This window comes from Hirundo rustica, chromosome 7 (assembly GCF_015227805.2).
Source record: "Hirundo rustica isolate bHirRus1 chromosome 7, bHirRus1.pri.v3, whole genome shotgun sequence".
NCBI lineage: Eukaryota > Metazoa > Chordata > Aves > Passeriformes > Hirundinidae > Hirundo > Hirundo rustica.
Genome location: NC_053456.1, coordinates 11,555,159 through 11,608,588, shown reverse-complemented (window position 1 = coordinate 11,608,588; position 53,430 = coordinate 11,555,159). Strand labels below are relative to the sequence as shown.

At 45.1% G+C, this 53,430-nt stretch overlaps 1 long non-coding RNA gene across 4 annotated transcripts; it reads right to left on the bottom strand.

Annotated features, from left to right (window-relative positions):
• Window positions 1–8,301: 8,301 nt before the first annotated feature.
• Window positions 8,302–38,494, bottom strand: LOC120755491 (uncharacterized). Of its 4 annotated transcripts, none has more exons than XR_005701788.2 (4): window positions 38,437–38,494; window positions 37,968–38,077; window positions 19,726–19,857; window positions 8,302–8,416 (listed from the first exon to the last, which is right to left on the bottom strand). It is a non-coding gene; the product is annotated as an uncharacterized LOC120755491 (long non-coding RNA). The 4 variants fall into 4 exon arrangements; XR_005701786.2 differs by lacking the exon at window positions 8,302–8,416 and adding an exon at window positions 15,126–16,008; XR_005701785.2 differs by lacking the exon at window positions 8,302–8,416 and adding an exon at window positions 16,017–18,620.
• Window positions 38,495–53,430: the final 14,936 nt, after the last annotated feature.

Below are 53,430 nucleotides of genomic sequence, written 5' to 3'. Positions count from 1 at the left end.
GAGAGAGAGTGTGCTTTAAGAAGAAATCTCCCTGGATTTAAAGGAAATTGAAATATGCGCATGGTAATCTGTGTCCAAAGCTTTTAGCACTTTAAAAAGTGCCAGTTGCTAATACCACTGGCTAAAATCAGCATTTCTTCAATCGCTAATGGTCCCAGTGCCATCCTCACCCTCTCCTTCCCTCCACCACCACCAACTGGCTCCTTCACCTGCACTGCTTTTGCTTCTTTTTTTTTTTCTTTAGTTTTGTTCTAGAGTGAAGTTTCAGTTTCAGGTTCTTTGGCAAAGGAAAGCTGTGCCACAGTGTTTTTTGTTATCAACACCTGCACCAAATTAGAGCAAATGAAGTAACACTGGAAGTAATTGTAGTCTGAAAGGGCATAAACTGGGGCTGACATTAAAAATTTTTAAAAAAGGGGAAAAAAATAGCAGTATAAGCACTCAGTATAGTTCCAGTGCTTTAAATACTTCAGCTTTACTAGCAGAAGTAGCTATTAGTTATGCAGGGAAGAGGTTTATTTATTTTCATATATGGTACTTAATGCATTACTGCTCCTTTAGGATCTAATTCAATGAGATACCTCTGCAGTGGGCTAATTTTAAGGTGTCATCTTCAATTAACACTGATCTCAAACACAGGCCTTCCAAAATAAGGTGGTTGGCTTAGAAATTATAAGATTATAAATAAAAGGGTTTATTTGACATTTTCTTTTGAAGATACATGCCGCCAAGTTATTGTGTGCTTTTTTTCTACCCTCATGAAGGCACAAACTTTGGACATTTCTTTTTAAAAACAGCAAGAATGAAAGCAGACACTCTCACAAAAGCACCCTTACTCCACAGCCTGGGGCTTTCACAAAACCCAGATGTAATGCCCAGAAATTATGGGCTTTTCAGAGCACTACTCAAACTTCAGCAAAACAAAAGTGGCTGCTGAAAACACACATGGGGTTGTGTTTGGTTTCCCTTCTTCCGTTTCTAAAACTGAATAAATAGGCTCAGTTTCTAAAACTGATTAAATAGACCAACCCTGATACTGATGATAAAGACTTTACTTCAGTTGTGATGCTCTTCACAAAAGTTGCGGAGCTGTTTTTGTGCACTGCAGCACAGAACTGACTCACAGTCAGCGTGTGATGGACGTCGGGTGCCCATGTGCATTTCCCTCTCAGAGAATGAATGGTTCAGGTGACAAGGGAACATTCTTAGCATTGCCCTGGCTTAACTGGCAAAGAGGAAGACTTCAGCTTATGTCTTGAGATGTTCTTCATTCTGGATGCCAGAGAGACATCTTCCATGGTGACTGCCAGGAGACACAGTCACTGGAACAGGGTTCCCTCCCTCTTGTTAGCTGAGACCTCAAACACACAGAGTTTGGCTGTTGAGCTCTGACATCTCTAAAGTACACACTGACAAACAGTTCCTTTTTTCCCTGCAATTAATGTGGGTGCATTTTGGTGGGAGCAGCAAAAGTACAGCCCTGACCTGAGGGCAGGCGCGTGCCAACTGTTGAGTTCTTGCTCCAAGGCCCCCGGAGCCCTAGAGCTTCTCTGGAAAATGTCTACAAGAATATTGGAGCCTGGGCATCATATTTTCCCTTAATCTCACTCTAACCAATGTCATCATCATTTTAGCTTGAAACTTTCCAAATTTAACTGAGCCCAAGGTGTGGACTGTTGGAAGCTTGGCAAAGTTGTGGACTCCTGGGTCTTCAAACTGGAAGACTCAAGTCAGCCTTGCAGAGAGGTGGAGGTCCCAGCTCTGCTGATGAGCTGAAACATCACGTGCTCCCTGAAACCCAGAGAAGCATCACCATCCCAGAGCCTGGACATTACATACCTCAAAAATGCAGTAGCAGAAATATTGCTATTTCTCAGCCCAATAAAGCAAAAAATGCATATGCAACAAATTGCCTTTTTTTGTTGGTTTTTTTTCACGGTTTGATTATCCGTCATGATAAGACATTACTTAAAGCAGTGGTGACACTGTCTAATCATTCTTGTGAAATATAGACTTCTCTCTCTACTTCAGACAGAGCCGACATTAATACACATTTATGCAAAGCAGAGCTGGAGCTGTCAGGGGCTAATCTTTACAAGTATGATAAATGATGTTTATTTTCAGTGATGGAACGAAACACCCGGGCTGACAATAATTGTAATAAAAAGGACAGATCAACTTCTATAAAATGATTGAATTACCAGTCTATTGCATTAATGCCTGATCTTGGCTCTGTCATAAACCTGCTTTAGGTTACCAATGACTGCACGTTAGGAAACATCCACCTTCAAATTCTGCACCCTGCCCTTGACCTATGGCAATGCAGGACAGTCACTGCTGGATGCAGGGTTTGGCCATCCTCACTTAACATTTGTTTACAGTAATGTTTCCTCCTCCTAGGCCAAAAAAGCAGCAACCTGTGTCTCTTAAGCCTTGCAAAAAAGTTTCAAAACCTCAGCAGCTGCACACGCCTCCTCCACACACACACACACACACACACACACACACACTGCCTGAGCACCCACATGCAGGGATGCCAAATTTAGTGCCTGCAGTGCAGGTCAGATTCACCAGCATACACAGGGACCAACATATTGACTGTGGATCATCAAAGTCCCCTCAAAGCAAAGAAATGGAAAGAGCTCAACCTTGCCCAGCTCCCTGGGCAAATGGATGCTACCACTAGATTTTCTGGGATTACCCCGGCTGTGGCATGAAAGACAAATAAAAGGAACTTGAAGTCCCATCATTCAAGGGATGACCAAAACCTCTCATGAATAACTGGGTCAATTAATTGCCTTGTAATTAACTCCATTATAGGAAGTAAAAACAGATTCAGTTTTCAGAATGGGATAGATGGTGTAGGAAAAAGAAGGAAAGAGATAAATAGAATAAAAGCATACAGTTGTATCATGTGTATATTTATGAAAACGTCCATGCATCCACTGCCTGGGATTTCATTCCAGCTAGGATTTCTGACATAAGACTAAAAACTGAATAGGAAAGGTAAAATTTGGGTTCAACAGTACCTTACAAATAATATTCTGGAAATACTTCCTTTCAGGTCAACTGAAGTATTTGTTTGCATTTTTGGATTATTTCTTTTTTTTCCATTCTGTTTGCATTTAATGTATAGCTCACATTTTGAGTATTCCATGTTTCTATTCCAGTCCATATTTGTATAGTATTATTCTGTTTCATAATTCATTTTGCATTATTTCATGTAAGAATTGGTACTCTGGTATACATTAATGCACAGTGGTGCTGAAGAGAAGGCTTTTGAGACTGAAAACTCGAAACATGCCATTCTGACAGCTGACTGCTGACTGCTCTGAATTTATTGAGATGAGTTATTCTGATTTTTTCCTTCCCCTAAACTTAAGTTTGTCCAAATTGACACACTCCCATGGGGATGGCTCAATTTTAGCAGAGCAGCGTTTTCTGACAGCAGACGCTAAGCAGGAAACTTCCAACCTTTCTCAGCTGCGTGTATTTGCCAGGGTATGAGCGTGTGTGCTGTGCCCTGGGGCAGGACCCCACGGGGACTGGGAGCTGATGACCACAGCTGGGCTGCCAGAGCATGGATCACAGCCCACACGATGGTTTTATTTCCAACAGCCCTGCCTCCCACTCAGCTGATGCTGGAAGGGTGATGGTGTCCGTGAAGATCCTGACAGAGAGGGTCATGATTTTGAAACAATATTAAAAAAAAAAGTAAATAGAGCTTATCTAGAGAGTCTGCTGACTTTACTGAAGAGCACCTCCTGCATGATTTTTTTTCATTAAATAAACTTGATTTCTGCTGGATCTGTTGCTAGCATTGATGTCACAAGGTTTCAGCCTCTGTGGACATACCTGCAGTCAGGAATGTGACGGTCCAATGTGCAGTGTGGCTTTTTTGTGCAGACCTGGGAACATCTGGGAAGCCAACCTGTATGGCAGATTCCTGGGAGGGACCTTCAGCCATGGGGAGGGAGGAGGAAGGTGGGTAGCTGGACTTATCATTCAGCTGGTGCCACACAGGAGGCTCAAGGCTGGAGACAATTCTGATCAATGGATTGGGGACAACACATATTCCCTGTGCAAATACTCCCTGTCCTGCACTGCAAAGGGCAGTGAAAGCTGATACCTCAAGAGCCATTTTCTCCCTCCCATGTCCCACTCTGAGCACTGAGATTTTCTAAATACTCCACTGCTTTAATTATTAAAAGGGGGTTATGTGCGTTGGATGTGCATCTCAGAAAGAGGGCAGGAACCTATAAATTACATCATACCTCAATTTTACGTATCACATAACACTATATATTCTACAGGGTGAGCTACTGTCAGAATGAAAGTCAACCTCACTGGCAGCTAAAGATTTTTTTTTTTCCCCAGACAGCAGTGAGAAAAGATTCAACGCAAGCTCCTGACCGTTCAGCACTGCCTGGGTCTACACTTTGATGTCAGAAATGCTTGAGGGCTGAGTCAGAACAGCTTTAGCTGCTTCTGTCATGTCCCACACATCAAAAAGACATGTAGGGTTTTGTTGCCCCATCATCCAAAAATGTCAGTAAGACACTGGCACCTCAAAGTATTGCTGACCCCAGATGTGCTGGAACTCATGAGTCAGCTATGTAAAGAGCACATTTTAGCTAAAAGAAAGAAAAAAGCATTTCTTTTTAAAGTCATGTGTTTGAGATTTCCTCTATCTGGCCTTAGCTCATTGCAGAGGGCAGAGAAAGCACTTGACAGACCAGGGGGCAGCCAGGCTACTGCTCCCACAGCTTTGTCCAAAACAGCCTGACCCACTCACGTTGCAAAAGTTACTGCTCCAAACAGACTAGCATGAGTTTTGCCTGGGAGAAGGAGGAAGGTCTTGCATGAGCCTTGCTCCCTTCAGCAGTGATGCTACAACCCTGGGCAAGAGAATCATAGAATATGCTGAGTTAGAACGCATACATCAGGATCATTGAGTCCAACTCTTGGCCCTGCACAAGACATCCCAAGAATTCCACCATGTGCCTGAGAGCATTGTCCAAACACTTACTGAGCTCAGACAGGCTTGGCATGCCATGGCAACTCCCCTGGGGAGCCTGTTCCAGCACCAGACACCCTCTGGGTGAAGAACCTTTCCCTAATATCCAACCTAACCCTCCCTCACCTTCCTACCATTCCCTTGAGTCCTGTGCTTGATCAGCAGGAGATAAAACACAGAAAGCTCCTACACTGGCACAGACCACAGGAAGGACGTGCCACTGCAGCAGAGACCAACCATGTGAGGCTGGGACAGAGCAGGGCCAGGGCATCAGGGGGTGGGTGCACTTGTTCACAGGCATTGCATAGTGGAGGGGATGTGTGGGGCCTTTGCTGGGACTGCCAGAGCAGGGAAGGAGGCTTTGACACTCGAGAGGGTCAAAAAGCAGCACCATCATAAAAACTGTGCAAACAGCAGGAACATTTCTTTAATAAGTCTCCAGACAGATAAATCACAGCTTAAGGAGAGATTGCGGTGCTATTTATTAGGCATTTGTGCATGATTTGCTCACTCCATTGGTAGTGGAATTTCTTTTTTGGGTATTTAATTTTCATCAGCAATGATTTGTGTGCCGCACAGCGGTTCATACCGACACCGCTGCCCTGCACAGGCACCTGTAACCAACCACCTACAGATGGCTCCAGCCTCCAAGAAAAGTGCTGACAGTGACCTCCTAAAGGAGATGCCCCAGTGCTTAAATGCATCAGCTTTCACATGTACCTTTCTTATTTTTCAGAGCTCTTAGGCTTCCTTGCATGGCTGAGCAATACCCACCAGGTAGCACCCACTCCTTTGAGCTGGGGTCCCTGTTTCCAGCTGTTTCCACATCCCAGTTTCACACTGGAAAACTGGGTTGTAATGGGTGACGAGGCAGAGAATGAGAGAGTTAAAAGGCTGGTGTAAGAAAGACAGAAATCATTTAACACAAACAAATGACTTTCTAGAAGACTGAGTTAAATGCCACCACAATTTGTACCTGCCTTTAATGCAAGGGGTTAAGTCAAAGCTGAATGTTCTTCCTGTATGTAACATCCAGCAATAAAACAGTGACAGGACTAAAGTGATGGTGCAGAAGCTCTAGAGCAGTTTTTGTTGAACAGGACAGATCTTGCTATTTGATGCACCTCCAGATCAAATATTCCCAAGTTTTGGAGAAGTAATTAGCTGTCTCTCAGAGATAATCACTGTGGGACCTTGGTGGTTGGTTTGGCTGCGCATATTGTTGGGCAATTTTGACATTCCCACTGGCAAGAGGTAGCAAAGCAAGATCTTGCATGGTTGCCAGAAGTTTCCAAGCTCTCCAGGACTAGCAACAGCAAAGACTCCTTGGAATAATTTAACTTACTTATAAGCTGAAAATCATCTCTATTTCTTGTTTTCTGATAGTTCAAGACATATTCACTCCTTCCCTTAAAGTTCCATTTCTCAGAACAGCTGTCAACCAAGAGGTTTGGACTTTGGAAGCCATTAATTGAGAAGCATGAGGAACTCCAGAGTAAGGCTTCGCCCTCATGTAAAATCCACTTTTAACCTTATTCAGACACACAGAGAAATTCAGTCCCCCATCTACTCCCTGCTCAAGTCCTTGAACTTGCAAGGAAGTCTAACAGATGTTCATTAGTGCATTGGTAACTAGAGAATTGGAGGCACTTGTCAACTCTGTGTGTGATGAATAAATGCTGGAAAGTTTCTGCTGGGGAATAGTACTGGTTTGGGGCCAACTGGATGCACCCAAAAACAGGGTGTGAGGGGCAGGGGAGTTATGACCCACAGTTCCAATTTGTTGCTCCTGTTATTCATTTTAATTATAAGTGTTAGCTGCCAATCACCTGAGGGTATCTACCCCCTACCTAAACTTTAGAAATAGCAAATATTTGGGTGAGATTAATGATCTTTTTGAGGTTTAATAAAGATTTGGCTGCTCGTGGATATGTGTATAATGTTCTCCTGCTCCCTGGCACCTCAAGAGCCTGGACGTCACACTGACCCCACAGACCAAGAGCCAAGGACAGCAAAGCTCACACAGGAGCACTGCAAGCACCAACATCACACAAGGTCATAAAATGCTTTCCAAACTTGTCTTCAGGCTTGCACTTACCTGGCAAGTCCGGGATGTTTTCCTTCCCTGCAAATACCCCTCCAGAGCGTGAGCTTAGCTCCAAAATCCAGCAAATATCTCCTAGCCCTGGGTGGCTGTCACTCACACCAAGTAGGTCCCTTTTAAAATGAAAGAGTTACTTTCCTCAGCATTGAACTATGCTGTGCGTTTCCCAGGCTGGGCTGGGACTGCAAACAAGGTAACAAGGCAAAGAAAACTTCTGAACTGTGCAAGGAAACAAAGGCTTGGTGGCGGAGAAACTGCTTCACTTTGAAAAACTCAAATACTTAAACACTTGGTAAAGTAATTCAAAAATGCAACACTGGCCTGAGAGGAGAAAAGCCAGTGCTTCTCCCCAGGCAGCTGTGTGAGCCAGAGCTCTGTCTGTACGTGGGAGTGAGTAGCTCTGTTCAGCCTGTTAGCAGAAAAACAACAGAAAGTGATCTGCTGGAAGCCATCTCGACACACAGGCACGCGGACACACAGACAGGCACACACAGAGCTTTGATATGTGGGTCTGACTCAATTATAACTGGCAAACACGAGGGCTAGATATGCTTGAGAATGATGCTTGACAAAACTATACCCCACAAAAGAGAACTTGGTTTCCCAGAGTAAAATAAAGCAGATCGTGGCCACATCTGGATTTCTTCTCACTCTCACATCACTCTGCATTTCCTGCTTAGAACTGGGATCTCCCCAAGAGAGGCTTTTCTTGTGGTATTTCTAGCTGGGACTCAACACACCACAAATCTCCTGAGAAGATCTTTCCTTCCAAGATTCATGAGCTGGAGGCTCGTGAAGCACAGATAGTTCAGGGAAGCGATCGACTGTGTGGATGCTTTCCAAGCTCTCAGCCTTTTGGGGGGTCCAGTAGCACTCACAGTGATAGAGTCCCCTCTCACCCCCTTCCCACCAGCATGGACACTCGACATTACAAGTGTCTGGAAAGCTCCTTAGTCCAAAACATTACAAGGGAGACAAGAAGTGCTCGTGTCAGAGCAGGCAGGGCTTGGAGGGGCTGCCTGGCTGCTTCAAGGCTGCGCAGCAGGAACCTCAAAGCAGCTGGAAATACACCAAGAGCAGAGAGACACCACCCATCCACCCACCTGCTGATTTCCATTGCCAGGGGACACCAGCTTTGCTCTGTGCTGGGAGGTGAGCAGAGTCCAGTGGGAGCCTCAGACCTTCCTTTTCCAGGAAAAAACCCCTCAGGTCAACACGAGCTCTTCACTCCCGTCAATTCTGGTCCGATCCACCTCCACAGCACACATACCCCACTCTGTCGGTCTCTGGGTTTTCTGAAAAGATAAAAAACAAGCACTTTCAACAGAATTTAGTTGATTGTGTGATACTTAGGATCTCAGTTCCCTTTCCATAAAGAGGGAGAGAGAAGCGGCAGCATGTCCCTGGGATCTTGTGAAGATTAATGCATTAAAGAACAAAGTGCGTCAAGATTCTCCATAGGAAAATCAAGTTAGGTCAGTGTAGCACTGAGGAGGAGTGTATTTCAACACAAGGCTTGTTTATCCCCTGTTGTTACTGTCCAAGTGAGGTTTGAAGGTTCAAATTAAAGCAGAACAAATGCATGTCTCTCTGTGCTCCAGAGGGGACTGCACAGCATGTGGGCATCTAGGAATGCTCTCAGGAACAGGAGGTTTGGAAACTATTGTGAAAACTGTGCTCAGGAGGAAAGGGAAACCTACTGAATTTCCTGAGAAGCCTTTACTGCCAACCACTCAGAGCTCTCCTCGTGGGCAGAGTCTGGTGGTTCCAGACTTTTCGACTCAAATGCAAGGACTGGAGCCACATAGTCTGAAAGAGATCAGCCACTAGTGTGTCAAATGTGTCCCTTCTCTGCCTTCTGGCCTCAGGGTGGCTCACACTGAGCGCCCCCAAACCCAGCAGGCACCTCCTGGCACAAACCTCCTGCAGGGCCAGAGACCCCTTTGTTCTGTAACCCCACTCCTCAAGCACATAACCCTCCTTCTTTCCACTTGATCATCCTTCAAACCTGAAGGCTTGTATCTCTGTCCTGGAGGAAATCTCACTCTAACAGTGTGTTTTGGCACAGTATGCACTGCCCGGGGTCACATCACATGGGGACTGTGGTTTCATATTTTAGCACAGGACAGTGAGGCTTCCAGGACCTCTCCTTTTCACACGAGGCCGCTGCTATTCCAGGAGTGTGGAGCCAGCTGGGAGCTGAATGCCCTCCAGTTCAACCTGCAGCATCATGCTGTATGTTTATTTTCCTTCTGGACCCATGAGATGAATATTCCTGAAAGAGGACCTTTCTCTCCTGGAAAGTTAATACTCTATGTTTGGGCCTCCTTCTACTGACAAGAAAAAGCACCTAAGATTCAGGTCCACCATTTCTCAGGCTCTATAAGGAAATGTTTACCAATACCATGAGCCTATCTGAAGAAAAGTTATCTATTTCTGTTTAGGCACTTATCCGAGACAACTCAGCTCAGGACACATTGCCTCTGATAACTCATGCAGTGAAAACAGCCACCTCAGGGCTGAAGAAACCTTGCAGAGTTATTGCAGGTACCTTCAGACTGAAAAGCATTACTGGTGCTTTCAGCTGGGTCAGACCTTTGGTCGTACCCCATCCCGATCCACACTGGTGTGCTTAGAAAAATGTTATGAGACAGTGTTTGCATCCCAAGCAAATCCCTGGGATCACAAGCACTCCAGGATGAGACCAACCCTAACTGTTGAGCTGCACAGCTTCCATTCATCCAGCTTGCCCAGAAGAGCTAGACAGAGTCCCTGCTTTCATGCCATCACATACAGCTCATCCATCTAGACTTCAGATAATTCAAAGAAATGCAGCCAGCGTTTCCATCCTCCTCTGAATGACTGAGGTGGGCAAATATAAATCCAGGCAGGATATTTGAGTGATGGGATCCTGACACACCCCCTGTCTGCAGCACCTGTCACCCTTCATCCTTTGAACTATTATTTTAGATAGTGCAAAAAATTCCTAAGGTGAAATGTAATACTCCAGAGCCAGGGAAGAGCATGGGATGCTGAGGCTGGTGCCTCGCTCTCTGCTCCAACCTCTCACTGGGGGTCCAGATTCCACAAAGAAGCCTGGAAAACACAAACTAAAGCAAGCAGGTACTGAAAACTCAAGCCAGTCTTTAGTCTAGCAGGAGTCAAGTGTCCTGGGCACTGATCTGTGATTGTTCTATCACTTTGCCTACATCTGCTGAGCCCAAACCCCAAGGAAGATTTGGATAATGGGGAAGAGCACACAGAAGATGTGTGCAAGGAGTAGAGGTAAGATCAGGAAATACTGGTGTCTGAATGCAGGTGTGGAAGTGGGCTTTAGATATGCAATAAACTATAGTCAAAAGGGAAAAAAAAAAAAAAATCCTGCCTAGAGCATATTGCAAAAGAAGTCAGGGACGTCAATTGTGGCAAAAAAGAGATGCAAGTTAGACAGCAAGAAAATCTCTGTAAAGGTAAGGGTAATGCAGACTGGGGGCAAGCTGCAGAATTACCTCATTAGAGCCATTTAAGCATGGGTCAGATGAATAAACACCTGTCCAGCAAGAGCCAGGTGCTTTTGATCCTGCCTTCAGGTGTGACTTCTTTAAGCCACTGCCATTCTTGTGATCTTTCAGGGTGTGGGAAAGGAGCTCAGGCAGTCATCTGGGGCAGATGTGAATCCCAGCCCTGGGCTGTCTCTGGGAGGACTGGGGATCTCGATAGGAAACCACCTTCTTGAGGTGACAAAGCTCCTCCTGCCAACATTCTTGTCCCTCTGTCCTGGCTGGGCATGAATCCTGCCATGGAATAACTCCTGCACCTAGCTAAAACTGCTGTCAGTGAAGAGGTCTTTGACTTGTGGGAGGGAAAAATCAGGGAGATACAGGGAGTTAACATCAGTGAAAAAACACTACAGCTACTGTCACTGCTACGCAGGCAGTGGAGGTTTGTGGGCAAAGCTCACCAGCTCTATGATGGGCTGGGGTGATGCTGGACTAGCATGTGGTAGATGAAATCAGCATGAATGCTTCCTCTGCTACCCTCTCTCTTTAATTAGATATAACCCATTTCAAACCATATTCCCCAAGACTTTTCAGTATTCAGTAAAAGACCATAAAATATCCACAGATGTCAATAAAAGTGTGCCACCAGTGCCTAGCACGGCAGTGGCTGGTGATAACCAGGACCTAGTGTTTGCTGGGTGGCACCTGTGCCCTGCTCAGCACCCTGGCCACCCCTCACCTCTCCCCCAGCCCTCTGCAGTGCCACCCCTCTTACATCTGGGTCTGCTGGAGTCTTGGCTAAAACAGAGGTCTTTGGTTTTATATAACCCCCCATCCTTCTTGCTCAGCGGTGAGAAGCTCAAGGATTTTCAGCCAAGCTCTTCTCTACCACCTAGTGGGAAATTGAATTTTTCCTGTCATGACGAGCACAGAGCAGAGAGGGGTCTCTGGTGTGATCCTGAGCTGGCCCTTTGCAGCCCAGACCCACTGGGGATATCCCAGTGCCCCAAAGGCCAGGACAGCCCCAAAAATGGTTTCTTCCCTGACTCTCAGCATCACCCTGGCTTAGGGGCCAGAAACACTTGTTGGGCAAAGCTGCTCCCTCCATCACTCATTATTTCTAGTGTAATTCCAGACAGTCCAAGCTTATTTCCCAGTCAATCACCAAGAAAAAGGGCACCTAAATTTGCATCAACTCAATGCCCCTCAATGTAGCACCCACATCCACACCCAAATAAAGCTGAATTTTCCCATTTCCATGGAAATGCTCCATCCACCCCAGACAAGGTTTGGGCATGAACCACAAGGCCCCAAGCAGCCTTCAGAGCCGTGCTTGACCCCACAGCACCCGAGCACCAGCCGTCGGCGTCCGGCCCCGTGGCGATGCTCGGAGGAGCGGGGCTCTGGCCAAACTCCAGCGCAGGTAATTGCAGTCTGTGCACTTAAATTCCCCCTGCAGAAGCAGCCGCCTTCATTTCCTGTCCTAAACTGCAGGGTGGTGTTGCAGCGTGCTGTTAAACAGCTGCCACGCGCTGCCCAGAGGGCCTTGGCTGGCGTTCCGGCAGTGGGTGGGTTTGGCATGCTCCAAGGATGGGAGAGAGCAGGCAACGAGGGCACTGGCTCAGGCTGCTGCTTGCCTCCCCAGCTCCCCAGCATGGTTCAGTCACTGCTGCTCTCTCTGCTCCTCACACGGCCGAAACCTGGACAACACCATCCCCTTTTCTGGTAAGCAAGGGCCCATGGGGAAAGCTCGGCTTTCCTCCAGCAGCTGCCGAATGGGAGGAGGCAAAGGGTTAATGCGACCAGCGAGGCAGGGCTCTCCCGGCAAACTGGAGACCCCTGCGAGTTTTATGGGGAGGGCTCATGGGGGCGGAGGGACACGGCAGGGGGAAGAGAATTTGCTTTATGGCTTTGACAGGAACTCCCATCATGGTATAATTATGGAAGCGAGAAGTCTGTGTGTAATGAAGACCATATGCCGTGTTAAAACACACATGCACAAATATTAGGCTCCCGTGAGGGCTGTGGGGGAGTTGGGGAAGGGGTCAGGAAGGGGTGGGGCACCTAGCCCTTCCCCAGTTCTCCTTACAGATCTTCCAGCCCAGCCCCAGCCAGGGCAGTGGGGATGAGGAGCAGCTGAGGAGTCCAGCACAGCCAAACACGGCACATTTGGGGTAAGGAACATCTACTTTAAATAGCATTGAGTCGAAGGAAGAACCTCGATCCCAAAAAAATAGGGTTTCACCCTGCATTGCTTCAGACAGCCTGAGAGCAATGTTTCCTTCAGCAACAGTTTTTCTCCAGCTCCCGGTACTATTTTTCCTTTTCCTTTCCAACTGTGCCCTTACTGCTCTTCTCTCAGTGGAAAACATCTGCACACAGCTGCCTGTGGAGGCGACCAGCCCTCCTCCTCGCCTGATCCAGCTGTGCTGGTGGGAACAGCGGGAGCCACGCAGCATCCCCAAGCAGCTCCTGGGCTGGGGAAGATGACTTCAGCAAGTACTCAGGCCACCCAGCTGCTGTTTGAAGTCCCCATGCCATCTTCTCCTCATCCTCTCCCGCCTGCGCTTTATAATGTGAAGCTTTCTTGGCTGTGGCATATTAATCTCTCCTTTCCTGATCTCACATGTCTTCTGCTTCACATCTCCCACTCACTGTCTTTATGGGTCCTTTTGGCTTCTTTTAGGCTGTTTCTTCCTTTGCTGCTCACTTTCTGCATCTGTCGCCCTACAAATCCCTGTGGTGCCCATGCCCAGCAGCACACTCACCTCAGCTCGCTTAACTACCCACCTCAGGGAGTCATTCTCCAAATTAATCTTCACAGGGATGGACAGAAGCTGTCCTTCACAAGTCTCAAATCCACTTACTATGTCCACCCCCTCCACTCTTGTCCATTCTTTTCCCTGCTGACAGGAGCAGATGATCCTGGTTTTCCCCACTCTGGACCATTTTCTCCCTACTGGTGGTGGCTGAACTGGGAGTCCCTGGCGACCAGCCTAGTTTGCTCTTCCAACTATTTTGCCAGCAAAACAGGAGATGTTGCTGTTGTGTACCAGGGCTGGAGGTGAGAGCTGTGCAGGAGGTGCTGTGGGCAGCGATGCCGCTCTCCTTGCCAGGCAACATCAAGGGTGTCCAGCTGCAGGTCTGGCTGGGGTAAGCAGGGAAATGCAAAGCTATGGGAAAGTAAAACTGATTAGCTCAACATAAAGCTCTCCTTGCATCAAAAGTGGGAAAAACACATCCCTCTACCTCTGTGAAAAGAGAGGCAACAGGAAAAATCCTATCCCCTGTGGAAGAAATACCAAATGCAGGGAGGGCTTATTTCAACTGGTTTCACTGGGACTGGCAATGTGCAGGAGGAGAGCCCATATTTTTCTTATCTTTCATACAGCCTCCATATAAAATACTCCTTTCATTCACCTATATATGTAGTATCGTCTGTCATCCTAAAAAAAAGTAGCTGCTTTCCACCACCCATTGATGCATTACAGACACAGGGAAGCACAACTCCCACAGCACTGCCAGGCATTATTAGAAGGTCATCCACTCCAGGAGGGAAGAGCTGCATTTTCCAGGCACAAAAAGGGAATCCCTCCAAGACTACAGCACAGAAAATGCCTAGATGAATGCTGCTGCCAAATGCATGCTCATTTTAGGATATATCTGTCTTCCTCACTTTATCAGTCTAAGTTCTTCCTGCACGTTTCCCACCTGTGTCTGCTCTGAGGCAAAGCAATCGTGAGCATTTAGCATCAGAAGCAAAATTTTCAATTGTTGCTCTGATTAAAAGTATCCCTGACCACAGTGGTTAAAAGTTGCTGATACTCAGGAGCCATCCTCCTCAACTCTCTCTACCCACACACAGAAAATCCTCCCCTCTGCTGCCCCTGTGCACAATGAGAAGCAGAGCCAGCCCCAGACAGGCCCATCTAGCCCAGCTATGATGCTGTGAATTTTCCAGGGTTCCTGCAAACTTTGACGTCCATTCTTGGAGGGGAAAGCTGTCACCTGGAGGTGAGCTGCAGGTGCAGTGCCAGGGCCTCCCTCCGCTGGGGACAGCAGGGCGAGGAGCAACCTCTTCTCTTGCCAGTGTCTGCTGCGATCCGCAATTCCCGTCATGCACAGTGTGTCATTTCCCATGAGTACCTGCCTGTTTCTGCCATCTGCCATGATTTATAGAAAATGGGCAGTGATTAATAGCCCAGTCAATGCCGAGTGAAGCCATTTTCTTTCATTTACCTGCTCCCTGACCTCCCCGCACACTCCCAGACAGGGGCTGGGAAAGTGTATTAATCATGCACTTAAAATATATTTAAAAGGGGAGATTGGCTGGGAGCTTGGTGGTATTTATGGAGTCATTTTCTACAGAGGATGCAAGTTAATTGCCAGATAAAACAAATGGGCTCTTTGAAATGGAAATGAGTCACTTGGAGGTACTCAGTGTTTGGTCCTTGAGTGATGCCCCAAACCCACACTGCTCCTGGGGCTCTGTCACCTACCTGAGTCCAAGTCCAGGGGCAGCTGCAGCTCTCAGACAAAAAAGGATGGGGGATGCCACACCAGCTCAAAGTATGAGCATGGTGCTAAGAGATCTTGGCACCAGAGAGGTCTGTGCTCCCACTGTAGCACAGTCACAGCACTGGGGCAGGGGGCTGCAGGGGTGCAGAGAGACCCTGCCAGGCTACAGTCTCCCTGGAGTTCCTGCAACAGAGAAAGGCTGTCTGGGGAAAAGACCTTGATTTCTTGTGACATGAGCTCTACTAGTAGAGCACATGATGGCATGTGGCCCCTCTCGGGACCGACAGTATCAACAGCCAGTAGGCAAGCTCCAGGCAGGCAGGCTCTCTACACCACCTTTTATGAGCTCCAAGCAGCAGGTCTGGGGGTCCTCATCCCTCAGCAGGAGCAGATAACTTTTTGGGGGATAAGCATTAGTGTCTCTTGCTTCCCCAAGCTCAGAGCTAGAGGCCATGCTTGCCTCTATCCTCTGTGGCACAGAGCCATGATGCCACATCTGGAATGGCACCCCACAGAGCGGGTGAGGCTGGAAGGGACCACAGTAGGACACCTGGTCCAAACTCCCTGCTCAAGCAAGGCCACCCAAGAGCCACAAGGCACAAAATTGTGTCCAGACAATTCTGGGGTATCTCCAGTGAGGGAAACTCCACAAACTCTCTGTGCAACCTTTTCCAGTGCTCAGTCATGCACAGTAAGGAAGTTCTTGCTTGTGTTCAGGTGGAGCTTCATTTTCTTTCCTTGTGTTACAGCGTCGGGGCAGCACCATGTGCATCGTGTCCTGTCCAGTTTCACATGACCTCCCAGAAAATGTCACTGTGCCAGGGACCCCCAAGGACAGCTGGGGTTGATAGCAATAAAAAGAAAATCCCCTGTCAAGCCCAACAAAATTATTGAATTATTCTCACCAGCCGGAGACCAAAGGTTTGTTGACAGCTTAATTAACTGTGTTTGTAATGAATTTTTGGCCACATGCAACAGACTAATTATCAAAGCAAACATTAATCTCTTTCTAGGCACATCAAAGTATTGAGAGCACAAAATATTTACATGAGTCTCAGATAAAATTCTTTGCACTAATTCTAACATAATTAAGATTATGTTGGGGCTAAGGTTATTATGCAAGGTGCTTATGTGGCATAACAATGTAATACAAGACGGTGCTTATTTTTACCTAGAGTCAATCAGCAAAGTTCTCAAACAAATGTAATGTCTTTTAAATGTATTTTCAAGGGAGAGAAAACAGCACCACTTTTGAGCTCAGTTAAGGCATTTTAAATGGTCCACTAAGGCTGGATGAGATAAGCACCTACATTATTTATACTATCTGAGTTTTCCCAGCAAGAACTGGACACGAGTAAAACTGGTGAGTTTTACAAGGATCTCGCAGCATTTCCAGCTGTCTCTGTGTAATAAGTGATGGTTTGCTTTTCTTTCCTTCAAAGTGCTCATCTGAATTTGATGACTGAGAGGTGGAGCAGACTGTGTCAACCCATTATTTCCTAAGGGATGCCCTTCCCAAGAACAAGCTGCATGAAAGGAAAAGAGAGAAGAGCAGGAGGGAAAGGGACCAGTCTTTTTCTGGGATGAGCTGTGGCAGTACACCTCTTTGCCCTGGATGGGGAGACACTATGCCACAAAGCAAAAGTGGCTTTCCCAGGTATCCCCAAGGCTGAAGAAAAGACCTGGCAACAGTGAGCTCAGCACCTGCGGCACGTGTCACCAAACAGCTGCCTGAAGTGCACCAGCTAAGCCTCTGCATGAGAAAATGACCACAGGGCAAGGTCATTCCCAGGTCCCACCTGCCATCTGTGCTGAGAGTCACTTCTACTGTCACAGGAGGTGACCTAGTTTCAGGGACCAGGTCCCAGAGGTGTTACCCTGCATCCCCCACCATGTCCTCCTGTCCCTGGGACCAGCACACCTGTGCTGCTGTGACCCAGGGCCTCATGGTGTGGGCCAGGCAGAGGGCCTGTGGTGACCCAGAAAATCCTTCAGCTGATGAGATGGCAAGTTGTCTGGATGCAAAAAAAAATATTTTTAAATGCTGCCTTAAATCTGTGTCACAGAACTCTAGAGACATGGCTCCAGAGATCCCTGACGTGCTTGTGCATGTCTGCCTGATGCTCTGACCCAAGGGAATGAATCTCCAGCACTGGAGGTGAACAGCTTGTCTCTTCATGCCAGGACTCCCCTTAGGAAGTTGTTAACTCTTCTCACTTTGTGATTTTCCTGCCCTGCCCACCAGTGATGGGCAGTGGTGGAAACCTTCATGGGCACAGCAGCCTCATGGATCTCATGGGCATCTCCCAGGATGTCCATCTGGCACTTGATCCCCCTCCTGATCCACAACAAGGAGGGTCACCTCCATGTGGGTTGTGCTGGGCTAGAGCCTTCAGCAGCTGTTAAAACTGCCCATTCTTGGCAAAACACGGAGCTCAGCTCCTTCCTGTCCCACCAGCAGCAAGGCCACAGGGATTTGTGCTACAGCACCATTCAGTAGCTGCACCCAGTCCCAACACCATCCCTACCGCAGATGTCAGGGCATATGTTCCTGTTTTGCCAGCTACTAAAATCAGCTCCTTTCTGTGGCCTTTGGAGACATTTGCTGGAGGGAAGGCGGCCTTTGAGCAGATTTCTGCCTAGGTTTCACTTCATTAATCAAATCATTTCTTGACACAAAGCACCGAGGATTTGCTGGGGGTGTAAGGCCAGAGAGCAGGGTCATGTCGAGTGGCTCTGAGAGGCTGCCCAGTGTCATTCCCACAGACACACAGCTTTGAGGAACTTGTTAAGCTTTCAGCTTGATTTGCAGGCTTAAGAAAAAATAACATGTAAGTTTGGAGCAACAACAAAACCACTTTTCCAGTATCAGCTGGTGTTACTATCCAAAAGACAACTAAGAAAAAGAGAGCAACATCACATCTCAAGGTCCTCAAAAGGTGACAGAGCTAGAGAGAGACTACCTGGATTTCTTCCATGTTGGTGGGACTTAGCCTGGAGTTACTCAGGAGGCAAGCCCTGCTGTTTGGCCATACGAGTAACCAACCAGCTAATTGCCCTGAGGAATCTGAGGGTGGGACAGAAGAAAGCCTGGTCATTAAATCCGTGTACAGGAAAGAGCTGTAACTTCCCTGACTCTCTGGCCAAACAGTTTTGGCTTTTTTTCAGCATTTGAGTAGGTAAAGCCAAGTCTAAACACTTGACAGACTCCAGCGCAGTGCTGCTCCTCAAAGTCCAATTGCCCAAACGGCAACTCTCAGGTTCATCAAGTTTCTGAGCAGCTTTGTGTCTGGGCTTTTCTTAAAACCTTCCAAGCTCCTACAGGATTAGTGCTTGGCTTAACCTCTGCAGAATTGACAGAGGCTTTAGGAGCTGGAAAGATTTTAGGGCTTTGTCCTTGGCCTCTCAGCAGAGGCCAAAACCTTTGTATTCAGGTCACCTTCCAGCCACAGAGCTGCTGAAGCTGCTCTCTAGTAAGAGCCTGTGGAAAGAGGAGAGGAGCAGTATGCAGATGTTACCCTCAACATCTGGAGCAGCTGAGATAAAAATACAGCTGCAGAAGGAGGCAAGATTTTGAAGTATGGGGAAAAGCAGAAAACATTAGCTAGGGGAGTGGCAGGCTACAGACTGGTATGAATATCTTCTGCCCAGGCTGCTCTCAACAAAAAGGCATAGCAATTTCCATTAGTTGTCCAAAGACATTTGTGATAACTGTTCAGCACACTGCTTTTTTAGCTGCTTGCAAAAGGGAGTGCCCTTACTGTGGTAAACTGAGCAGCTCCACAAAGTTATTAGGGTTGGTTTTTTTTTTTTCATCCAGATAAAGTTCCCTTGATATTAGGGGGTGTTAGCCTCATTTTAGTGATAGAAAACAGAGACAGAGCTCAGGTGTCTAAAGAGTTTTTAGCACTGGCATAGAAATTACTCAGCATCAGTGGAAAAGGTACATGGACCGCCCTATGTATTTTAAGAAGTTGTAACTTCAAAATCTGGACTAGAGCATGGAGAAGGATAATTTTAAAATGTATGTTTGTAATCTTTGAAACATTATCTTTTTAAGTTAGGAATAATAAAGATCGGGAATTAAACAGACTCCTGACATTTTCCCACTATCTAACAGGGAAGTGATCGGAAAATCTGGTGGGAGAAGGGCTTATAAAAAATGAAATTTAAGACACACCAAAAAAAAAAAAAAAAAAAAAAAAAAAAAAAAAAAAAAAAATCCATGAACATTTTCCACTTCACAGCTATGAAGACTTTTGGCCTTCTGTCTGAGGGAAAAAAAAAAAAAAAAAAAAAATCTCACGTTATTCCCAAACTATCACTCCCATCACCCTGAAAATCATGGGCTTTGTTCATTTGACTAAAAACTACAAGACTGAAAATTGCGGGAGAAGAAGGTCTGGTTCTAGCCTCTGCACCAGTCCCTGCCATCAGCTGCCCCCCTTTTGAAAAAGGAAAAAAAAGGGGTCAGGGTGGGCTTCCCAGCCAGGATGGACCAGACACTGCATCTCTGGGTCCCAGGAAAATTCCCAGGACAGTAATCAGCCACCTACAGGTTCTGAGGATGCCCCGGGTCTCCTTACCTCCAGCCTTCCTCAGAGCCACCCAGCGCTGATGACACCAAAATCTGCCGTGGGGCCGGGAAAGATCTCGGCGGGCTGGGAGCAAGACTTGGGCTTTTCCTTCCAGCTGAATCAGGCCTAAAGCGTCTCCGCCTGCCGCAGGAACCAAAGTAAGAACTTTTATTCTCAACTCCTTAAGCCCCTTGTGGTGAGCAGGCAAACCTGAGGCCCGTCCCTGCCGCAGGGAGGAACACGGCGGCAGCCGCGCCCGGCGACAGCAGATGGAGCTGCGCGACCGCGAGTGGGCCCGGCGCGGCCCCGGCCGCTCGGGGCCTTCGGGATGGAGGGGAGCGGGGAAGTTCCCGCCCAGTGCGGCCTTTTGAAGGTCTCCTTCCTCGTCACAGAGAAAGAAAGAAAGAGGGATGTTTGTTTCTATAGGAGGCTGGGAGAGGGCAGAACCTGCTGGGGTTTTTTGTGCAGCAGAGAAGGACGCTCTGAGGCTGGGATGTGGTGTTCAGCTCCCGGCCCCGCTGCCACCACAGACTTCGTCTGGAGCCGTGCCTGCAGCACTCGGGGAGACACCATCTTCCAGGGAACTCGGGTAATTGCCAAGCAAATGGACTCTGGAGCATCCCAGCTCCTACTCCCCCACTTCCCCTGGCAGCCCCCCAGGATACCCACCATCCTAACAGCTCCTGCAAAAGTTGCCGAAGGTCAGAAATGTCCTTCTGCTTGTACCAAAACGTAGAGCCACAGCTTACCTAGGGAATTTGGGGATTCCTGGGGGGCTGCCCCCCAGGGCATAGTTAAGAGTTTGCCGGCTCTGAGCCCCCTGAACAAAGAGCTCTGGTGCTGGCCCCTGTGGGTGTTCCAAGAGGTGCTTCTTTAGGCACTTGCCTTGGTAGGTTATAAAACTCCCTTACAAAGTAAGTGATTACAATTAACTGAAGTTTTATAGATGTGGAGTGCTCTTTGATGGTGTTTGGCTCACAGGAAAGAATGAGGGGAAAAAATACTGACTCAAGTGTGCCAGGGCCAGCCAGGCCAGGCTGACCTTGCAACAGATTCGTTCATCTCCCACACCACATGCTCAACACACCAGCACCCCAGGTTGTGAGAAATTTTGTAGAAGAATAAAGCAATAACTGAAGTGTAATAAGCTCACACACAGCCCTCCTAAGCTTAATTTTTAACCGTGAGCGTGACAATCAACCAGCAGAACAAAACATCTGTGGGAGGTGGGTGAATTTGACAACCTCAGTGGATCAGATCCATGTCCTCCTGTGCGGTTTTTCAGGGGTGGCAAACTCAGTTTCTGGGGCAGGCCTGGCTGACACCCCAGTATCTGGCATGGGCATACCTAAAACAGTTTCAAAAGAAGCCCATTTAAAGAAAAGCTGTCGGCACACGGTTAGGTTTAACTCGCTACTTCTGCAGTAACTGCAGTGCACTTACATGTACACTATGCTGAGCTAGCTCACCATCCTGAGAGCCTCAGCGTGGGGCTGGGTCCCACCCTGAACTATCACAGCAGCCCTGCACACCCTGGCAAGCTTGGATGAAGCTGCTCTTCACTCCAGGCTCAGGCCATCCCAATTATCATCTAATTTATGGGCTCAGGGCAGCTGAAATGGGAGAAGGTTTTTTTGCTTGAGGCACATGTGAGCCAACATATGATTGCAATGGCTCCGTCTCACATTCACATCTCTGGAGTGCTTCTGCCACACAGTAACAGTAGGGAACTGGCTGTTTTCTCCACGAGCATAACCACAGCTTAACATTGCACGAAACACGTAGGAACAAAAATAAAAGCGTGTTCTAACCATGTTGCAGCTATTGTTCTTCCACGGGATTTTCATCTCGTGGCAATTTCTGAGGGAGTTGAAGTCTTTGTGGTTTCTTGGATTTGGGGAAGAAAAGAAGATCAAAGCACAACACCCTCTGAGATCTGGACTGGGCGACACTGTCCCCAGATGACTTGGTGTCGTGTGACATTGTATGCTGCAAAACAGGCTTTAACAAGGCAAGACACACGAGTGGCTCAGTGCTGGCTGCCCTACCATGGGGGTGAGCAGCAGGACAAGGCGGGTAGAGGCACCTGAGCCCTCCAAGGGTGCGGGGAATTGACAGCTATGTCCTGAGTGAGGGCAGCACAATGTCCTGAAAAGCCCATCCTTTGAGACTTCTACCCTGCTGTGTCCCAGTACCATCTGCCCTGGGACAGGCAATCCCTTCGCACCCCAGGTCAGCTCCCACTCACCAAGAAACAGAGATTTTAAAAAGTTTCTTGAAGGAAAATGGCCTGGAAAGTTGTGGGCTCTCAGGGTGGGCGTCTTGCAGTGCCTTGCCCACCTCCACAAGCTGTAGGCATCTGGCCCCTGCACCCTCAGCACACTTCCCTGCAAGGCTCCGAGCAACCTGACCCAAAATCAGGGCTGATTATAGCATGGAGCTGGACCAGAGACCTCCTGAGGTCCATCCAGCCTCATTTACTCTGTGATGCTACTTTTGTGTGCCACAGGAGGTCATCCCAGGCCACCACTACCTCTTCCTATGCGCTTGCCTTAAAGGCTAAGCTGCTTGGTGCTCCAAACCTTGATACAGAGGCTCTGCAGGCAGATTTCTCCTGATATTTAGCTTATCCCTTCTACCAGGTCAGCTGGTACAGATCACTGCCTGGGCTGGCACAGGATCTAGAAAAGCCCATGCATCACAGCTGACTCAAGCCCAGCTCTCCCAGGATTTCTTCCATTTGAGCCAAACCAGAACAAACCCACATGTCCCAGAAACATTTTGCTACAATTGACCAAGATGATGCAGAAAATCCAGGGCTTAACTCCTGAACCCCTGTTAAGTTTGCAAGGCTGAAGCCTGGGGGAACAGACGTTAAAACCCTTCATACAGCAGCCTCAAGAGGCAAAGCAGAACTTTGAGCCTGGGAACTTTGATCGCTTTGGTAAACAAGCAGGCCGGGATTGGGAGACTGGAGAAGGACTCCTCCAACATCCTGGTCTGTCCATAAAATAAAATAATAGGCTGTACTTTTAAGAACTTTGCATGTTTTATGACATTATTGTCTGTAAACCTTTTTAGTTTCCTAAGTAATCAGAAAACCGACGCCTTCAATAGAAAACGCAGCGTACTCGATGCAAGAGCAGAGAATGAGAATTGGTCTCCTATGCAAATAGTTCAATTATAATCAAGCATAAACACTGGAAAAGGTCAGGTTCCCAAAAGGATGTATGTTTACATTACAAATAAGGAACTGGGAAACAGGAACAATATGACAGCTTTATTACTTGGGAGCTGTGACTTGCAAAGGTAAACTGCAGTTTCACAAGGGGGCTCAAGGTGTGACAAACTCCCAGCGGTGGCACTATGCTGCCTGCTTTTCCTCTCCTTTTTTTTTTCTTTTTTTCTTTCTTTTTTTATTTTGAAAACTTGCAGAAAGTCTTATCCTTTTCCACAAAATCATGAGGCTGAATCCCAGAAAATGTGGCAGGGTTTTTTATTTAGATTTGTCTTGGGTGTTTGCTTAGTTGACCTGAAATCAGCACAAACAAGTCTGAAGAAAGCAGAATTTGTCATGTAAATTCTTCACTGAAGATAAAATAGTATCTAGGATGGGTCTACATCCTCAGGTATGAGGAGAAATCAGTTCCTTGTAACTGTTTTTTAACTCCTTTTGGTCCCCAGTCAAGGTTTGTTAGTGCAGTCTGGCTTTAAGTCATTTGAGCTTTCTTGGAGTAACAAAATCAACACCGCTAAATATTTTACTATTTATAAGTAATCTGTTACGGGCAAGTAATGGAGGCCTACTATAGCTTAGAATTAATGTATAACTTAAATAATGGCTAGCCTAGTGCTGGTGTACATCCAGGAAGGCTTTAGGCAAAAGCAGGGCCTGATGGGGATGGTTGAGTAACACAACAGAAAGAAAGAAAGCCTAACATAATAAGGAAAACAAGCCCAGTGTAGGGAGTTATAAGACAGGAAATATATAAGGAAATATAGAAAAGCTTGCTATAAGCAAAGACAGCAATTTCTCTCTGTCACCTCCCAGGAGGGAACCCCAAATTTTGAGGGCTGCAGGCTGAGCACCCAATGCAGCTCTCAACTCCCAGCTGCAGGAACAGGTCAAGACTGGAGATGATGTGTCACAAACACCATGTAGGTGCAGAGCACTCATCTCAAGGAACATTAAAATGTGCTCAAGTGCTCAGCAATGAATGAGCCATGACTGCTCTGCCCCTCAGAGTGCAGGAACAGCACTCTCCCAAGCCATCCACATGCACTCTAACACACCCACTTGGAGTGGGTGCTCCCAGACACAAAGCATATTGTACCCATATTCCTTCTGTCCCGTTATCCATGCTCAGCTCCTCAAAAAACAGATCTTTCAGGAACGTTGGATCTGTGACCACTGATCCTGAGGAAGGCAGCAAAACATCTCCCATGGACATGGAGCCCAGGGACCACCTGCCCAAGCCTGTCCCTGCCCAACAGGTGGTATGTTGTCAGCTCCTTGTTGTTCAACATGCTTTACAAAGCAAGACAGGTAGTGATTATGCATGATTCATTTTATCAGCATATTTTCAAACTGCGTTAATAAAGTATTTTCCAAGCACCATTTTACAGGTGGAAAAATTGAAAGACAAATAAACCAAGAAGCCATTCACTTTTTATATACTTCACTTTTGATATACTATCTTGGATATGTTCACTGATTTCAGTGCTTCTTTGGGAAAAATCCCTGTGAGAAAAAACTGTATGTAGCCAGTACCAAGTGACAGAAGGAGCCCACACGTGTTGGTGCCTCTAACTCCTGAATCAACTCCCCTAGCCCCAATTAATCAGCAAAATCACCAAATTTCCAGCTCACTAGAATCACATTAAGTATTGCAGACTTTCCTGAGCACTTTCAAAGCTGAATATAATTCCCACTTCCAAACAAATGTACAGAACCAGATGTACAGTGCTTCCTGCCTAAGGCCAAACTACCAACAACATTGTTCATTTACGTCCCCTAAACAGTTTCAGGGCATTTTAAGCTTCAGGAGAGTTTTGGCTCTGCTCCCTGGTCCCAAATGCATGTTCACCTTGCATCTCAGAGTGACTGCAAAGGTAAAAGGACACAGATCCACATGCCAGCAAGGCTCTGAGCCTGCCTCCTCTCCCCACACACACCGCTGTAGCTTCAGCTTTCCCTGGGACTGCAGGGATCTACTGTGTCAGGCACATTGGATCAGACGGGTCCTTTGCCCAGGTGCAAATGTCACACACAGACCAAAACTAGCTTATTGGAAATGTAGGGTGGGGAGACAGACCTGCGAATGCAGAAAAGCTCAAGCATTGAAAATACCCAGAAGAAGAAAAGGGATAGCCTGGGCAGGCTGAGTAAGAGAGTGCCTTTTCTCCTCAGTCTAAAGGAGAACAAACAGCCAGACAGAGACAAACAATCTTGCTCCAGCTGAAAGAGGGATTAGGGACTGCTTGAAAGAGGAAAGACCCACCAGTAAATTCAAAGAGATTCAGCAAGGATCACAGAGCAGAACCTAGGTCACGTGGCCTCAGTGATCTTTGTGGGTCCCATCCAACTCAGGATATTCTGTGACTGACAGCAGCTGTTTACTATGGGCTCATACAAACTTCAGCAGGGCTGTTTACTTCTCCTCCTCTCCCACACATTACCTAATACTGCTGTGGAGCATTTAACAGCTTCAGTCCCAGATCCCCAGAAGTGGCTGCACACCAGGAGGGTGAATAGCTGCACAGAGCACATTAAATGCACTCGTGTCTGTCTGTGCATTAACCACTGCTCCAGGCTGGCTGCAGAACGACATCTGTGTGACACTCAGTGCCAGCACTACACAACCATTTGAGAAGCTCGAATGAAGAAAAAGCACAGATGTTTTCCAAAATCCTTCAGGACATTCTGACTGTTACCAACAGCTGGGCAGGCTTTCCCATCACAGCAGACAGTAATGCAGAAGTAAAGGAAGAGCTGGGGTCTCAGCTGAGCTGCCAGCATTCCAGCAAGTAATGTTATTTCAGTAAGGAGCATGAATGCAGATGCTGTTTCTGAGCAGAGCAGAGTCCTTCCCCACCAATTCTTTACATGGAGCTTGACTTTTCTACCATCTCTCCCACAGTAAATGAAGTTATTTGTGTGATTTTTGCTATTGTATCAATAGCCTCATAAAGAAAAAAGAAATAAAAATTTAAAAATAAAAAATAAAAAAAATTAAAATAAAATAATAATAATAATAAAAAAAAAAGTGGGCCTAGGTGCTTCTTGCACCCAGGTCTCTGTCTGACTGCAGTCACTTGGTCTCCACATGTAGTAGGAGATCCACAGGATCCACAGTCCCTGGTGGGCCCTGTGCCACACCAGCAGTGGGGGTGCTGCAGTTAGGATCCCTCTGGGAAGCCCAGGGAGCCCTTTGCATGTGCATTATAGTCGCAGGTGCTCACAGCAGCAAAGCCATTCTGCAAACGCCAATCTTCTTTTATCACAGCCTGCCGTCACAAAGACAAAGGCTTGCCAAGATCAGCGTGTTTGCTGAAATGAACTAAGACCTCAAAAAACTTCCCACCAGCCACACAATATCAGAGGACCGAAGTGATCCCTCTCGAGCAGGTCTTCAGCATTCCGAGAGATGCACAGTGTTCTGCCACATCTTTTGAACAAGTTTGTTTTGAGAGGTGTGCAGAGGAAGGAGGGGCAGGTTCTAATGCAGTTAGCTCTGTGCTGGAAGAGATGCAATTAAAGAGCGAAAGCCAAATCACTTCTCAGAGCCACATATTAACTCAATATATTCAAAAGCTAAGAGATTTTACCAATAGAAAAAGACAAATGTACCTGGAGCAATACAAACCTGTATTGCCACATTACCACAGCTTCTTTCCAACTAAGAAAAAAACATCATAGTGAGTCAGTGCAGAAGAAAGCCTTTGGGTTTGGTTTTAGGTTTTTTTGTAATGAATCCTGTCTTGCAAACAAACAAAAATAGGAGATTGGCTGGATTTGTGGGAGAGTAACTTCAGGGAACCCAGAGCTATGCACTGAACCTGAAAGTCACTCTTTCTGTGCTTTTCTTTCCTCCTTTCCTCCAACTGCTGTCAGGCCCTATACACAGCATCTTAATACAAATATTCATGTATCATTAATACAAATATTGATTTTACATATCGAGCTAGAACCCAGGAGCCCTCCGTCACAAGTAGTGTTCTCACTGGGATCGGTGCTGTGGAAATGTGGAAGCACAAACTAGTTCCTGACCACAATAACGGTAAAATCGATCCAGCATGAAAAGCTCTATAGGGCCAGTTCCTATGGAGCAGAATCAGAAATAACCTGTATTCCTTATCTCTAGTCCATGAGATCCATAGGCAGAGCACATAGGTCCAGCCAGCAGAGCTGCTTTTCTGGCCATGCCACGTCACTCTGAGGTTTGGTCCACTGTCCGAAGTGCTTCTACTCTCTGTTTTAATTGAGGAAAAATGCAGAGAACGCCTCAGGCTCCGTTTGTACCAACCCGCAAAGCAATTCAGTTACAGTTTAACTTCTGCTTCAAAATGAGGTCAAGAGGTGAAGCCTACAAGTCAAGGAGAAGTCCTCCAGCAAGCATACAGTTATAGGGTGCTCTACAGAAGATCAGCTATGCCATCTCTAAGCACAACCTTATGATTCATCACGTGCACAAGTCTTTGCAATCTGTTGAAGACAGCTATTGTCCCTGGAAATACCAGCTAAATTGGGTAAAAATGTGACAAAGATGACTTCCTTGTATTCATTAGGTGCTTTCTCCTACCAGATGTGGTACTGGGCAGCACAAATCTTGACCCAAAAGAAGCCAAACTGGCACGTCAAATCTTGCAGGGATTTGTATGCCCTCAGCTCAAAGCCACCAATTGTTTTCACTCTGCCAAGACTTTTGGTACTCTAAAAATCTCCTAAGGCATCCAAAATACAACTTTACAGACTGTGACATCCCTCTCCCTATTCCCTACAAGCTGGGAAAGCCCTGTTGCCTCTCACAAGTCTCAGAACATGCTATTCACTCTGAAAAGCACAGAAGACCTCTGAGAGCTGACGCAGAGAGGTGCTTGCTGTTGGCTTGTTGAAGGGGAAAGGCACCATGACTGACATTTGCTAAAGCAGAGCACTGTCCAGAGAGAAGCACAGTACTGCTGTGCTATACTGCAAGAGACCTGGGTACAAGTGAAGCAAGTAGATTGTAGTGGTGCTTCCACAGGACTCCATCCAACAAGGGACATGAGCTGTCCTTGCTCAGCTGACAAGGGGACATCAAAAATGCTGAAGCTGTGAGTCAAGGCTTCATCTTTTATCTGATCTCACACTTCTGTCAGTCAGTATCTTAACACAATCTCAAGCTTTTCTTGGTAAACATTTCCACAGAGCAGCAGTGGTATGTGCTAACTCTTTCCATTTGCCCTTTGTATTTCCCAGGGTTGCAGGCGATTTCCCATTCAGCCAGGCTGAGGAGGCTCCCCTGAGGATATTGCCAAGCAGAGCATGTTTTTCTCTCTCTCTCCCTTTCCCTGTGGTGATGGTTCTGCCCTGCCCTTCCCCTCCCTCAGCCCAGTTAGACAAGTCAGTCCGTCTCCAGTCTGACCCTGCTCTGCCACCCTTGCCCCCTGCACATTACCTTCCAGCATTTATCATGACACAACAAAAGTGCATTTCTCCAGGAAAAACTCTGCCTGACCCACACCTGCCCATGAATCCTTCTCAGAATGCATTTTCCAAGTTGGGTGGAGGTCTTTCAGTAGGCTTACAATGTCCATGTGGCCTTCACCCCCATGACTGCAGAATGAGCCGACAGTCCTTTGTATTTCCTGGGATCCGTGGAAAAAATGGGGATTTGACAATTATATCTGGATTTTTTTACAAGATATTTCTGCATCTTTGAAGAACTATTGAGCTTGGGAATTAGCTGTCAATCTAAATAACATATGACTGGAAGATTTCTCTCTCCACCCATCTCCAAACATCTGGGCAGATCTTCAGCTGATGTAAATCTGTGTAGCTGTGCTCAGTTACTCCAGCTGAGAATCTGGCACATGCCTTATAGTTCTTCCAATATTAAAAACACATTCTCTTTTTATGTAAGCACAAATGTTTATGTGATGTTCTTTGCGTAATTTTGCCCCTTTTTTTGGTGCAGATTAGTGTCCCCCAAAGAGATGGGAAAGTAAAATGGTTGCAGCACTCAAGCTTTATTCAATCCCTCAGTTCTCCATTTCTTGTGATTCTTGTTTGCATCATTGTTTTAATGATGTGAAGGGTACATGAAAAATCCATGTATGGGAAAGGAACTGATGAAAGACCAAAAGCTGTTTACAGATGAAATATAAAGCACTTAGTGGAGTTAATACCAGCAGAGCCAAATAAGGTCAGTTGAGTTACATGGGTGCCATTCTTGAGTTGAGGAGCAGATCTTATGCATTTCTAAACCTTATGTGCCAGGTCACTGCCCTGGAATATGTCCACAACCATTGTGATAATGGTTATATGCTCATTTACATCAGAGGATGAACTGACCACTTATCTAAATATGGAAATGTATTCATCTCCCTGGGATTACCCCAAAAATTTATCTTTAGGTCACATGAAATTGACTTTAAAAGTTCTGTGTCACTGTCATACCAAACTTGCTCAAAGGATAAAATCCAAGGTCTAATAGTCTTTTGCAGCATCCCTGCCCTGCAGTCATGGAGGAATCTGGGGAAATCTTTCTTCCCCAGCTGTGGACCTCTCCATCAGAAGACTTTTCTCCTGACTTTCACAGCTTTTTACATTATTTGATGGCCATCCCTTGAATACAGGGTCAGACTTACTTGATGACTTCTGAATCTCGACTGCAATACATCACTGTTTTTCACAATGGTTGCTGAAACAGCTGCATGTTAACTGCTGCATAAATCTCCTATTTCCCCCAAACACAGACAGTTTGGAATCTTCTTCTCTGTGACTATAGCGTTTTTCCTTCCCATCAGTCACACCAGATATTAAAACCAGTGCTTTTAATAAATCCCAGAAAGCTATGTATTTCCAGTATTTGTCTGGCTAGCAAAAAAGGCTCCTTTTCAGCAGTGCCACATGCAAACCTTCCATCATCTGGCAGGAAAACTATACCTGTACTCAAAGCATCAGAAGCGAGTGAACTAAAAGAAGAACCTGTGCATATTTTCTTTACCAATCAACCTCCAGATGCTCCAGAAAATTTACGAGGAATGAGATTTCTACGCATTTTAAAGCCCACAGGATTCCTCTGTCAGCATTAGAAAAAAATCTTATTGCAAAACCCCACTCCATCTTGTCTTGTCTGCCTACAGAATGAGCTGGCTAAGAGATACAGTTTACTTGATGTGTCACAACATCTGGAAGTCATAGTGACACATGCAAGCAAGGGAGAGCTGGAGACCAGCAAGTTATGGACAGAATGGACACATCTGGAAGACCCTCTCCTGGACACCACATGAGAGGAGATAAAGGGAGGCCAACAGGTAAATGCAGGTGCAAGAAAAGGGTAATGCAGGTACACTCATCTTCATCATGTCAAAGGTCCTGACTCCAATTTGTGTTCAGAAGGAGAGACGAAAGTTCACACTGGTCAATATGTACATTTCTGTGCAGGAGGTCAAGGGAGATGTTGAGAAATGCTGTTAGGAACAATTAGAGAGGTAATGACTAATAAACTTTATTTTTAACTCATCAATTGAGTTAAAGAATGGTCCTCTCAGTTGGCAGACTTTACTACCCTAGTAGTCCTGGTTGCCCTGAAATTACTGGTGACAGCATCATGCCTTGCAAATAAAGCTCTGTACATGGCATTTCTTCCATAGGGACTACCAACTGTCAGAATTTCTGTCTTTTCATACTGCCTCTTTTCCCAGCACAGCATCACACCATGTGAGGTGCTCCCCCTTAAGAATCATCATAATGCATCACAGCACCAGCACGAACTGCAGTTCTCACTTGATTTTATCTATATTACGTCTTTCAGGTCATCTTTTTGCTCTTCCTTTACCCACCAACACTGTAACCCTGTTGTAGGAGTCTACTGCATTTATCAGGGGTGATTTGTCCTTAGTTAAGCCACATTGGCTGTCACTAATCACCTCCTTAGTTTCCATGTGCCTTAGCCTAGTTTCCTGGCGGATCTGGTCCATAATCTTGCCAGGAGCAGAGGTGAAGCTCAATGGCCTGTAGTTCCTTGGGGCTTCCTTTTTTTCATTTTTTAAAAATGGGGTTTATATTTCCCCTTGTCCAGTCAGTGGGAACTTCACCAAACTGCCACAACATCTCAAATGAGATGGAGAGTGACTTAGTCACTTCATCCACCACTTCCCTCAGAACACACAGACGTGTCTAATCAGGTCCCAAGGACTTGTTCACATTAAACCACTAGAGTGAGGCTCTATGTTGATTTTAGGGCATTTGTCTTCTGGCTAGATGTGTTTTGGGGTTCAAGTTATTTATCAACAGCTTTTAAAGTACTGGAGACAAAATTTGACTCACCTGATGACATACAAATTTGGGTTTAAGGACCAGATCCTGTGCCTGAAATTCTGCCTCTGAATTAGACTGGAGAGCAGCATTTGGATGGGGGAACAACCATCTCATACACAGGATTTCCTTGGAAAATCCACATTAAAGTGATTGATTTACAGTGCAAAGTTATTTCTCCATACAGCTCTGGTCACAGAAAAGCAAAGTACCTCATTTGTGTAGGTCTTACAGGCTTATTATTGTTTATAAAAAGTCTACATCAGCTCCTCAAAGACAAATAGCACTGCCCATCTGTATGTCTCCTGATCCCATATTTTGTCAAGACTACTATGTTGTAGTAGAGAATAATTTTAATTTTTCATACCCAGAGGAAGAAAGGAACTGTTGTAAAGGCAGATCTGGGCCCCAGCACATGGCCCAAATTGCCATGGCAATTACCCATGTCTAGCTACTGCACTGAATTGAATTTGGGTTGCCTTTCAGGAGCCCACCTGAAGTTGAACGAGTGCAAGAAACTCAGCCCATATACTAAGAATGTCAAAGAGTATGTACTGCATAAAATACAATAAATTATTTTAGTCAGATGGGTGACAGACTAGTCTTGATTTGACCCAAACTGTTGTAGAGCTTTGTTGCAAACACTGTAGTTTGCAGAACTGAAACACCATGCAGGTATTTAATTTGTTTTTACCCTTGGCTGTTATCATCCCTCTGGAGCTGGCTCAGGCAGAACCAGGTCAGTTGGTTCCAGTCTAACCTATCAAAGGGAGAGGAGGAAGGAGGGACCACTTATTTGCACTGCTAAGCAAAGCCAATCTTTCTATCACCATCTGCCCTGCTCTTTTGCTAGATGACTTTTTTTTTTAAAGCATAGCTAGAAAGAAAAAAATACATTCCCCACCCAGCCTGCCTCCACTACATAGCTGCCCTAATCAAAGGTTAAAAATGAACTTGGGCCAATGAGATGGAAATAGAGAATAAACATGCAGAAGCATCTGAGATTTACTACTCAGATAGGACTATTTTCCATAGGATTTGACTAAGAATTCCTGGCAGAGGAATGGAAGGCAAATCTCTGTCCTTTCAATGGAATGGGGATTTTCAGGTCTTTCTCTGGCTGACTAAGTGCAGGCATGTGCAGCTTTCTGTGGATGTGAGCAGATGTAAATACCATGTTCAGCAGTAAAAGGTTCAGTGTAAGCTTGCTGCTTTCAGAGGTACTGTGATTTAAACAAAGGCAGCAGGAGCCTTCCTTGACTCAAATGCCTGGTCCCAAAGCCTAAGGAAGCAACATGTCACCCAAGTATGGATGATCTGCTCATTCTGAGTATGAGAGTTTTCACTGAAATTCACTACAAAGTTTGCAAGAAGCATTGCAATAATTAGGAACAAAAGGTGCAGATTTCCCTTACTGCCCTTCATTTCAGCTAAGCAACTCCAGACCTGAGTGAATTCCAGTTCTGCAGCTCAGATCCTCAGGAGATCTCTCTCAGTAGTCATAGACACATGTATGCAGCTGCCAGTATAAGTCAAATCTATTTTAATGCAAGAACAGTTGTCATTAGAGCAGTAAGTCTTTGCTAGTATGGGAGCACCATACATCCCTAATTGGCTTATCACACAGACAGGACATCCTTCATTAAACCCCATGTAATTAACCATGCTCTGATGCCACTCCAGGCACCTGAGCAAGATCTCTGCAAGGTGTTGTCCTAAGAGATGTGGATGTACCCATCTGCTCCAGGCTAATGTGGGTACCTCCAAAAACCCTGTCTGGCACAGACTGACCTTATTCCCACACACCTTCAAAGAGGAGAGGCACCCTTTGACTCAGCCAGCCACATGCATTGTAAAAGATTTTCTTGAAGCGCAAGAGAGCAAATCCTCAGCTGGCATTGACTCATATTAATGGTGTTACTGGTAACTGGTATTGACTGGTGAGGTCCAGTGATATCATCCATTTATCTAACCAAGTTCAGTACATTCCTTGGGACTGCATCGCACTTGGCAATATCCTCCCTATTCCATATGGGCTCCCAACAAGCACTACTCACGCCGGATGGAGATTTCCAGCGAGAGCATTGTTAGGAGTTTGGGATTTGGAGGTGGCTCAGCAAGTGAAACATCCCTCAAGACTTCAGTTCACAGCAGCGGTCAAAAACAGAGCTGTGCACGCTGGTTGTGCCTGAGGAAATCCTGAACAAACAGGAAACAAGCCAGACCTTGCTGAGATCAGCAAAGGGAGCCTATGGCTCAGCCTTCCACAGTGCACTTAATATGTGGCCATCTGCGTGCATCAAGTAAAGAGTGAAAGCAAGAAACTTCTTGAATGCTTTTGGTTGAGCCATGAGGAATCTTCTACTTGTTACCTCCTTCTCTCAATGTATCTGAATATTTAATATGGTTGATCCTATCAAATTGCTCAGTGGAATAAAGACCTCCCCCTATTTTCGTGACACAGTTGCATCACAGATTCACAATGTTATCTTGAAAGCACTCAACATCTTAATTCCTATCAGTGCACCCAAATTTATATTTAGGAACCTAAATATCAAATTTAATCCAAATTGACTTCCTATTTTCAGACCTACTGAGTCAAACATGGAACTAAATATCCCTTTGAGCCGACTTGCAGATGGCTTATCCCTCAGTCGTGGTGGATCCATCTAGCTTCAGTGGGTCATGAGGGAAAAACCCAGGCAGAAAATCTCATCTTCCCACATCCGGATCCCTGCACAAAGAAAAGTCCTCACCTGCAGAAAGCTTAATTTGGTTTTTCCTGGAGGTATGTTTCCACCCAAGTGCCATGCAAACTGAGCTGAAGGACAAGCTGCTGCACCTCCCACCCCCATCTGCCGTCTTAAGCCTACAAGTCCATCTCTTCCTCCTGGCATTTTGCATCAAGCACAGGTGAGGACACGGGCAGAATTCTGCTTTCACCCCACCTCTGCACACACACAGCAAACTCCATGCATGCCATGAGCACAGAGTCCCCTCCCTTCTCCACAGTATTTTGACAGAATTTTGGGAATTGTTTAAATGCAAGACAACTACTTGAACTTAATACCAACAAACACAACCAAGGGTTATTTAACACCAGCATGGACATAAGACACCTACAACAAACACCATACCTTCACTAATCCTTTGGACATCCAGCTTCTGTTCAGGTCTGTGTCCTCAAAGATATATTTCTGTTGCTCTGCAGTGCACTTACACTGAAGTTAGGAGCTTTTGTCCTTATCAGTGTGCTGTGCTAAAAAATCTTCTTGTAACACTGCTTTTTTTTTTGCAGTGTTTCTAACAGAAATTCAATATTCACAGGCATTATGAAAACAAGTGTGAGTGAAAACGATGATCCAAGAAGCACTGTGGCTACAAGCTACTAAAGGAAGCAATGGCCTGAAAGAATCTCTTTCAATTTTAGTGTAAATACTTAAATTTGCATGAATAGGTAAGTCTTCGTATACCACACTCAGCAACATTTTCGGGTAAAACTAGGGCAGGAAGAATATGGCCATGCACTCCTGAGGTGCATTACCGAATCTTCAACACCTATCCCATGTTCACCCCAAAATATTTACCTATCCTACTTTCTACTAAGATTGCAAGTTTTTGGATAGACAGAAATCAGCCTTTTGTTCTGCCACAGTACTTTCTTTGCTGTCAGCTCAGCCGACCTTTCTGCATGGTTAGGAATCCTGACAGAAAGAAAGAAAGAAAAAAAAAAAAAGCCCTTCAGTGTATGTCAAAGTATTTAATAAAGGAAGTCAGTATCACAGTTCCTGGTTGACTGAGGGGGAAAGCTGAGAAGGGGAGGTCATGCCTATCCTGGTCTCAAAGAGCAGGTTTGAGCAGCGCAGGCTCCTGCCTGCTCTCCTCTGCTTACCTGTAGAAAACCCAGTTGGCTTTGCCTGGGGGCACAATAACCCGCTGTGTGTGCCTGGGTGGGTGAGGTCATGCCTGCCCTGGATGGTGCCTCAGGCATGGGTCACTGGCTGCTTGTACAGAAAATGAGGATGGCCTCGAGGCACACAATGCCAAGCAGAGAGCTCAGACATCCCACAGTCCTCTTCTCAGAGCTGGGAGAGGGACTACAGGTTCCAGGTCCTGTTCTGTCTATATCCTTCAGTTTTCCAGGCCATAGGCATTTAAAATATCCCCCAGCTAATTTAGAGAAGTTTTCTTTTCAAGGTACTGATATCCAATCTGAGGATAGTGGCTCTTTAGCAGCCAGGAGGAGGCTCAGAGTATCCAGCATGTGTGATAGTGACATTTTCATCAATACCCTGAGTGACATACTGAATGCAAAGCAGGGGATGGGTGCTAAGAGGGCAAAGAAAAATTGCAGGTCTCTAGTTCTCTGTAAAGCCAACCCTCAGGATATGTGTATTCTGGAACAATAGGATGATCTAGAGGAACAACTGTAATTTACCAAAAAGCTTTTTCTTTTCCTTGTTTTGTAAAGACATCATGCCTAACACTGTTGCATGTGCTACAGAATGTTACGGCAAAAAAGCTGGGCCATAGTATAACACGTTCCAAGTGCTAAAAAGGACAAGGACGTCTACAAAAGGTAAAGTTTGATGTTTAAACACCAGAAGTTATCATTTCGGTGTTCTGATAGGAATTTTACCATTACAGAGACAGTCAGAGAACTTGTTTCATCTTCAAACAACGTTCTTTAGATAAGTGTCTGCTGGATATGCTACAAAGAATTGCTCTAATAATAATGACTGTGAATTTTCTGTGCAGACTTTGAAGGCATATAAAAAGTCAGATTTAACCAGACTTCAGTCCCACCCGTGCTAGTGCATAGAACAAAGGCATCAGTGCTACTAAGAAACTAATGCTATGGCAAAGCAGGTATTTCACACAAGTTGCAGGTCCTGTTTCCTTGACATAATGTGCTAGAAATGTGTCTATAATAACATTAATGTTAGATGTGGTACAGGACTTGAAAGTTCATTTGGTGTGAGCATCTTTTATTCCTTGTATGGGTCCTTTCCATGGATGAATCACTCTGAACAAAAATTCCTAATCACTGAACCCAAATCAGATAACATTCTTCACCTGGCTACAACCACATGCTAGCTATTTCCCACACTGAATTCATCAAACTGCTAGTGATTCACCCACTTCTGTAACTGGTACTAGTCGAGGGTAGAGCTTACTCTGACTCAATTCAATATCCAAAAAAAATCAAAGAAGAAAATCCCAGGTTGGAAGGGCAGTTTTCAGGACAATATCCACTAAATTAGAACAAAAATAAGTTTTACTATAAGAAATTAGTCTTTTTGCTGCTTCACCGGAGTACCCTTCACTATTTCATCCACAAAGATGACAGCTTTTTATATAATTTTCAGTGAATCTCAAAGAATTGGGTTAAACAATCCAAAACTAAAAAACTTTTCCAAGCTATTTGACCTTCTGAAGTCTGCAAGGTCCAGTACCAAATACTTAGTCATTTACATTTCCAGCCAAAAGCAGAAGTGTAAAGACTCACACAGATGAAGAACAAAGGTGGGGAGGGGCATGCCTTGGCCACTAGAATTGATTACCCAACTGATTGCATGGAGCTGCAGAAGGCAATGGCCACCATCGCTTCTCATGTGACAGCCAAAGTGAGACTTGCACACCTGAAGGCATGGGTGTAACTACTACCAAAGGGCTTTTCCAATTGGTTTCTGCCCCAGCTTTTTTACAAGGCGGCTCCATCATTTTTGGAAATTGCTCACAAATTTCTTCAAGGATTCCGTTGGGAGATGAGGTTTTCTAGGCTAAGATTCAACCCAAAAGGTTTTAATTTTAGACGAATTGATTTGACTGTTTTTGAGTAGTGAAGGAATGGAAGAAAATACTTGTCCCATATGTTCCAGACAGAGGAGCACATTTGCTAAGAAGAAAGAATCCTTGAGGAGACAGCAGGGGAGAGGGGGCAAATATCTCTAAAGGATAAAAATATTCCCAGACACAACACCACCATGAGCTCAGCCCTAACCTTGCGTCAAAGAACGCAGCAGCGATGGCATTTGTGTTTACGCCAGCTGAGTATCTGGCCCATAGGAATGGAGAAGAAAGCTTTCCATTAAAATCTTGGATAGGATACATCAGAATCTAAACAACATGGCAAAAGCCTCGTATGTAACACTCCCTTCCTGTTATTTCTCAAGACCAAAAGACTGAGTATTCCAATGCATGGAGAAGACAATCTGCTGCAAACCTGGCCTGGACATAATGTGTTTGTGCAGTAAGACATCTCTGCTCAGACCTCCAGCAAGAGTCAGGACCTCCAGGGATCTAGGCTCACGAACCCCAAGGGCTCATTAATGGCTTTGTGCTCCTAGCAGATCAGCTGCTGAACCTCTCTGGGTCAGACCAAAATTCCCATGTCTCACCTGTTGCCTCTTGGCTAAAGTGAGGCAATATGAAGCCCAGGAAGAAAATGAAAAAAAATCAGTGGTGAATAGAACTCAAAATTAGAGTTGCCCCAGTCTTAGAAGTTTCAGTATGAGGGAAAGACACACTTTAGAACTGTCAGCTTCTTGTCCTGACTGTGGAAGCCCATGGATCTATAACAAAAAACAACCTCTCTGCTACTTTAGGCAGAATTCATAAGGCTTGAGGCATGGCCTGTTAATAAGAGTGCCAGGTTCTCACAAGAACTTAGCTGCACAGCATAAAGCCTAGAAATTAAAAAACATGGTTAAATCTCTTAGCTTACCCTCAATAGAGCCTCTAAAGTTTGCAGATACTTGGTGTCATATGCCAAGTCCAAGATGTTCCAGTTTCCTCAGCTTCCAAGGAGATTCTCATCAAGAAATCATCATGAAGCTGTGGATAATTGAGAACCTGGAGTCATGAGCAGCACACTCATTTTTATTTAATAAAAACATCATTAGTAAGTAGCTGTGTTCTCAGTACTTCATCAGTATTGCCAGGTGTTATGCAAAAACCTTTGCCTTAAAGAGTTTACAATTTATAAATATGAGCAGCAAATACAGGAGGAACCAGGCAAGGATATAAACATAAATAGATATAATTCAACATCAGTTTGCAGTGTGTAAATCTATAGGTACACTAACTAGTACCTATGCATTAACTCCATCTGTGCCGCACCCTTAGCTATTGCTAGTCTACTGGTTCTTTACATTAGTGTTCATTACAGACATAGACCTTGGAGGAAAACATACCCAGTCTTGTTCTCTGCTTCTTACAGTCTCCTTCAAGGTCTGCCATTGAGCTCTGCTGGACACAGACTCCTTATAAGTGCATGAGAACAGCTGAAGGGCATTGAGGATGCGTTTAAGCATTTGTTAGGGCACAGCTGAGTAGGGGGCATGAGGCAGGTGATGAAGGGGAAAGAGTGCAAACACAGTCTGAAAAGAAAGACTCTCCTACTTGGCAAAGATAGACAGAGAGAAGTAATAATGAAGAAGAAGTGCAGATATCTACAACAACATCATCCATCAGCAGGTTTTCTTTGAGGTGATCCAGTGTCCATGCCTTTAGCAGCAGTAGTCCATGGGAGGTTAGATGAAAAAAGGAAAGCTTGTAGAAGGCTGAGAAGGAAGAGAAAAATGAGAAAAAGATGGAAGAGCACTTTCAACACAATTAAAATAGCAAAAATATTGACATAGGTTATATGTGTGTAGCAGAAAAGAGTCATACAAACAAAACAATAGTCATTTAATAGCCAGGAAGGTGGTAGGAAATCACTGGGATGGTATTTTAGATCCCAGCAAAGTTTAACAGTAGCTGATCCATGATGATGAATAACCCATTTATATTCCATGCTGTGGACATCTGGAGATATGAGTGTCTCTAGGAAGATAAGACAAGTCTATTCTAAAAATTTCTCAAATGTAACTCCTCTAGCATGAAGGCACAAGTGCAGACAGCTCACAAAAGCCCTCATGCTGGGGCAGGTTAGCCAGAGTGATACAACTCATCCAAACAAAAGGCTTTTTTTTACCATCCTGATTTTTACACAGGAACTTTTGCCAGCACAGCTGCACTGGATTGGAACATATTTAACTGCTGCTGGTCCACAGCCTAGGTAGGTTGTTGGAAAATACACCTGAGGTCCCAACCCTGCAACAGGATTGGCAATGTGACATTCTAAGAAAAGGTTTCCCGTATTGCAACCTGCTAATTTACCTGCTATTGTCAAATCTTAGTGATTAAAGACATGACTCACACCCCCTAAGAGCAGTATGTTTAGGTTAAACATGATGGGGTTTTGAAAACATGTTAGGTAATAAACATTGGGTTCTTTTTTAACTGCCTTTTGTTTAGAGTTGTCAGTTGTGCAGATTAGAACTTTGATTACAGATAAAAGTGATCTTTTTTCATCCTGGGAAGTGCAGCCAGAGTCAGGTGTGTAGGATTATTTCATTGCATCCCCAGAGCAGCATTGCAGTGTGGACCCACGGCAACACCCACAGTCTATTCGACAAGCCACCCCTCCAGGTCTCACCTGGCATGGGCCACACAAGGCAGTGACCCCGAGTCTGAATGTGGTACAGCCCTCTTTCCCAATCAACTAGAGGACTCCTGTGCCTGGGTCAATGACTCTAGCGAGGACACTGAGCTCCTTATGTGGTCTTGGCTCCTTATAGGACCCTATATGAACTTAATCACGTATCTTTGTGTCCCTCAAAGGGGACACTAATCCCACATGGGACCCCGCTTGTCTCAACTATTGAGAGCAGCTGAAGAGTAGGCAAAAGAGCTGAGAGCTTCATCTGCAAACAAAATTCAGTCATGGTTATAAATCCTCTTTCATTTAATTCAACAGTACACTTAATTTTGGTCCAGAATAAGCACACTGACTTGCAGACAAGCACCAAGGCACTGAGGTGTGATGGGCAGTACTTTGCTGCTTCCACAGTTCTCAGTCCTTGTGAGACAGAAGTTGTCTCCACATTAAAATCAGCTACTCTGAAGAAAAACAGGACAGTTCTGTGCCACTAGTGCAGGGTCTGGGCTGTAGGTTGGTGAGGAAATCCCCGAGTTTAAACATTAGGAATACAGCAACCAGGAAAAGAAATCAGCATGAAAAGCAAGCCCCAAGCAGGAGAAAAGAACTCACTCATTGCTGCAGCACTGCAGTAACTGTGACTCTTGAGCACGTCCTCTGAGGACCTCAAAAGTCTCTAGAAGAAACTAGTTACCATGAAGCTTTGTGGGTGAAAAGGAAAGAGAAATGGAACCCACAAATGGTTCCACTTACTTGATGATGGGGCACACTCATCTCCATCCTTCATTTCCTGTTCCACCAGCATCAAGGATTGTGTTGACCACAGAACTTCTAAGATCAATCCTGATATCCAGCCAAGATGTGGAGAAAATCTTCTCTGGTTTGGATTTCAAGACTTGGCCAGAAGGGAGCAGAAGAGTCCTGCAGAATGCACGCACTGGGCACAGTGGTGTCCTGCACAGAGCCCAGCTTTGCTGTCAGCTTGTGGCAGCCAGGCTCCCAACAGATACAGCAGCTGCAAGGTTAAGCAAACTCACCAATATCACCTCACAGCCTAGGAAATCATGGCTTTGCAGTTCTCTACATGTGCAAGATGTATGCCTACAGCCAGTCCATGAAAACACTAAAAGTTGTCCATTTCCTTTCCCACCGCTGATATACTTTCAGTTTATAAATACATGTACACCAGAAGAGTTCAACCCTTTATAAAAAGAACACAAACCAAGTCCAGTTTCACATACTTTTAGAAAAGTGAAACTGTATCTATGCTTATTGGAAGGTCAGGTTAAGACCAAATCTCCCCTTCCCTACTGATTCAGATATCTTGGTTCCTGTAATAAAATCTCAGTCCAGAACTGAAAAATCAAGTCTTAACTGAGCACCACCAGAAGGATGGCAAGAAAGAATCTGCTTCAAATCATTTCTAGGTAACAACAATATTTCAGAACAAGTTTCATAATAAGACAAAACTGTAAACACAGAAAACCAAGGTTTTGCCTTGTGCAGAAGAGTTTCCTAGACAGCAGGTCATGAGGCCCAGTCCTGGACACAAGGCTGCAGTTGCTGTCTGGCATACAATTGCAGAAGCAGTCCTGCAGCAAGTTTTACAACTGGTTTCTTGGAAGACCAACATTAGCAAAACATTCAATGTAAATATGCCAGTCTTTAACTGCTTGGAGACCTTAGAGCAGGTTTTCATCTGACAGCAGCTGCCCTTAGAGCATGGCCCAGGTCCCTCTACACCATCACTGAAGAGTCAGTGTCTTACCTGGGACATTTTCAGACTTTTATCAGGGTAAAGGAAGGTCTTGTATTTCACATCTGGTCCAAATTCAAGGCTTAGAACCACAGGCTTTTCTCAACATTCTCTTATCACCTGTGTTAGTCACAGTAGTGGATGTAGAAGTCGAGGAACCTTGGACACCCAACACAAGAATCCAGGAGCATGTTATGATCCATCTGCCAGAGAGCACTGTGACCATCCACCTGGATCAAATCATTTCAGAGGCAGCTCTGAGCCAGCCCAGCTGATTTTGCCCAGCGTGAAGGAAGGCAGAATCACATCAGTACAGGTAACACTCAAGTTTTGACTGGGTATCCTCAGAAGTATGGTCAGGAACCCTATGGGCTGAGCAGTGGATCGTATTTACTCCTTAAACTCAAAGTGGAGTTAGAACACATCGAGCTTTCCTAGCAGCCAGGCTATATACACAAAACCGGGTGTTGATATTTACAAGACCCAGAGCTCATTTCTGTTTATTTCTATGCACAAAACCCAAAACATTTAGGTAGTTTCCCATCTAACATAACTTTGCTCTTGTCTTTTTGCCTCAGCCATCCAAGAATGAGGGCTCTGTGTGACCAGAAGAAGAGAAATGCTTGGAAATCCATCTTGTTCAACTGTTGCTGCTCCTTGCTGACATTTAGCCCAGACAATGTGAGCACCACCCCTAGTTACACCCAGCTGGGCTCTGACTTCACTGGGAAGCCATGGTGCAGCACGGCCACAAACAACAGCAAACACAGCTCAAGTATTTCTCTGTGGAGCATGAGATTGTTTGCTAGATTGATTCCTTGCTCAGTATATTTTGGGTGCAAAATATGTTGCCTTAACCTTGCTGCACTGCTCCTGGTCCCAGGGGTAATGGCGCAGGGAAGACGAGATGGGAACACAGATTCCCTTTTCCTGGCTCTGCCCCAGGGACAGCTCTCACCTCTGCTCCTCCGTTCTTGTGGCTTTGGCAGGACCTTGCAAGCTAGAGATGAAAGAACAATCTGAAGAACTGTCTGCTGTAGCTGCTATCACTCACACCTTCCAAAATATCCACTGTGGTAGTGAATCAGAGAGGGGTGCTTGGGGGGACATAGTAGACCCCATGAAAAATGAGCAGGGATTCAGACTGGTTCTCCTCTGATCAAGCCATGCTGTTTCAGTGCTTCAAATACACAAATTTCTGAAATCAATCAGTGTGGCCAAAACAATGACGCAAACCAAGATATTCCCCAGCTGAATAGTAAAACGCAGCATCAGGTGGCGGATGAAGGCAGAAGAAGGGATCATCTGCCCACCAACCAACTCTAGCCAAGAGTGAGCTGGAACTGGTTCAGCATTGCCTAAAAGAGAGCTCAGAGCCCCAGAGCAAGAGCCACAAACTCCACATGTTGGGGAAAGAAAACCCCATCTGCACCTCCCTCCAGCCCTCCTCACACACCCCAGCCCCGGTGAGCCTCCAGGGATCCTCCCACTGTGATGGGCTTTGGTTCTGCAACAGCCCGACTCTCCACACACAGGTGCCCAAGTCCTGGCCATGGGTCACTCCTTGGCTTTACCCCTTGCAAGGCAAGCTCCCCGTGCTGACACTTGCAACACCCATCACAGAGCAGCTCCCAGCCAGGACCTTCAGCAAAGCCAGCGCTTCTTGGGAGTAACAGCCTGTTTTCCTTCACTCCGTCACTGGAAGCCCTGCTTTCAATTCTGGCCAGCCTTGCACGGCTCAGCTTCATGCACACAGGGCAGAGCACGTCTGAGAGCCAGAGCTCTGTGTGTGTTTCAGCCTGCCCTGGCCAACAAGTGTCTCCCCTTGCAAAAATCTAGACATAAATAAAAAAATTTAACAGCTAGAACGTCCCAGTTAATGATTAAGCAGGGACAGTTGCACAACTTCCCCTGGAATGTCTATGTTGATGGCTGCGGTACACTGAAGGGCTGGAATGGCAAAAACAGTCTGACAGCGAGGACGGGATGGGGTCCTGGAGATGCAGCTGCCACAGCAAGACTCGGCAGGAGATGGGCTGTCCTTCTGCAGCAGGAGGCTGCTCCCCCTGTCAGCGTGTCAGCCCCAAGCTCCAGGGATTTGGGGCACAGGGCTGGTGGTGACCAGCCTCAGCAGGTTGTGGGAGTCCTACCACCACAGAGAGCAGGAAAATACAGCACTACTGTCTGTTTTATACAGCTGGTTCATTTGCAGGCGTGGGTCAGTGCAAAGCAAATGCAAACCTCATGCCTCAATGTCTTTATATATGAGTTTAAAAGCACACAGCACACTTATAAAAGGGCTGTGTCTCCAGGCCTAACCTGTAAGTGCCAAACAAAAATCCATCAAGATTGATGAGTCGGGGGTTTTTTACAGCACTCAGCACATCTGACATTATACTGGACTTTAAAAAGTCCTGCAAGAACAAGGGCTAATAAATATCTAGAGCAAATATAGTCAAATAGGAGGTCAGACACCCAACTATTCATTTGAATGGACATGTCCTGTACTTGGAAATGTGGTAAGCTTTCAAGTTAAATTCCTGGAAAGATTAGCGTAATGCCCAACTCCCCGATCCCACAGCTCATTAGGAAGAGGCTCTAATGCAACACCTTCCAAGCAGACCATGCGCGTGCTGGCAAAGCAATTTCTTGCACACATTTGGTGGAGACAAAAGTCTGCTTGGCTGGTCATTGGGTCATTTCAGCTTCAAGACATCACCCAGCCACAGACAGCATCCACCCAGCGCTTCAGGGTGACAAGGAGCAGAGAAACCTAATGCTGCTGCTAGAAAATGGGTTAGTGGATGGCTTCATCTGTAGGAATAATGTCCTTATGGCACATCTCTTGCTGGTTCCAGCCGAGGGCGAAAGGGTACACGTGTAATGGCCAGCACAGCGCGTGGGCTATTTAATGATGTCCTGCAAAGAAACGCTCCATTGCCAACTTAATTCATTACTGAAGAAGAATACACGAAATTCCCTGACACAGCCTGCGTGAAGGCATCTGGAGGTGAACAGGTCATTTCGAGTATTAGCAATTTTTTCCTCTAATAAATTTCAGAAGGGGGATTGCTGTAGAGGCTGTTGAAAAGCAGGCTCACAGAGAGCCAAGGCAGATGGAGGAAGGTGGTCCCACTAGCAATGGTCAAGAAAGATCATTTTCAAGCAGACTTCAACTTGCAAGCTCAGAAACCACCCCATTTCCCTCATGCTGAAGAAAACACAGGTCTATGGAAGGACATCTGTTGCCAATAATCCATTTGCACTGCATCCAGATGCCTGACTCACCTTTAAATGAGCAAATCTCTCATTCTTGAGAACAGTTCTGTCCCTCAGCCATGCCTTGGCCACCCACCAGTCCCTGCCTGGTTGAGACTGCAGAAATGCTTCATAACTAACAGCAATTATCATTCTGGTTTCATCACTGCTTTTCCAAGCAGCTTCTGTCTCTGTTGTTTGGAAACAATGCTCAAGGCTACCAGCACCAGATCAATAACTCATCTGGGAACAAACAACTGAGATGAAGGAAGATGGTCAAGGGAGGACCTTTTTGCCAAGGGAAGGTTTTCTGCCCCATGACAGGAACCAGAGACGGTCGTGAGAACACAGGCACAGAGAGCAGAGCACCAAGATGGGAGGCAGACACAGAGCAAAGGGAGCCACGCGCTGGGGAGCATTGCTACACTCTGCTGACATTAGTGCTCCTCACCAACTTGTCTACAGTCAGCTGAGGAGAACACATGATCCTTGTAGCCACGGGGGCATCATATGTAAACACCAAAATTCCAGAAAGAAAGCTGATGAAATTTTCATTATAATGAATTAATGTACACTCATACACAACTCATCCAAGTGTTTCCCAAATACTTTTCACTTGTTCTTGTTTCTTTCCCATGTTCTGAGAACTGAGCAAAAGGTTTTCCCGTCTAATTTTTTCCTACCAGCACATATGAGGATTTTTTTACCAAATGGACAATTAATGAGTGTGTTTGCCAAGAGGTGGAGTACAAAATACTGTGCATTCGTAGCACTATTATCCAAAGACTCAGATTTTGACAAATATTCAGCCCAATATTTGCACAGGGCTGATGTCTCATAGAAAGCTCAGCATGGGTCTTTGTCACGTGTCCTCATAGAAAGGCATAAAACACACATATGCACCTACCTTCCCAGAAAGGATCAAACAGGCTTTATAATGAACGATATAACAGCATAAAACCCGATGAATGTGGCAGAAAGGAATAAAACATCAAACATCAACCTTTGAGCATCTGGTCTAGGACTGAGTCCTAGACTGAGTCTGGTCTAGCTGAGTCTTTTCCCAGGACTGCACACTGGAGAAAGGTAGCCTGAACTTCATAAATGGCATGGCTGTAAAAACCAGCAATACCTTGATAATTCAGAGAATTTAAAGCCAGAAGGAACCATATTGTTTGTCAAGTTCTCTTTCTATTTACTGAAATGGCTTCTTCTCCTAAAAATAATACTTTTATATGACTAAAACGTACCTTTCAGCAAGGATCTCATTCAGTAGTTACCAAGAGGCAGATAATTAATGCCATCCCATTGTAGTTTGGTTAATCACCCTCCCATTAGAAGTTATGCTTTACTTTTAAATTCCAGCATCCCTCTTCAGCTGCAAACCCTTCATTTTGTTGTTCTTTCCAGGAGAAATGGCATGCTGCTCTTGCTGCAGCTGCTCAGGGTGATAAAGCGAGCATGCCCTACCATGAGCTTAAGATAGAGAGAGTTTCTTACACCTCTTTGTGTAAAAAAAGAGGCTTCTTCCAATGCCCCCTTTTGGGCACTTTCTGTGTCCCATTCATTTTAAAAAATGTATTTTAAAAGCTCTAGAGGTGAAGTCTCTATGCCAGTGTCAATCTCACCTATACCTGATAAAAGCAACATAATCCTGCTGAACAGGCAAATGAATGATAGAATTAGAAGCTACAAATCTACTGAAATTTTAGTCACATACTTGACACTTCCCCACCACTGAAATGCAGCCAACTTCCCAAAGCACTATTGGCACTTTATACCACACTTCAAATACACACCAGTTGCTTTGGCTGTGACAAAAAGCACAGTAAAATAAAATATGACACGGTATAATAAAATATAATTACTAGAACTGCAGAGATTAATATCCCCCCATTTAGAAGAAGTGCCTTTTTCAAACTTTAGGGACCATATCTTAAATCCTTTAACAACCACTTAATTTTATGGTAGTGCCACTATGTCTGTGCTGCTGCATGTGATTCAGTCTTTCATAAGGCCATATACAAAAGATTATGTTTTGGTTGTATTTTAACTTAAGCAAAAAGACAAGTTGCACAGCCCTTTCATACATGGTAGTATCTTGTTTGTGCACTCAGAGCTCATATGCCTGTTAAAGATGTCTTTGGTCGGTAGATTTGGACTAATAATAATGAATCAGTTATTAAAAATCATCGTGGACGTCTATAGCACAAGCCACATTAGATCACAAAACCACAAGAACAATTTTTCTAGGTCACAGATAAATATATTTGAAACAACTGTTGGTTCTCCCCTCAAAAATGTTTGCAAATTCCTTAAGTATCTCATAAAATCTGTATTTCTCAGACTGCCCTGGCAGGGATTTCAAGTTTGCACTTCATATCATCACTGAGGAGTTCATAAAAAGCAGACTTCCAAACTGGACATACTTTTTCACTCTCAGCTACACAGTGATCCTCAAGGCATTGTGTTTTTATCCTGGATCCACCATAAGAATCAAATCAAATAACTCACAGCTTGTCACTAGATTAGAAATTGAAGACAAGCAGGAGCAACAACCAGACTGACAACTTGCTAATCCGAACAAGATGATCTGATTTTATTACAGAGAAGGTTTTTCTGGAAGCTCCTGCAAGAACAAGGGTGTTCATTGCTACTCCAGACACTCTGCAGAAGCACCAACCTTCAGCTAGGTTTGTAATTGCCCCTCAGCATGAAAACTGCTGTCAGCGTGTGTAATTTGTGGGGCAAAGCTGAGAACTCAAACCACAAATCACCTTTGCTGCAGAAACTGATGTTGTCTCATACAGCCCATGTAAGGAGTAGCCCTACAGGAGTGTGAGCGTGTGTGTGCAAATCATGTCTGAAAACACAGCTGGCCAGCTCTATAGTCAATTATATTATTCAAGTTTTCTCAGAACAACCTAGTTGCTGAATATATTGATTTTCAAATATAGATGCTCAGAACTTTTTTAAAACTGATTGGCAGCCCATTGTAAAATAAGCACTGTGATAAGGAAAGAAGACAACATTTTCCAGACAGTGTCAGCATCAGCACACTATGACCTACAGTAATAAACTTCCAGTTACTGTATCTATGTGAATAATTTCCATCTTGTCACTAGAAGAACAGAAGTCTATATAATACTGAGCAAATGACTAAGACAGCAGTAAAATATGATTGATATTTCTATAGGTATTTGACAGCTGAAAAATGAGTCAAGATTATTTACTGAGAATTATATAAATGAAAGTACTACCTATACATAAGCACACACACATATGCATGTATTATATTCATTATGCAAAAACATACCCAAAATTTCTTCAGCCATGTTGGTATGAATGAATGCCATTCCTTCTCACCATCTGTTCTAAAGAGCACTCTTTGGCTTTAAACTGTAATGTGTTTATGGAAAACTGGCTACAACTGGCTCAAACAGGTCAAAATTTCTGTCCTTTCTATCAGCAATCAGTCTCTTGCTAGGAAAGCCAAGGGGAAATGATCCTTGACACACTGCTCTGGGTGGCTAAAATTCTTCTAATTGTACACTACTCCCAACAGTGACAATAAGTAGATACTATTTGCCAATAATACTGATTGCCATCAGTCTGGGGTTACTCAGATAACCCATATATAAAAGTATGATTTGTTGTAAATGTGTCCTCAGCTCACCTCAGCATTAACTACCTCCCACAAAGCTGGAGGTGGAGGCAGGTGCCATTCAAGGGGTTCAGGCATTGTGGTGATGCAGCTTTCACTCGTGATGCACTTCTGTGTCCGTGGTCTCTACTACTGCTAAATCACAGGGACTTTCCTACAGGTGACACATGGATTTATATGTGTACTTTAAAATGCCCAGAAGATAAAAATGAGGGAGCCTGATGACATGTCTCTAGCTGGGCACACCAAGTCCTCAGTCACTTGTCACTCTAGACAGTCTCCACACACTGGGGAAGGCAGAGGAGTGCCATCATGCTGGTGCCCTCTCACAGCCACACAGCGGGCAGGGAATGCAGCAGGCTGCAGTGACAAGCTGAATCACAGAAGCAGTCACTGAGGTTGGAAAAGACCTCGAAGATCATCGAGTCCAACCATTAACCCAGCACTGCCAAGTTCACCACTGAACCATGTCCCTAATCACCACATCTACACGGCTTTTAAATACCTCCAGGGGTGGTGACTCAACTGAAAAGTCATGCCAGACATTTCCAGCAAACTCGAATCTCCACAGACTAGTCCAAAGCCTGGCAGAAGCCCTGATACCAGGACTTTTTCCAAGGGAGAATCTCATCTGTGAGCAAGCTTACAAGAACATCATTAACTAAAATTAAAAATTAGGGACCCGCTGGGCCATTCAGACTAATGGGCGACATCAGTCAAGTCAGCAGCACAGGCAAAGACCTCATGCTGATGGAATAAGAAAAGGTGTCCTTCCTAGCTCAATGCATGTGCAGTTCTTTGAACTGAGTGAGAAATTAATCTGCATTTTTATTTTCATTTCCTTGGACTGGAGATAACACAGCCCAAGCAATGATTTTGTATCAGGTGTATTTTTTGCTGGATGAAGTTGACCTGACATGGGGGCAGCAGTCACATAGGTTACAGCTCTGTTGGGTTTAAAATACCTTAAGGTGTTGTTTAGCCAAATAACTACCTGGCCTCACTGCTAGCAATCCAACAGTCCACTTTAAAACATTTTAAAAATAATGAAATAACTCCCAGAAGGATTTTGATGGTGCATGTTCAGCCCTTCTAAGGTGCACTTCAGCTCCACTGAAAGCGGCACACCTGTTGTGAAACAGAAAGCTGAAAATAAAAACACCTGGAATGGCAGAATCCAGGACCAAAGGAAGTCAACATTTCTAAACATATTAAGAGACAGGTAATATCAAACTTAACAAGAAGCCTGTCTGAAATGAGGCTGCAGGAATGATCCCACTTCAAGAGCATCACACTGACCCACCCGAGCATAAAAAACTGCAGCTTTGCACAGGGAGACATTCAGAGAAGATTGGGGACAATTCTCCACTTTCCAGAAAAGAGAGGGATACACTTAAGGAGGACTGTGCTCAATTAATTTAATCTCCAGCATTTACAAGCTCATCACCAGTGTATGCTGGTCACACAGGCTCCTTCTGCATTTAAAAAGTATTCACCCCAAACGTGTGTGGAGACCTGAAGCAGGCTGGACTAGTTACTCCATGCAAGCTGACCATTGTGGGATATCAAACCACTAGCTTAGACAAGATACTTGACTTTTGGAGGGCTAAAGATTACTCCTAAGCACAGTGTGCCATTTTATCTGGAATGGTTTCAGCACCAGACAGTGCAGGACCGAGCACTTGCTGATCTACTGAGACCAGGTCCATTTTTCTTTACGAGGTAATGTCACAGCTTCCTCCAGGCCAATGCATCCAAGTATTCTTGACATGAAAAATCAGACTGTGCATGTCTAGATCTAATCTCTGCCAGGCCTTGAGACACAGCAGGATCAGGCACTGGGTCTGGCAGTCACAGTAAAACTACTTTTGGTCCCATGCAGTTCCAAAGTCACTGTCTATTTTGAGTATTTTAGTTTCTTAGGCAAGGGAGGTGGCATTTTTCTGGAAGGCAGATCTGTTTGGAGCTGCATCACTGAATATGGAGGTTTTCTTTCAATGACATCTGACTGGAGTGACTCCTGAGTCCTGTTCAGCTTAGCTAAAGTTATCATCTGACTACATCCAAAATATCATAAATTCATCTCCAAGGAAACATTTGTTCTGACCACTGACAGTCTCTGTCTAACAAATGTCTTCTACAAAAGGCAGAGTATAGTACATCTTATGAAAAAATAGAGGAGTTACAGACATTTAACAAATCTGGGTCTTGGGAAAAACACCCAGTAAATTCAGCGTGTTTGGTAACAGCACCACACTGTCACATCCCAGCAGATACTGTCATCCACCACATGCGATGCCTGCATTCCCGAGTCAAAAAATTGGCATATATTTTTCTCTGAAGGCTTGAGTCTAGTGCCTCATTCCTCTCATCAACAACTAATTCCTTCCTTAATGTTAGGAGGCATCTTTTTTCCTTTGCACACATCAAACTTTCCCCCCTTATTTTCCCCTCAGGAAGGCTTCACTCCTTCTGGATGTTGAGCTTCTTTCTCTCTTTGATTTTCGTCAATGAAAAAGTCACGTCATCAGATACTCTTACATGAACAACCCAGATCATTGATGTGCCTCTTTATACATTGCTATAATATTCTATTTCAGTGCTTAGGACTCACGATGAGGTTCACTGCTGGTAGAATTTTCTTTTTGCCTTTCCTAGTGTCTTTATGAACTACTCTAACTTCATTGCTCTTTGAAAGAAGCAGGGTTTCTGGGTCAATAATTTCCCATCTTTGGAAGATCTCTAATTAATATTTTATTTCTTGTGGTGTCCTTGTGACTATGCTGAGATGCTATTCCTAAAACAGTTTTCGACTATTTTATTCTTTCCCTCCAGGGATGAAAACACACCACATACTCCTAGCTCACATCATCTTGAATCCATTCCTCACAGCACTGCACACATTTTCAGCACTTTCCTCCATTGTAGCTCATAAGCCATAAGTTGTCACGGCCCATGAAAATCATTGGTACAGCTTCAGCAGCTGGTACTCAAACTAACTTCATCAATTGATGAGGCAACTAATCCATGCAGTCATCTCTTTTCAAAACTGTTCCATCACTTTATTTCATTTTTTAATTTCTGTCTACACCTCTGATCCTAATGTCAGTCTTCAAGCTGCCAGCTGAACTGTTCCCACTTGTTTCGGTATCACTGACAAACCCTTTTTGGTAACACTAACCATTGTCTGCTGGTCTGGGTATATTTGGGTTATGCCCCTTCACTACTAACAAATTTAGCTGGTTTTATGTTGCAGCTGGTGGTTAATGTCATGCATTAACATTCCTTTCTAATTAGCTTCTATGTTAAACACATGTGACAAAAAGAAACCTCTTGTTTTTTGAGCACACACTGCCAAGCAAAATTAACTTATGGCGTGGTCTTTGTGTCTTAAGCAAGAGTGGTGTGTTTATGGCCAAAATACCAACACAGTTTTGACAACATAACCCAGGTGATTACAGAATGAAAGCTCCCTGCTGATGCCACAGGCTGCATTTTTTTAGTTTATAACTCAATGCCCTCCCCAAACCCAGGTAGAAAAAAAAAAAAAAAAATCAGAGAAAAAAGGTAAAGGCAAAGATGAGATGAAGGAAAGGGAAGTGTTGTTTCTCCTCCAACCCAAACTGCACAGGAGGGAGAAAGGCATCTGAGCAGGTGACTCAGCCAGGTCAGGAAGAGCCATCAAGAGCTGAGAATTTTTGGCATCAGAAAAACATTTTCCTCAGAGTTTGGGAGCCTACAGCATCTTCAAAGAATTACAGACATAAGATGAGATATTATGATCCATTATCATGGTAAAGCTGACCAGCTAGATCCCACCCAGACTTCATTTAAGAGCCCTGTCTGCTCTGGTACTTGCTTTCCCAAGTCTCCTGTGCCTTTAGTCCAATCCCGTTCTCCAACACAATGACACTTTGCAGAGATGGCATTATCAAATGTCAGAAGGTGCTCATGCAAACCTTGCTGTTTGCTACACAAAAGAGTCAGTGAGAAAGAGACAGATGACCTTCTCTCCGAATTTCAGTGTTCAGCTCAATACTGATGACCCTAAGGTTGCTCAAGTTACCGAGTGTGCTGTGTCACCCCGGGAAGCTCCGTTAGCTAAGGACAACCAGGAACCAGGCAGGGCTCAGTCTGTGTGAGGATGGATGGGAGCCACGAAATCTGGATGCAATCTCATGCACTACACGTCTCACGGATATATGTCTTTTATTAAGTGACATAAGGTGGCTAGACAAGACAGTCTGATTCCCACCTCTTTCACGTCCTGCAATAGCTTTTTTGAGGTCTCATCAGAGCTGCCTCTTGCACAACCAACACTTTACTTGCTTCTCTTCCACGGTCAGGAACCACACAGTTCTTAAGCCAGCGCTGTTTATGGACCAGGGAGTCCCGGTGCTCCTTCCACAGTGCTGGACTGCAGACCTGCAGGAGCAAACTGTGGAAGCAGTGGCTGCCAGGTTCTCTGTGCCATGTTAGCCCCAGCAGGCAGGACTCAGAGTCACTCCAAGTCATCTCTGAGATGCTGCAGCAATGAGAACACGATGACCAGGCTGGACAGAAGGAAGAGAAATCCCCCAGTCCAACAGACAGGGCAAAGGCTGCAACGCCAGTGCGGTTGCAGAAAGCAGAGCCAGTTGGAAACATGAGCAGATCCTTGCAGGAAAGCAGACAACACTTTAACACCATTGCTCATAAAGGGCAAAGCAGAAACAGGGAGGTTAAGTAGTTTACTTAAGCTATGGAGCAGAGCCTAGTTAGACACCCTGGAGCTGGGCTCAAGCCACTGTTAGACCAGCAGCTTTCAAATAATCATTCCCACAACTTCTTCTGTGGTGATATTTCTGAACAATACCAGGGAACATTCCACCATAAATTGTGCTGTGTTCCAGTTTCCACATTATAGCTATGATGTAACTCAGTAACACTTTGTCCCATCAAGCCCAACAACAATAGATTTAATCAGAACATTTGTCTCAGAGAGACAATGGGGAGTTCTGATTAACCTGGCACTAAACTCTGGCAGT